The sequence below is a fragment of the Oncorhynchus clarkii genome, chromosome 23 (genome assembly GCF_045791955.1).
Source record: "Oncorhynchus clarkii lewisi isolate Uvic-CL-2024 chromosome 23, UVic_Ocla_1.0, whole genome shotgun sequence".
Taxonomy (NCBI): domain Eukaryota; kingdom Metazoa; phylum Chordata; class Actinopteri; order Salmoniformes; family Salmonidae; genus Oncorhynchus; species Oncorhynchus clarkii.
In genome coordinates, this window is record NC_092169.1 from 25240295 (window position 1) to 25312383 (window position 72089).

The following is a 72089-nucleotide window of genomic DNA, read 5'->3' on the forward strand; positions in this document are numbered from 1 at the left end:
AAGTCCATATTATGGCAAGAACAGCTAAAATAAGTAAAGATAAATGACAGTCAAGCATTACTTTAAAACATGAAGGTCAAGAATTTTGAAAATTTCTTCAAGTGCAGTTACATAAACCATAAAGTGCTATGATGAAACTGGCTCTCATGAGGATCGCCACAGGAAAAAGATGCAGAGTTACCTCTGTTGCAGAGGATAAGTTAATTAGAGTTACCAGCCTCAGAAATTACAGCCCAAATAAATGCTTCACAGAGTTCAAGAAACAGACACATCTCAACATCCACTGTTTAGAGGAGACTGCGTGAATCAGGCCTTCATGGTTGAATTGCTGCAAATAAACCACTATTAAAAGACACCAATAATAAGAAGAGACTTGCTTGGGCCAAGAAACACGAGTAATGGTCATTAGACCAGTGGAAATCTGTCCTTTGGTCTGATGAGTCCAAATTTGAGTTTTTTAGTGAGAAGTGAAGTAGGTGAACGGAGGATCTCCATGTGTGTGGTTCCCACCGTGAAGCATGGAGGAGGAGGTGTGATGGTGTGGGGGTGCTTTGCTGGTGACACTGTCTGTGATTTATTTAGAATTCAATGCACACTTAATCAGCATGTTTACTACAGCATTCTGCAGCGATACGCCATCCCGTCTTTCAACAGGACAATGACCCAAAACACACCTCAAGGCTGTGTAAGGGCTATTTGACCAAGAAGGAGAGTGATGTTGTGTTGCATCAGATGACCTGGCCTCCACAGTCACCCGACCTCAACCCAATTGAGATAGTTTGGGATGAGTTGGACCACAGAGTGAAGGAAATGCAGCCAGTATGTGCTCAGAATGTTGGAAAAGGCACACCTGTTAATTGAAATGCATTTCAGGTGAAATGCATTTCCTCATGAAGCTGGTTGTGTTATTTCAGATTTTTGATGCCTTACCTATTATTCTACAACGTAGAAAATAGTAAAAACAAAGAAAAACCCTTGAATGAGTAGGTGTGTCCAAACTTTTGACTGGTATTATATATTCAAAGACCTTGGTAGCAAGCAGGACAGAAGGTGTCATCGACATCAGCTTTTAGGGTGCAGTTATGAGGTGACCAATAATGGTTGCAAATGAGATCAGCTGTGTTGGTGAATTTAGCACTTATTGATGGTTTAATTAATGCGAGATCAACTGGTGATAATCTGGTGGCCATCGATGGTTACAATATGCCTGACACCTTTTCCATTACATTTTGTTATGAAAAAACAAGTATTTATCTGGTTGTAATAGTGACTATTTGGTTTGGTTCTGGTTATAATCTTCTCAACCAGAAAGACAGTTTTCATCCAGAATGTGATGTCAATGTGATGTCATATTTTCACCTCCACTGCCCAGCTGTTCTGAGGGTGTGGAGGGTTGCAAAATTATGCTAACTTGACCAAAATATAAAGGTTATCCAGAAGTCCTGCTTAGAAGATTTCCGGAATCGGAAGGGAATATGCAGAAAATGTAGAATTTTCCAACCAGGATTTCCAGAAAAGGAACGATGCTAAAATTTTGCATCCCTAAGGTTGTGATTCTGTCTGCAGGTGATGATGTCCCTGTGGGTGTGTATATTCCTCCCTGTCCTCTCTGCGGCCCAACGGTCAGAGCCCATGTTCTCAGCGGTCACAGAGACTATGCTTCCTCCGGACTATGACAACAATCCCACCCAGCTTAACTACGGAGTGGCTGTCACCGACGTAGACAACGATGGAGACCTTGAGATGTTTGTAGCCGGGTGAGTGAGTGACATGGTCATTAGAACTAATCAGAACTAGTCAGAATTGGTCAGAACCAGTCAGAATGTGTCAGATCCAGAATATGTTAGACATAGGAAGCAGTGGATGATCTGGAGATGTTCATAGCCAGGTGAGTAAGTTAGAAGGTCTCAGAACCAGTCAAAAGAACTTAGAATAACTTATTTACCCTCAGAGGTGTAGCAAGCCAGTTGCCGTGATAAAAGTTTTTTGTTGTTGTACACTCTCCTCAAACAATAGCATGGCATTTTTTACTGTAATAGCTACTGTAAATTGGACAGTGCAGTTAGATTAACACAAATGTAAGATTTCTGCCCATATAAGACATGTCTATGTCCAGGAAAGTTTGTTGTTACTTACAACGTCATGCTAATCACATTAGGGCCCTTTAGGTCAACAGTCCTGGTATAGGGACACTGATCCCGTAGAGGTTTGTGTTTCCAAGTCTATACTGTTGTTGTGTAAATAAATTGCATATATGCTTTCACTGGACATCGTCATTGGTTTTGAAAACTATTATAAATAAACAGCACAACGCAGAAGCGTCAATTATTGAGAAAGTGGCACACATTTTTACCCATTTATAAAAATAAAAAACTGAAATATCACATTTACGTAAGGATTCAGACCCTTTACTCAGTACCTCGTTAAAGCACCTTTGGCAGCGATTACAGCCTCGAGGCTTCTTTGGTATGACACTACAAGCTTGGCACACCTGTATTTGGGGAGTTTCTCCCATTCTTTTCTGCAGATCCTCTCAAGCTCTGTCAGGTTGGAAAGGGACCGTTGCTGCACAGCTATATTCAGGTCTCTCCAGAGATGTTTGATCCGGTTCAAGTCGGGGCTCTGGCTGGGCCACTCAAGGACATTCAGAGCCTTGTCCCGAAGTCACCCTTGCATTGTATTGGCTGTGTGCTTAGGGTTGTTGTCCTGTTGGAAGGTGAACCTTCACCCCAGTCTGAGGTCCTGAGCTCTCTGGAGCAGGATGTCAAGGATGTCTCTGTACTTTGCTTCGTTCATCTTTGCCTCGATCCTGGCTAGTCTCCCAGTCCCTGCCATTGAAAAACATCCCCACAACATTATGTGGCCACCACCATGCTTCACCGTAGGGATGGTACCAGGTTTCCTCCAGACGTCAATGGAAACAGGTGCACCTGAGCTCAATTTTGAGTCTCATAGCAAAGATTCTGAATACGTAGTAAATAAGGAATATTATTTTTTTAATCAATTTGCAACATTTTCTAAAAACCTGTTTTTGCTTTGTCTTTATGGGGTATTGTGTGTAGATTGCTGATGATTTGTTTTTATTTAATCCGTTGTAGAATAAGGCTGTAACAAAATGTGGAAAAAGTCAAGGGGTCTGAATACTTTCTGAAGGCACTGTATATGACTCTGGTCAAAACTGTTATAAAACAGCCTATTCAATATACTCTCAATTATGTTTGACCTTGTTACATTTATTCCTGCTTCAAGAAAATCCACAAGGGCATGTTTTATAGAAAATTCACAGGGTGGCCAAAATGACATCAACCTTTATGTAACATTACAGAAACAAACTTAAAACAACCTCTATTCTGTTTAAATTCACTCCTGCCTCAAGAAAATCCACCATGACATGCTTCAACAGTAAGTGAAATACAAGGTGGTACTATCACAAATTATGTCTATTACAGATAATTACATAACAAAATGTCTTCTCTGTTATAAAATGTGAAATCCCATTCTGTTTCAAGAGGAAAATTGATTTGTTCTCACAGTAACAGGAGAATCAGGGAGTTTATAGCAGTAAAACGCTTTCTTCCATTTATGGACCTAAGAGACAATTACAGCGATTCCAAGACAAGATAGTGATCTCTCCAATAACCCCAACAAGGTGGGAAAAATGGAAAGTGATCTATCGTTTGTTTAACTAAAGTTTAAATAGGTCCGTAGCTCTTGCTCTTATGTTAAGGTATCTTTACTTCACTGAACTAAACATAAGGGGAAAGGGATCTGTCATTTCTGACCAAGAGGACCAGATTGAGGGTAGGAAGTGTTCTGTCACTCACTTAGCTAAATGTACAAGAAAAGGGGGGAAGAGATCTGTCATTTTCTGAGCTAATGGAAGAGAGAGAAGGGCTGAACAAGGATGAAAAAGAAAGTGTTTTACAGGATGAAAGTGTATAAGGGTGTCCTGAGTCTTCGACAAGTGGTGCTCATGAGAATGGATAATGCTGGATGGCGCTACACTGATAGAGGTTTGGCGAGACTGCAGTATACAGGAGAGTGGAGGGAGGGGCAGAGACAGGGATGGTGAAATTAAGCACTGTCATCCCATGACTATGATATAGTTTAGTGAAGTGTGGCATCTAGTTGAAGTTAAGTGATTGGAAGTTCAATAAGAAGTGGTCCTTTATTCTTAAAAACAAGATGTTTTGGCATCAAACCTTTCATCAGAGCAGGCTGGTAACCTTCACATTGTCTGAAGATCCCCTTCTCTTCTCCTTTATTCATTATTCATGACAAATGGCCAGATTTGAATCAGGTGCATATATTTTCAAAAGGGAACATTGAGGACACAGATTAAATAATGGTGAGATATATAAAAAAGTAAATTGTAAATGAACATAGTTTAATGTTTTAGATTTTATTTTTTGGTGTTTTAACCTCGCTGAAAAAACCTGGCACTTTGGAAGTAAACCTGTCCCTCAGACATAAAATACTGGGACATAGCCTACTGTATACATGTATATCTTTGAGCAGAATTATTATTCCATAGACACATATTTTGACATAGTTCAGTCTCAACCTCTCTCCCCAGAACCAGATCTCACGCGATATTTGGTTCTGGGTTGCCGAGATGAGACACAGTTTAATGTATGTCTATGCTCCATAGAACACATCTATAGTCAAAGTATGAGACAGGTTGTCGGTGAATTCCTGAGGTCAGATAAGGGTATGTGCTATCCGGGATCCCCGGGACGTCCCTACCCAATTGAGGTTGACATTTTAAAATGGTTAAAGTAAGAGTCATGGTTATGGTTAAGGGTAAGGGGAGGGGTTAAATTTAAGGTTTAAGTTTTAGGGTTGGGACGTCCCAAGGATGATGGATAGCACTGATCGTCAGATAAGTGTCCATAAATGAGAGGTTTACTCTGTTTGACCTCCCATCATCTCTCTGCTCCATCTATGGCCTATAGCATCCAGCCTTTAACATCTACAGCCTATAACAAACAGCCTATAACATCTACTGCCTATAACATCCAGCCTATGTGTACCGGTGTGTGTATAGCACTTTGTGACATCTGATGTTAAAAGGGCTTTATAAATACAGTGCCTTGCGAAAGTATTCGGCCCCCTTGAACTTTGCGACCTTTTGCCACATTTTAGGCTTCAAACATAAAGATATAAAACTGTATTTTTTTTGTGAAGAATCAACAACAAGTGGGACACAATCATGAAGTGGAACGACATTTATTGGATATTTCAAACTTTTTTAACAAATCAAAAACTGAAAAATTGGGCGTGCAAAATTATTCAGCCCCCTTAAGTTAATACTTTGTAGCGCCACCTTTTGCTGCGATTACAGCTGTAAGTCGCTTGGGGTATGTCTCTATCAGTTTTGCACATCGAGAGACTGACATTTTTTCCCATTCCTCCTTGCAAAACAGCTCGAGCTCAGTGAGGTTGGATGGAGAGCATTTGTGAACAGCAGTTTTCAGTTCTTTCCACAGATTCTCGATTGGATTCAGGTCTGGACTTTGACTTGGCCATTCTAACACCTGGATATGTTTATTTTTGAACCATTCCATTGTAGATTTTGCTTTATGTTTTGGATCATTGTCTTGTTGGAAGACAAATCTCCGTCCCAGTCTCAGGTCTTTTGCAGACTCCATCAGGTTTTCTTCCAGAATGGTCCTGCATTTGGCTCCATCCATCTTCCCATCAATTTTAACCATCTTCCCTGTCCCTGCTGAAGAAAAGCAGGCCCAAACCATGATGCTGCCACCACCATGTTTGACAGTGGGGATGGTGTGTTCAGTGTGATGAGCTGTGTTGCTTTTACGCCAAACATAACGTTTTGCATTGTTGCCAAAAAGTTCACTTTTGGTTTCATCTGACCAGAGCACCTTCTTCCACATGTTTGGTGTGTCTCCCAGGTGGCTTGTGGCAAACTTTAAACAACACTTTTTATGGATATCTTTAAGAAATGGCTTTCTTCTTGTTCATCCAGAGTGATCATGGGCCTCTTGGCTGCATCTCTGATCAGTCTTCTCCTTGTATGAGCTGAAAGTTTAGAGGGACGGCCAGGGCTTGGTAGATTTGCAGTGGTCTGATACTCCTTCCATTTCAATATTATCGCTTGCACAGTGCTCCTTGGGATGTTTAAAGCTTGGGAAATCTTTTGTATCCAAATCCGGCTTTAAACTTCTTCACAACAGTATCTCGGACCTGCCTGGTGTGTTCCTTGTTCTTCATGATGCTCTCTGCGCTTTTAACGGACCTCTGAGACTATCACAGTGCAGGTGCATTTATACGGAGACTTGATTACACACAGGTGGATTGTATTTATCATCATTAGTCATTTAGGTCAACATTGGATCATTCAGAGATCCTCACTGAACTTCTGGAGAGAGTTTGCTGCACTGAAAGTAAAGGGGCTGAATCATTTTGCACGCCCAATTTTTCAGTTTTTGATTTGTTAAAAAAGTTTGAAATATCCAATAAATGTTGTTCCACTTCATGATTGTGTCCCACTTGTTGTTGATTCTCCACAAAAAAACACAGTTTTATATCTTTATGTTTGAAGCCTGAAATGTGGCAAAAGGTCGCAAAGTTCAAGGGGGCCGAATACTTTCGCAAGGCACTGTACAGTTGATTGAATCTAAGTAACATAAAGAATCCATCGGTTTAAGCTTGAGATATCTGTGTTTTTGCATGGGCTGTGTCTCAATTCTCCGCATCTGCCTATGTTTCACTGCTGCATCTGCGATGGAAAGTGTCAGAGCTACAGCACTGTTTCAGACCAACAGACATCCGGAAATCCGTCTTCTCACAAAAACAACTGTAGCATTTGAACGGTTTGGCCTACAAACTAATACCATTATATAGAAAGGGGAGACTCACAAATATGATGGTGTTTTCTGTTTTGCTCTACGACCCCCACAAGCCTCACGGGACTTGTCTGAAATCAGTAACGCTAATTTGCCAACTTTTGTCTGTGGTGTCCGAACCGTTTGGGCTACAAACGAATATGACCCCAGGGTAGACTTTCACGAACATGATGGTGTCATGGGCCTATAAAAATAAGGGGTTAAATGTGTCAAAAAAACTACAAATATTTCCAAAGCTTTCTTATATTTCCTAGATATATGTCAGCTTAGAACCCCCCCCAAACGGCATAGACTTTTAAGAAATAACATCGACAACCTATAACATCCAGCCTATAACTACTGTAGTATCTACACACAGTTTTAGAAACAGACTTTTCTAAGGGAACTCTTATGAGCCTTAGATGGGGCTTGAACCTTTTTACATTACTCTAAATACCTGAAGGTATAAGACATAAACTGGTGTTTACTAATACCTCAACTTTAGCTCAGAGGGTTAACATGATCTTGAGGCGAGTAAATACAAGAAGGCAATTACTCCCTGTTCCCCCATGATTGATTGATGATTGTAGGTGCAGCCCTATGGGCGACAATTAACTCTTCTTAAAACAGGTACTATTTGCCCTAACAATGCCTCACAAATCTTCAAGTGGGATCTCTCAAAACTTCCTTTAGAATAATGTCCATGAAAAGGTAACGATTATTTATGCAAATATTAAAGTTAACACTGGAACTCTGTGCCCTGTAACTCTGATGTGGCTATTGCCTACCTCAAAGGGTTTACATGATGTGCAGCCTTTAACTCTGTTGTTGGTCTCTTACAGGTACAATGGTCCTAACCTGGTTCTGAAGTACGACAAGCAGAGGAAGAGACTGGTCAACATTGCTGTTGACAACCGTAGCTCCCCTTTCTATGCTCTGAGAGATCGCCAAGGCAATGCCATCGGAGTGACAGCCTGCGACATTGATGGAGACGGAAGAGAGGAGATCTATGTGCTCAATACCAACAACGCCTTCTCAGGTAGACATGCATACACACACACACAGAGATGCATGCATACGTTTAAGCATACATACTGTACATACACCCGCACATGCAATAATACACACACACGAGTACACACACACATACACACGGATCATGTCCTCCCATCTCTCTTCAGACACAAACACAGAAGGGAGGATCAATATAACAGAGATAAACATTTCTAATCACAGACTTCATCAGGTAACAGATAAGGACTTTGTGTCGCTATTAATCTTCTGAGAGTTTATAGGACTGACTGCCAAAACTACAATATCACAGCTTTATCATTTTCTCTTTACTTTATTTACCCCCAAAATGGTTGTATAGGATTCTAGATGTTTTATCTTCATTTAAATCTAAAATATTCTCTGTTCTTTTCTTTTCTCTTTTCTTCTCCCCTCCCCTCTTCTTTCCTCTCCTCCTCCTCCTCCTCCACCTCCTCTCCTCTCCTATCCTCCTCCTCTCCTGAAGGTCGTGCCACCTACTCTGATAAGCTCTTTAAGTTCCGTAATGGCCGGTTTGAAGATCTGTTAAACGACGATATTAACGAACACCGCGATGTAGCCAACCGCTTGGCTGGACGATCTGTAGCCTGCATAGACCGAAAGGTACAAGAGCCACACACACACACACACACACACACACGCTCAGACTGAGAAACACACTCGCACTACAGAACTCACAAAACACAGCTCTCTCTAAACAGATCTGTCTTTCTATGTCAGTTTCTGTCCTTTACACCCCATTACTAACCTCTTATCTCATTTGAGCATATCAACAATAACTCAGGCTTTCTGTTTAGTGTCTCTTCTCCCAGCCCATATTATGATGTGGGTTTTATATTTGTGTGTGTGTCTGTGTGTGTGTGTGTGTGTGTGTGTGTTTGTGTGACTGTAGGTGCGTAGTCATAATTCATGCTTGCTGTGTGTCCCGCCCTCCTCAGTGTGTGTTATGACAGTTCATTAGAAGAGAGATGTGGTGTTCCGTCTCCTCTTTTGCTCAGTGCACCGCTGTAATTACAAAACAATGGGCTCGTTCATTCTACAGACTGACATACAAGGGGAGAAATTATGTCTACACACAGACACGCATACACACAAAATACAATGACACAGACAAACACACACATTTAAACAAACATGCATGCATGCATGCACTTGCATGCACACACACACACACACACACACACACACACAGTAAAATAATGTGGCAATGGATGGCCAGTGTATGGGCCAAATGGAGATAGGCAGAACAGCATATTTCTGTAATCATGACTGCAGTCCTCTCTACCCCACCCCAGGTTGAGGGATAAAGCTGTTACCCAGTGAGGTACAGTACGGACGGTATTAGAATCGATTTTCTGACTGCAGTCTCATCTGACTGGGCATGGGAGAGGAGCCAAGCCCATAGGAAGAGATCTCCTTTTAATATGACAATACCTTTACAACGGTCCAAACTCTTAGTCTCCTTGAGTGTGTGGTCTCCTTGAGTGTGTGTATTGTGTGTGTGTACTGTGTGTGTGTTTGCGCACGGGCATGTGCGTGCGTGTGTGTGTTCATTTCATGAGATGGATGAGAGAATAAAGCATTTTCCTTTAGCTGTAAAAATCTACCTCTCCTATACTTTCTGAGAGGACCTTCTTATTCTCCCATCCACAGTTGGAGTTAAGTTTACAGCAGTCATTGATGAGCAGGATGTGAGCCCGCCTCATGTAATGGAGATTTCTCATCATTGTACTGTAATATGATATATAATATATACATTATAGCCCCATTGGAGCAGCATCACAAGGTTATAAAAGCCACTGGTTTGAGCAGTTTCTCACAGCAGGAAAATATTCCTGCATTATAATTAATTGAAATTTTTGTAAGGGTTGATACATCTTTTGTTAATCAAGTCTGACATTTTCTTAGGTGGAAATTACAAACTTCAGAAGCCTTTTAAACCTTGTATACACTGTTTGCATTTCCTGCTGCACAGGAAAATTCCATTTGACAACACAGATCAAATTAAGATATAGCACATTTGTATGTGGTAGGAAATTCAACTGATCAATCAACTTCAATTTTGTATCACTCACGTCCCTAACACACTTTATAGTGAAAGACAGTGTGAAAAAAGGGGGGAAAGACAGAGAAAAATGTTGTAATACGGCCTAAGATGTGAACCACTCTGTCTTGTTCCCCCTTTCAGGGGAACACCAAATCACAGTCAAAAGCTCTTGAAGACCACAATTCCCAGAGTCGCAGAGATTTTTTTTTACATAAAATATGTTGCAGTATGTATGTATGTATTGTATACAGTACCAGTCAAAAGTTTGGAAACACCTAGTCATTCAAGGGTTTTTCTTTATTGTACTATTTTCTACAAGGCATGAAACTATGAAATAGCACATATGGAATCATGTAGTAACCAAAAATGTGTTAAATAAATCAACATATATTTTAGATTCTTCAAGGTAGCCACTCTTTGCCTTGACAGCTTTGCACACACACTCTTGGCATTCTCTCAACCAGCTTCACCTGCAATTCTTTTCCAACAGTCTTGAAGGAGTTCCCACATATGCTGAGCACTTGTTGGCTGCTTTTCCTACAATCTGCGGTCCAACTCATCCCAAACCATCTCAATTGGATTGAGGTCGGGTGATTGTGGAGGCCAGGTCATTTGATGCAATACTCCATCACTATTCTTGGCAAATAGCCCTTACACAGCCTGGAGGTGTGTTTTGGGTCATTGTCCTGTTGAAAAACAAATGATAGTCCCACTAAGCACAAACCAGATGGGATGGTAAATCCCATGCTGGTTAATTGTGCCTTGAATTCTAAATAAATCTCAGACAGTGTCACCAGCAAAGCACCCCCACACCATTACAACTCCTTCTCCATGCTTCATGGTGGGAACCGCACATGTGGAGATCATCCGTTCACCTACTCCGCGTCTCACAAGGACACGGAGGCTGGAACCAAAAATCTCAAATTTGGACTCATATCACAAAAAGGCCACTGAAAGTGTGGGGGAAAAGAGAAAAAAAAGGTAGAAAGATGAATGTGTTTGGTGTTATTTACTTCTAAATAGACTTCTATCACTCACTCAGAGATATAATTACTCATCTAGACCACTGCATCTTTCTTAGTCTCCTTCAGTGTGTGTGTATTCCGCATACGTGCCTCTGTATATGTGTGTGTGTGCATGCCTCTGTATGTGTGTTTTTTAGTCTCCTTGGGAGGGAAGTTCCATCATTTGTCTTTTCCAAACTGATGAAGGGAAGCTATTGATTTAAGACATGTGTAAGTGATAGATGACACTGAAACAGGACCACTTTCAGACAAAGACTAGTGACCGAAAATGAGCTTTGGTATAAAGAGCTATCTGGAAACTATTTACACTTTTAGCTCCAAATGTGAATATTTGGTCCTACCCGAATGTCAAAGTTGATTTGTTGACTGTAATAGCCTCCCTAAGTCAAACAACGTCACAATGCGAAAGGCCTTCAAAACACGCACACACACATGCCCACACAGCCATTCATGCATGCATGTACACACACACACACAACCACACACATTATGTATAGTCTCCTGATCTGTAATGACTGGTTACAGAAATGAGCGTGAGTGAAGCATCATTACTGAAAACCACTGACTTTTAACACCAGTAACTAATTTTCAATGGCCTTGGAGCCTGCAGCACTAAATCATACGTGTGTGTGTGTGTGTGTGTGTTTGTTTCTATTACCTGAGATGGATGTGCTGAGAGAGTGAGCTGTGACGATCTGATGCTGGTGGTGACATTTACATTCTTTAACAGTCCTTTTCATTTTAGTCCCGCAGTGGAAATTAGATTAGATTGGATTTAGTCACATGCACAGGGTCACAGATGTAGTTGCAGTGTATAGTAAAATTGTTAAGCTCCGAGCTGATTGTCTGGGGGTAGAAGCTATTGCCCAGTCTCTTAGTTTTAGCCACGATGCTCCTGTACTGCGTGCGTCAAAGTGATGGATGCGAGGAGAACAGGCCGTGGCTCAGGTGGCTGATGTCCCGGATGATCTTCTTGGCCTTCCTGTGACATCTGTTGTTGTAGGTGTCTTGGAGGGCAGGCAGTGTGCACCCAATGCTGCGTTTGGCTGAGCGTACCACCCTCTGTAGTTCCTAACGGTCCGCGGTGGTGGAGATTCCATACCAGGCTGTGATGCAGTCCCACAGTATTCTCTCGATGGTGCTTCCGTAGAAGCAGGCAAATTTCAGCCGAATTTCTTCAGCCTGAGGTGGAAGAGTCGCTGTCGTGTATTTTTAGATAGACTGGATCTTTATATTTGCCATCTGGGTCTTGTTTTAATAATAGTGAAATAAGACCTTCCTGCTTAGTACCTGACAGACCATTTCTATAGGATTAATTAAAACAATCTAACAATGGCGCTTTTAGTATATCAAAAAAGGCTTGATAGACCTCTACCAGTATGCAATCAAGCTCTGGGGTTTTTCCAGACTGAAAGGATTTAATAGCCTCAAAGTTATTCCTCTATAATTTGGCCTTCGCACTGATCTTTCTGTACATTTGTTAATTTTTCAATTTTTTGTTTTATTTGGAAATAATTGCTTACCGTAATCTTCATTCAGTGGGAGAGGATGAGACGGAAAAGAGAACATCTGCTTAAAATATTTAGCTTCCTCTTTTAAAATATCATTCGGAGAATCATAGATGACTTCAGTAACGAGTTTCTGCTAATTATTTTTGTTAGCGTTCCTGTGTTGGAGATTCAGGAAGAATTTTGTGCATTTTTCTTCATATTCCATCCAGTTTGCTTTATTTTTGTAATATATTTCATTAGATCGTTCTTGAAGAAGTTCCTCAAGTTCTTTTTGTTTTTCCTCTAACTTATTTTGTCTCTGTAACATCATTTTTATTGCTATCTACCTGTACTATTAGTTCATGTATTTCCCTTGTTAGTCTTGTCTCTTTAGCCAGAAACTGCTTTTTTATTATTGATGAATATTGAATTGAATGACATCTGAAGGTATCCCAAACAATAAGTGAATTTGCTGTTCCTATATTATACTGTAAAAATTCAGTTATAAATTATTTTGTCTTAGTTAAAAATGAGTGGTCCTCCAGTAAACTTTGATTACATTTCCAATATCCCTGTCCATGTGGAAATTCTATAAGGGTTATGTGAAGGCCAATTAGGTGATGATCCGATCGCGTTCTGTCTCCTATTAAAACTTTTTTCACCTTTGATGCAAGAGAGAAAGAGAGAAAGAGACAAGAAAGTAGTCAAGACGGCTAGTTTGATTAAGTCTCCTCCATGTATATCTCTCTAGGTCGGGGTTTTTTAGTCTACAAATATCCACTATTTCTAATGTGTCCAGAATATTTGTGATTTCCTAACGGCACGGTGATAATAGTTTGTAGAGTGATTTCCTTTACAGTCCATTGAGGTATTTAACACTGTTTTATAGTCTCCTACCAGAATGATTTGATCATTTGTTGGCTGTAAGTTCAATAAATTGGTCTAAATATTTTCAAAGAAGTATGGATCATCCTGATTTGGACCATATAGATTAACCTTTCTAGCGCAGGTGTTCCACTAGCAGAACCCCTCGACAACATTCCGCTGAAAAGGCAGCACGCGGAATTCAAAAATATTGTAGCTTTCACACATTAACAAGTCCAATACAGAAAATGAAAGAAACTTCTTGTTAATCTACCCATCGTGTCCGATTTCAAAAAGGCTTTACAGCGAAAGCACGACATATGTTAGGTCAGAGACAAGTCACAAAAACGCACAGCCATTTTTCCATACCATAAGAAGTTAAGGAGAAGTCTATCTTTAATTCTGTGAATAACACTTGTATCACAAAAAGCAGAAATATAGATCAAATTAATCACTAACCTTTGATGATCTTCATCAGATAACACTCATAGGACATCATGTTACACAATACATGTATGTTTTGTTCGATAATGTGCATATTTATATCCAAAAATCTCAGTTTACATTGGCGCGTTACATGCAGTAATGTTTTGATTCCAGATAGCCACATCAAATCCCAGAAATACTCATAATAAACATTGATAAAAGATACAAGTGTTATTCACAGAATTAAAGATAGACTTCTCCTTAACTTCTTATGGTATAGAGGACGCTTGCGTCCCACTTGGGCATAAGCCAGGGAAAATGCAGCGCGGCAAATAAAAAAAAAATGATATAAAAATCAAACTTTCATTAAATCACACATGTAAAATACTAAATTAAAGCTGCACTCCAATATGTCCCATAAGCATAACAATTGGTCCTTTTGTTCGATTAATTCCGTCCATATATATCCAAAATGTCAATTTATTTGGCCCATTTGATCCAGAAAAACAGCTTCCAAAATGTGCAACGTCACTACAAAATATTTCAAAAGTTGCCTATAAACTTTGCCAAAATATTTCAAACTACTTTTGTAATACAACTTTAGGTATTTTTAAACGTTAATAATCGATCAAATTGAAGACGGGTCTATCTGTGTTCAATACAGGAACACAACAAACCAAGCTACTTTTCAAGTCTTGCGCAACTCTCAACAGTGTTACGCAGTTCCTAGATGGCCAGACTTCTTCATTGCACAAAGGAATAACCTCAACCAAATTCCAAAGACTGGTGACATCCAGTGGAAGTGGTAGGAACTGAAAACAAGTTCCTAAGAAATATTGTTTGCCAATGAGGACTCAATGAACAGACAGAGACCTCAAAAAAATAAAATATTTCTGAATGGTTAGTCCTCAGGGCATTGCCTGCTACATAAGTTCTGTTATAGTCACAGACATGATTCAAACAGTTTTAGAAACTTCAGAGTGTTTTCTATCCAAATCTACTAATAATATGCATATCTTATATTCTTGGCATGAGTAGCAGGAAGTTGAAATTGGGCACGCTATTTATCCAAAAGTGAAAATGCTGCCCTCTATACCTTAAGAAGTTAATGCAACCGCTGTGTCAGATTTAAAAAAAACTTTACAGAAAAAGCATAATCTGAGTACGGCGCTCAGAGCCCAATCCAGCCAAAGAAATATCCGCCAAGTTGGAGTCAACAGAGGTTAGAAATAACATTATAAATATTCACTTACCTTTGATGATCGTCATCAGAATGCACTCCCATGAATCCCAGTTCGACAATAAATAACTGATTTGTTCCATAAAGTCCATTATTTATGTCCAAATAGCCACTTGTTGTTAGCGTGTTCAGCCCAGTAATCCATCTTCATGAGGTGCGAGCATTACGTCCAGACAAAAACTCGAAAAGTTCCGTTACAGGTTGTAGAAACATGTCAAACGATGTATGGAATCAATCTTTACGATGTTTTAAACAGAAAAAATGCAATAATGTTCCAACCGGAGAATTCCATTGTCTGTAGAAAAGCACTGGAACGAGAGCTAACTCTGTCGGGACCGCGCGTCACGAGCCTGAGACACTCTGACAGACCACTGACTCATTCAGCTCCCATTCTCCCCTCCTTTATAGCAGAAGCCTGAAACAAGTTTCTAAAGACGGTTGACATCTAGTGGAAGCCTTAGGAAGTGCAACTTGACCCCATAGACACTGTGTATTTGGTAGGCCAAGCTTTGAAAAACTACAAACATAAATCAAAACAAATCAAATCAAATGTATTTATATAGCCCTTCGTACATCAGCTGATATCTCAAAGTGCTGTACAGAAACCCAGCCTAAAACCCCAAACCGCAAGCAATGCAGGTGTAGAAGCACGGTGGCTAAGAAAAACTCCCTAGAAAGGCCAAAACCTAGGAAGAAACCTAGAGAGGAACCAGGCTGTGGGGTGGCCAGTCCTCTTCTGGCTGTGCCGGGTGGAGATTTTAACAGAACATGGCCAAGATGTTCAAATGTTCATAAATTACCAGCATGGTCAAATAATAATAATCACAGGCAGAACAGTTGAAACTGGAGCAGCAGCATGGCCAGGTGGACTGGGGACAGCAAGGAGTCATCGTGTCAGGTAGTCCTGAGGCATGGTCCTAGGGCTCAGGTCCTCCGAGAGAGAGAAAGAAAGAGAGAATTAGAGAGAGAGCATACTTAAATTCACACAGGACACCGGATAGGACAGGAGAAGTACTCCAGATATAACAAACTGACCCTAGCCCCCCGACACATAAACTACTGCAGCATAAATACTGGAGGCTGAGACAGGAGGGGTCAGGAGACACTGTGGCCCCATCCGATGACACCCCCGGACAGGGCCAAACAGGAAGGATATAACCCCACCCACTTTGCCAAAGCACAGCCCCCACAGCACTAGAGGGATATCTTCAACCACCAACTTACCATCCTGAGACAAGGTCGAGTATAGCCCACAAAGATCTCCGCCAATCCAACCAGATTTCCCACTTCCTGGTTGAATTTTTCTTAGGTTTTCGCCTGCCATATGAGTTATGTTATACTCACAGACATCATTCAAACAGTTTTAGAAACTCCAGAGTGTTTTCTATCCAATACTAATAATAATATGCATGTATTAGCATCTGGGACTGAGTAGGAGGCAGTTCACTCTGGGCACGCTATTCATCCAAAAGTGAAAATGCTGCCCCCTATCCCAAACAAGTTAATGATCCAAATGTATTTTTCATCCACTTTCATATTAATAAAGATCCACCTTCCTTGCACATCATTCCTAACTAGTTGCACATTCAGATCGACATTTTTGTAAATTAATATTATCACCTCCTTTTGAGTTACCGTGTCCATGACAGAAAATTATTTCACCGCTCCATTCCTTTTTTCCACGCAACTTCATCTAAGGATGTAGAGTGAGTTTCCTGTAAACAGAATATCTTCTTTGGGAACAATCCTTAGGTTATTTTTAAAATATATAATCGATAATATTTCAACTGGACTGTACCTTCTTCAATAGGAGAGAGAGAGAAAAAGTCTGCTCCAAGCTGTTGCGCATGCAACACTCTGCTGGCTCCCAGCCATACAATGACAGAAATGTGATCTTTCTCGCTCATTTTTTTCAGAATAAAAGCCTCAAACTATGTCTAAAGACTGTTCACAACATGTGGAAGCCATAGGAAAAGGAATCTGGTTGATATCCCTTTAAATGGAGCGAAGGCAGGCAATGGAACAGAGAGCTTTCAGGAAAAACAGCACCTCCGGATTGGATTTTCCTCAGGTTTTCGCCTGCAATATCAGTTCTGTTATACTCACATACAATATTTTGACAGTTTTGGAACCTTTAGAGTGTTTTATATCCTAATCTGATAATTATTATATTAATCCTAATTATATGCATATTCAAGATTCTGGGCCTGAGAAATAGGCAGTTTCATTTGGGTACGTTTTTCATCCAAACATCAAAATACTGCCCCCTACACTCAACAGGTTAAAACTTGTTTTTCAACCACTCCACAAATTTCTTGTTAACCAACTCTAGTTTTGGCAATTCAGATAGGACATCTACTTTGTGCATGACACAAGTTATTTTTCTAACAATTATTTACAGACAGATTATTTCTGTTATAATTCACTGTATCACAATTCCGGTGGGTCAGAAATTTACATACACTAAGTTGACTGTGCCTTTAAACAGCTTGGAAAATGATGTCATGGCTTTAGAAGCTTCTGATAGGCTAATTGACATAATTTGAGTCAATTGGAGGTGTACCTGTGAATATATTTCAACGCCTACCTTCAAACTCAGTGCCTCTTTGCTTGACGTCATTGGAAAATCAAAAGAAATCAGCCAGGACCTCAGAAAAAAATGGAGCTCTCCACAAGTCTGGTTCATCCTTGGGAGCAATTTCCAAACACTTGAAGGTAACACGTTCATCTGTACAAACAATAGTATGCAAGAATAAACACCATGGGACCATGCAGCCGTCATAACGCTCAGGAAGGAGACGTGTTCTGTCTCCTGGAGAGGAACGTACTTTGGTGCAAAAAGTGCAAATCAATCCCAGAACAAGGACCTTGTTAAGATGCTGGAAGAAACCGGTACAAAAGTATCTATATCCACAGTAAAACGAGTCCTACATCGACATCACCTGAAAGACCGCTCAGCAACTGCAACTGCACATGGCGACAAAGATGGTACTTTTTGGAGAAATGTCCTCTGGTCTGATGAAACAAAAATAGAACTGTTTGGCCATTATAACCATCGTTTTGTTTGGAGGAAAAAGGGGAGGCTTGCAAGCCGAAGAACACCGTCCCAACCGTGAAGCACGGGGGTGTCACGTTCTGACCCTAGTTCTTGTGTTATTTGTTTGTTTTAGTTGGTCAGGACGTGAGTTGGGTGGGCATTCTATGTTTTGTTTTTCTGTGTTCGGCCTAGTATGGTTCTCAATCAGAGGCAGGTGTCGTTAGTTGTCTCTGATAGAGAATCATACTTAGGTAGCCTGGGTTTTACTGTTGTTTTGTGGGTGATTGTTTCCGTGTCTGTGTTTGTCGCCACACGGTACTGTTTTGGTTTGTTCACGTTTATTGTTTTTGTATTCATAGTGTTCAGTTTATGTTTTTTAAATAAACAACCATGGACACTTACCACGCTGCGCATTGGTCCTCCGATCCTTCTCGCTTCTTCTCCTTAGACGAAGAGGAGGAGGAAAACCCTTACAGGGGGTGGCAGCATTCTGTTGTGTGGGTGCTTTGCTGCAGGTGTGACTTGTGCACTTCACAAAATACACTAAATTTATGTGGGTATATTGAAGCAACATTTCAAGACATCCGTCAGGAAGTTAAAGCTTGCTTGCAAATGGGTCTTCCAAATGGACATTGACCCCAAGCATACTTCCAAAGTTGTGGCAAAATGGCTTAAACAAAGTCAATGTATTGGAGTGGCCATCACAACGCCCTGACCTCAATCCTATAGAAAATTGGGGGCAGAACTGAAAAAGTGTGTGTGAACAAGGAGGCCTACGAACCTGACTCAGTTACACCAGCTGTCAGGAGGAATGGGCCAAAATTCACCCAACTTATTGTGGGAAGCTTGTGGAAGACCTGAAATGTTTGACCCAAGGTAAACAATTTAAAAGCAATGCTACCGAATACCAATTGAGTGTATGTAAACTTCTGTCCCACTGGGAAATAAATCATTCTCTCTACTTTTATTCTGACATTTTACATTAAAATAAAGTGGTGATCCTAACTGACCTAAGACAGGGAATTTTTACTAGAATTAAATGTCAGGAATTGTGAAAAACTGAGTTTAAATGCATTTGGCTAAAGTGTATGTGAACTTCCGACTTCAACTGTATATATTCTTAATTTCTTTAATTTTTACTTTTGAATTATGTGCGTTTTGTTTTCTAGGTATTATTACTGCGCTGTTAGATCTAGAAACACAAATATTACGCTGCACCTGCCGTAACATCTGCAAATCTGTGTACGCGACCAATAAACTTTGATTTGATGTGTGTGTGTGTGTGTGTGTAAGGGCCAGTGGGTAACTTAGCGCATTGTAATGGTAGTGTGTAATCTATTAGGGTGGTTCCGTCTGTGCCTTTATGTCTGCAGGGACCCTCACTGATAATGGAGTGTGAAATTAACCTCCAAAGGGATGAAGAGAAAGATGGAAGGAGGAGAGTGAGAGAAGGAGAGAGGAGGGAATGATATGGAGGGCTGGAGAGAAAAGAGAGGGAAGGAAAGAAAGATGGAGTAAGAAGACAGAAAGAGGGAGAGAGAAAGATTGTAGGATGAAAGAAAGAGAGAGAAGGGAGACGGGTAGAGAGGTGAAGAGAAAATTGTATGTGTGTGGGGAACTGAGTAGGTAATTAGGGAACAAGGATAAGGGTTGAGTTAGATGAGTGAAAGATAGGGGTCTAGAGTTCCAACCTTTTTGTGCAGTCAATGGTTCCAACTTTTCATGTCTCTCCTTCCTTATGGAACTGGATGTGATGCCATGGACAATGTTTGTTCACGTTGCTTACTAAAGTCTTATCCAAATAATTCCTTCTCCTTTCATATGGTACATATCGTTATGCCATCTTCTAAATACTGTTACAAACTTCACCTATGTTCTTCTCTTCATACATGGTTGTTTTAATAACCAAATTTACCAGCGGTAACTTAAATCTAACTCAAAGTCCATGTCTTCTTGTCTCTAGGGTACAGGTCGTTATGCCATCTACATAGCTAACTATGCTAGTGGTAACGTGGCTCCCCATGCCCTGATAGAAATGGATGAAGCTGCCAGTGACCTCTCCCGAGGCATCATCGCCCTGTCCAACGTCGCAGAGCAGGCTGGAGTCAACAAGTTCACAGGTAGATCTGTGTGTGTGTGCTTGTGTACCTATGCAGAGTTAGAGAGAGAGAGTAAAAGTGAGAGTACTAGAATGAGAGAGAGAAAGACAATTTGGGAAAAACGGAGGAGTGATAGAAAGGGAGGAAGAGACCATAATCCATTGCGTTTACACCTAAGTAAAATATAGAAGAATGTGCTATCGAGAATGACAGCAGTTGCTTTGCGAGGTCTCTCTACCTGAAAATGCATGATCTAAGTGATTGATAGTTGGTATTCAGCAGTCATAAAATTATTTAAAAACATTTTATTTAACCTTTATTTAACTAGGCAAAGGTAGGCCTTATTTACTTTGAAGAACTACTAAAATAGTGATTTTGTAAGACAGCATAGGCAGCAGCTCTGTAGAGATGAGAATGAAGTAATAAAGTAATCAAATAAAACAAATGTAATGCAACAACTGAAATAAAAGTAAAGTATTGTGAATAAATGATGGTTAATAAGTGATAAGCAGTAATGGGCATCACTACCATCATGGGACTTGTATTAATTGTTTTATTCTGTTTTGTTACATTATTCAACCCACATAATGCATACTGCATTTTCATGTTTAAAAAAATAATTGAAAACAGTGATTTAAAAAAATTATCAAACCGAAACCGAACTGAACTCAAAAATAACTAATTGCTTAACACTAGTTTGGGATAGTTAAACCATTTTCTAATAACAACGTATGCCTATTCCTGCACACTAAGAGTTCTTTGGGAAGGGTGATGGTTTTATGTGGAACCATAGTGAATCAAAGAACCCTTCAGTGGTTCAATCGAATATTTAGGGGTGTGGTTTGCTCACAGCTCTTATTGTGCAACTGAGTGAGAGTCATTCCAGTTGATCTAATCTGTTGTGTTATGCCATTACATGCTATATATGACTATGGCCATTGACTGTGTCTTGTGAAAGAGTCACGTATGGTCTTGTGTCAATTGAGAACGGTCGACTAAGTCAGTGGTTAACAATTTTCTCCTCAGGGACCCCCAGCTGTTCCAAAGCTAGCACACCTGATTCAACTTGTCAATTAGCACAATAATAACGCCTATGGAATTTTAACAGTATAGAATACAGAACCCTCTGGCGTAGTGGTTAAGGGCGCTGTACTGCAGCGCCAGCTGTGCCACCAGCGCCAGCTGCGCCCAGGCTCTGTCGTAACCGGCCGCGACTGGGATGTCCGTGGGGCGACACACAATTGGCCTAGCGTCGTCCGGGGTAGGGAGGGTTTGGCCGGTAGGGAAATCCTTGTCTCATCGCACACCAGAGACTCGTGTGGCGGGCCGGGCGCAGTGCGAGCTAACCAAGGTTGCCAAGTGCGCGGTGTTTCCCCCGACACATTGGTGCCGCTGGCTTCCGGGTTGGATGGCGCTGTGTTAAGAAGCAGTGTGGCTTGGTTGGGTTGTGTATCGGAGGACGCATGACTTTCAACCTTCGTCTCTCCTGAGCCAGTACGGGAGTTGTAGCGATGAGTCAAGATAGTAGCTACTAAAGGTTTCTATATAGCTCCCAAAAGGGTTGTAACCATAGTGGAACCCTTTTCTGGTGCAATTATATAACCTTTTTTTAATGGTCCTTAAGATACATGAGAGAGAGAGAGAGAGAGAGAGAGAGAGAGAGAGAGAGAGAGAGAGAGAGAGAGAGAGAGAGAGAGAGAGAGAGAGAGAGAGAGAGAGAGAGAGAGAGAGAGAGAGAGAGAGAGAGAGAGAGAGAGAGAGAGAGAGAGAGAGAGAGAGAGAGAGAGAGAGAGAGAGAGAGAGAGAGAGAGAGAGAGAGAGAGAGAGAGAGAGAGAGAGAGAGAGAGAGAGAGAGAGAGAGAGAGAGAGAGAGAGAGAGAGAGAGAGAGAGAGAGAGAGAGAGAGAGGGTTTTTTAGAGTGAAGTACATCGAAAAAATCAAAAGAAAACTGCAAGACTCAATAGAAGACAATAGAAGCAACAAACCAAAAAGACAGGATTCGGAAAAAGTAACTATTTTTCATAAAATTATACAGTTATCTTAGCTAGCTGAATTGTTAGCTGAATTGTTTACATGTTGCTAAGCAGTTGCTAAGGACTCTCCTGGAAGAAGCTAGCTAGCTTACAAAGAATAACAAAAAAATATCTAGTTAACAGAAGAAAGGAAGACAAAATAAGGACAGAAGAAAAAAGGAAAAGAAAAAAGGACAACAAAGTGAAACAGTCCTCTGAAGAAACAAGAGAGCATTATACAAGAAACAGCACTTCTATTGCAACATTGTAGCCAACATCACCAGCATTGCTATGGAAATTGTTTACCCACCAGACATCCAAACAGAGAAAGCTAAGAAAAGTTTCAAAGGTTTGTTGATGGGACAGAACCATGAATGCCTGTTTGCAGATCTTACCAGTTACAAAACAAGAGCAAATTTAATTTTTAATACCAATCGAGGGAACATATGGAAAAAGGTTATTTGCAACCATTTCCCTTTCTCAAAAAAGAGGGGCATCAGCCAAGGATGTCAGATCAGCATTTTTGAAGAAGCTGACCAGAGCAACACATATCAAACAGTAAACTTATATAATAATGGAACTGTATTGATACAAGGCAATGATTCAAGCCTCCAGGCTTTTGAGAATAGGTTTGCTACCCTAAAAGAAGACGCTGACATCATCTCAGAAAATGAGGAAAAAGTCAAGGAGGGAGATGGAGAAAAGCAGACCCCAATGGTCTCTGTGACCCAGCAGGAAGCCCTCAACGTCCCTTTACCTACCTCACCTGCAGCAGACAGAGTCAAGGACATGACAATTTCAATAAGAACACCTGCTATGCAACGTTTCCACAACACCCTCTCTCTAGTCGAAGCAGAGGTCATAGAACTCAGAGAGAACAAGCTTCAAGAGGAGGACACTGTCCAGAAACTCAAAGAAGAGATGAAACAGTTCAGGGAGGAGAGCAGAGCATCCATAGCTAAATTAGAAAGCAGAATGGACAAGCTGAGTCAGACAAATGATGACCTCAGAGACCATCTGAGCACAACAAGAAAGGAGCTCGAACAAAAAGAGAGGTACATTGACACCCTCAACCGGCAGAGAGTCATTGTGTCCTCTGCATCTAGAGAACATGTCCACCAGCTTGGTACAACACAAGCAGAACCTGAGACCAGCATGGCCTCCACTACACAGCCGGATGACACTGCACCAGCCTACCAGTCTGCTCCAGCCCAGGTCAACCTACCAGCCTCTCAGTCTGCTCCAGCCCAGGTCAACCTACCAGCCTCCCAGTCTGCTCCAGCCCAGGTCAGAATACCAGCCTCCCAGTCTGCTCCAGCCCAGGTTAACCTACCAGCCTCCCAGTCTGCTCCAGCCCAGGTCAACCTACCAGCCTCCCAGTCTGCTCCAGCCCAGGTCAGAATACCAGCCTCCCAGTCTGCTCCAGCCCAGGTTAACCTACCAGCCTCCCAGTCTGCTCCAGCCCAGGTCAGAATACCAGCCTCCCAGTCTGCTCCACCCAGACAATCACCCACAACTGCAATTCTAATTGATTCAAATGGGAAGTTCTTAGTCCAGGAAAGATTATTCCCTAGACACCAGGTGTATAAGTTCTGGTGTCCTACAACTGAGAGTGCAATGCAGCTACTCAGTCAGACCAGGATTGACACCCCTGACAACATCATCATCCACACTGGCACAAACGACCTTCATGCCAAAGGTGAAAATGTATCTGGGGCAGTGAGAAGAGTGGCAGAACGGGCACAGGCTATGTTCCCAACAACCAATATAGTTGTGTCCACCCTCCTACCAAGAAAAGACTTCCCAGAAAAGTTGATCGACAAAATAAATCAACAGATCACTGTGGACTGTGCCTCACTGCTCAACGTCAGAACGGCTCACCACCCCACTCTGACATGTCAACACTTATATGATAATATACATCTTGATCAGGACAGTATCAGAACCTTTGCCAAGGACCTAAAAGATGCAACACTTGGCAGGGACCCACACACCCATCACCCCAGCAACAAAGGTCCCCCGCCCCACCTTCTGAAACAACAGTACCTCCACCATCCCGAGGAGAAAAGAGCCAGACATGGCTTATTACAGCACAGCTCTACTAGACCAGGCCCATCACAACACAGCTCTACTAGACCCGGCCCTTCACAACACAGCTCTACTAGACCCGGCCCATCCCAACACAGCTCTACTAGACCCGGCCCATCACAACACAGCTCTACTAGACCTGGCCCATCACAACACAGCTCTACTAGACCTGGCCCATCACAACAAAGCTCTACTAGACCCGGCCCATCACAACACAGCTCTACTAGACCCGGCCCATCACAACACAGCTCTACTAGACCCGGCCCATCACAACACAGCTCTACTAGACCCGGCCCATCACAACACAGCTCTACTAGACCTGTCCCATCACAACACAGCTCTACTAGACCCAGCCCATCACAACACAGCTCTGACCACTACTCCAGGGTCGGTCAGAACACTGCCCTTCAGGGAAGTAGACCACATGATGCAGTCCACACCATGTATCAATTAGATCGTCAGCCTACATATGCTGAGGTAACCTCTGGCAGAAGACCCCTAGAACAATCAGAGATAGGAGAGGTGCGCCAACTACTGCAACTAATATGCAGACTACTGAGCTAGACAGTCCCTTTAATTCACACACGGGCACGCACACGCACACACACACACACACAAACACACAGGGTTGCAGATTGCACATAAAATAAGTACAGTGCAATCTTATTCCATTCTTATTAATTTGTTTACAAATATTCCTAAATGTATTGACACCGGTATTATAATAATTATTATATGTAATGGTGTGTGTGTGTGTGTGTGTGCGCGTGTGTGTGTATGTATGTATGTATGTGTGTATATGTGTATGTGCATGTATGTGTATATATGTATGTGTATATATATATATATATATATATATGTGTATATGTGTATATATGTATATATATGTGTATGTGTATGTATATATATATACATATATGTATGTGTGTGTGTGTGTGTGTGTGTGTGTGTATGTATGTATGTATGTGTGTATATGTATGTGTATGTATATATATGTATGTATGTGTATGTGTATGTATGTATATATATATGTATATGTATGTATATGTGTATGTATGTATATATATATGTATATGTGTATATATATATATATATATATATATATATATGTATGTATGTGTGTATGTATGTATATGTGTATATATATATATATATATATATAGTATTTTATTTTTTTTGTTTTTTTCGATGTACTTTACTCAAACCAGTGAATATCACTTATTATAAATGAGATCATTAACTATCAGCTCTTGGAATATCCAGGGCCTATACTCTTCACATTTTGGTTATAAAACAACTAATCCAGAATTGATTAAAAACATCAAGGGACAGGACATCATAATCCTACTGGAAACATGGTGTCGTGGAGACATAGATACTCAGTGTCCCTCAGGCTATAGAGAAAGTTTACTACCATCAATCAAACATAAAAATGTTAAACGGGGCCGAGACTCAGGTGGAATCATCATTTGGCATAAGCAGGACTTAGCACTGAATGAAATGAAAAAAGGTACCACTCACATTTGGCTAAAACTTAACAAAGGTACAATCTATTGTGACAATGATGTATACATATGTGCAGCTTATGCTCCTCCTTCAGATTCATCATATTATGATGATCAGTTTTTTGACAATCTCCAGACAGAAATCATTACATTTCAGGCGCAGGGTAAAGTGCTTCTTTGTGGAGATTTCAATGCAAGAACAGGTTCTGAGCCTGACTACACTGATGCGGGAGGTAACCACCACATATTTGGACACCCCTCCTTGTACAGTAGCCCTATTATAAATAATAGAAACAGTCCTGACCAAATACTGAACAAAAATGGAAAAGAGTTAGTACATCTCTGTCGAGCCTTAGGCCTGTACATGCTTAATGGTAGAATCAGAGGGGACTCTTTAGGTCAGTTTACTTACTGCTCAGCTCTTGGGACAAGTGTAGTCGATTATGCCATCACTGACATTGACCCCTCCTCCATTAGTGCATTCACTGTCAGACCACAGACACCATTGTCAGATCACAGTCAGATCAACGTGTTTCTGAAGAAATTAACCGGCAATATTCATTCAAAAAAACAGCCCAATAATCTTTACAACATAAACCAATCGTTCAGATGGGCTCCAAACAGTGCAGAGGCATTCATTGAAACATTGAACTCAAATGAAATGATGAACTCTATACAGTTTTTCAATAACTCACAGTACCAAAACAATAAAGATGGTGTCAATTCAGCTACCCAAAACATCAACTGCATATTCCAAAAAGCAGCATCGAAAGCAAATTTGAGAAAACCAAAGCAATGCAACATCAGAAGCAAAAATCAAAACGTTTCTGACAAATGGTTTGATAATGAATGTAAAACAATTAGAAAACACCTAAGACAAATGTCAAACAAAAAACATAAGCAGCAAAACAACCCAGAGCTACGATATGAATACTTTGAAACTCTGAAACAGTATAAACAAACACTGAAATGCAAGAAATTGAATTATACCAACAAGACACTTGATGAAATTGAAAACGCAATTGACCAAAATCAGTTCTGGGACATGTGGAACAATTTAAGCACAACAAAGCCACAAGAATTAGCCATACAAGATGTAGGAATTTGGAAAACTTACTTTGATAATCTATACAAAAACATCCCACAAAAAGACTTAAACCAGAACCAATTAGAAATTAAAGAAAAATTGAACATCCTGGAATCAGTCATTAAAAACAACCAAAATCCATTAGATTACCCAATAACCCAACAAGAACTAAATGAAAAGCTAAAATCTATTAAATCAAAAAAGGCTTGTGGTGTAGACAACATCAGAAATGAAATGCTGAAAAACAGCACACCTGAGTTGCAAAATGCTGTGCTTAAATTGTTCAACATGGTTTTAACTTCTGGCTGCTTCCCTGATGTCTGGAACCAGGGGCTCATCTCCCCTATCCACAAAAGTGGAGACAAATCAGACCCCAATAATTACAGGGGAATTTGCGTCAACAGTAACTTGGGAAAGATTTTCTGTAGCATTTTGAATTCAAGAATTCAAACCTTTCTTCAAGAAAAAAATGTAATAAGTAAATGTCAAATTGGCTTTCTCCCTAACCATCGCACTACTGACCATATATACACCTTACACACACTAATTAATAAACACGTCCACCAAAAAAAAGAGGGCAAAATCTTTGCTTGCTTTATTGACTTTAAAAAAGCATTTGATTCGATTTGGCACGAAGGGCTATTCTACAAAATTCTACAAAGTGGGCTTGGTGGTAAGGTGTATGACTTAATAAAATGTATGTACACAGAAAATAAGTGTGCAATAAAAATCAAAAACCAAAGAACAGAATTTTTTTCACAATGTCGAGGTGTGAGACAAGGCTGCAATTTGAGTCCAAATCTTTTCAACATTTATATCAATGAATTAGCAGACATGTTGGACCAATCTCCAGCCCCAGGACTCACACTATTTGACACAGAGGTGAAATACCTGCTATATGCTGATGACTTGGTACTTCTATCACCAACCAAAGAAGGTCTTCAACAAAACATTAATATTCTGGAGCAATATTGCCATAATTGGGCCCTGGCAGTAAATTTCCAAAAAACTAAAATCATGATTTTCCAAAAAAAACCCAGATGTCAGAAACAAAAATGTAAATTCACCCTGAACAACACCTTAATTGAACACACAAAAAATTACACCTACCTTGGTCTGACCATATCTGCATCGGGAAACTTTAATATGGCAGTGAAGGCACTCAAAGAAAAAGCCCGCAGAGCAATGTATGCAATAAAAATGAAATTATTCAAAATCAACATCCCAATTAGAATTTGGACTAAAATATTTGACAGTGTAATCCTACCAATAGCACTTTATGGAAGTGAGGTTTGGGGGCCACTCAATAAACTGGATTTTAAAATGTGGGACAAACATCCAATTGAAACCCTACATGCAGAATTCTGTCGGAAAATCCTACAAGTCCAGAGAAATACACCAACTAATGCATGTAGGGCAGAATTGGGCCGTTTTCCAGTAATAATGAAAATACAGAAAAGATCATTAAAATTTTGGCTACATCTAAATTCAAGTCCAAATTCGAGTCTGCAATTTAAAGCACTTCAAGCCCAAGAGCTGAGCCCAGAAACGAGCCCTCTCAGTCAGCTGGTGTTGGACCTCACCAACCAAGCTGACTCCAGCACTGCTTCAAAAGAAAGAATTCCAATAAACAAAATCATGAACCAATCAAAGGAATCATATTTACAATACTGGAAAAACGAAACAAAATCCCAAAGCCGACTAAATTGCTATCTGACCCTAAACAGAGAATATGAATTGGCTGATTATCTCTACTCTGTCAGAGATACGAAGCAGAGACAGATCCTTACCAAGTACAGGCTGAGTGACCACCGATTGGCAATAGAAACCGGCAGACATAAAAAGACATGGCTACCCAAAGAGGAGCGTGTATGTGGTCACTGCATGACAGGGGAGGTAGAGACAGAGATGCACTTTCTCCTTTACTGTGATAAATATTCCTCACAAAGAGATTCATTATTCACAGAAATGACTACATATATTCCACATTTTTACAAATTGAACCCAGAGGAAAAACTAAGAATACTCATGGGCGAAGGAGCAATGGCTCCTCTTGCAGCCAAATATGTATTTTCCTGCCATAGCCTGAGGGACACTGAATAATAACATCTGCATAGTAAACAGTAACTTACTTATTATTACTATTATTGTTATTACTATAATTATTAATGTTTACTGTAGACTGTTACCATTTTATTGTATTTATTTTTGTATTATTATTTACTACCATTTTATATTATTATTTGCTATCATTTATAATTTTGTTACAATGTATATTGTATACATTGTTGCTTTGGCAATATTGACACAATGTTTTTCATGCCAATAAAGCAGCTTGAATTTGAATTTGAATTTGAGAGAGAGAGAGAGAGAGAGAGAGAGAGAGAGAGAGAGAGAACTAGAATGAGAGAGAGAGAGAACTAGAATGAGAGAGAGAGAGAGAGAGAGAGAGAGAGAGAGAGAGAGAGAGAGAACTAGAATGAGAGAGAGAGAGAGAACTAGAATGAGAGAGAGAGAGAGAACTAGAATGAGAGAGAGAGAGAACTAGAATGAGAGAGAGAGAGAACTAGAATGAGAGAGAGAGAGAACTAGAATGAGAGAGAGAGAGAGAGAGAGAGAGAGAGAGAGAGAGAGAGAGAGAGAGAGAGAGAGAGAGAGAGAGAGAGAGAGAGAGAGAGAGAGAGAGAGAGAGAGAGAGAGAGAGAGAGAGAGAGAGAGAGAGAGAGAGAGAGAGAGAGAGAGAGAGAGAGAGAGCTAGAATGAGAGAGAGAGAGAGAACTAGAATGAGAGAGAGAGAGAGAGAACTAGAATGAGAGAGAGAGAGAGAACTAGAATGAGAGAGAGAGAGAGAACTAGAATGAGAGAGAGAGAGAGAGAGAGAACTAGAATGAGAGAGAGAGAGCACTAGAATGAGAGAGAGAGAGCACTAGAATGAGAGAGAGAGAGCACTAGAATGAGAGAGAGAGAGCACTAGAATGAGAGAGAGAGAGAGAGAGAGAGAGAGAGAGAGAGCACTAGAATGAGAGAGAGAGAGCACTAGAATGAGAGAGAGAGAGCACTAGAATGAGAGAGAGAGAGCACTAGAATGAGAGAGAGAGAGCACTAGAATGAGAGAGAGAGAGCACTAGAATGAGAGAGAGAGAGAACTAGAATGAGAGAGAGAGAGAGAGAGAACTAGAATGAGAGAGAGAGCACTAGAATGAGAGAGAGAGAGAGAGCACTAGAATGAGAGAGAGAGAGAGAGAGAGAGAGAGAGAGAGAGAGAGCACTAGAATGAGAGAGCGAGAGAGAGAGCACTAGAATGAGAGAGTGAGTGAGAGAGAGAGAGCACTAGAATGAGAGAGACAATTTGAGAAAAACGGAGTAGTGATAGAGTGAAAGGGAGGAAGAGAAAGAAACGAGACATAAAGGTGTTATAAGAGAGGAGAGATAGAGAGAGACAGAGACTGCCTTGTCAGCTGTTTACTCCAGTCAAAGTCATGAAGTGAGGGAGAGAAGAAGAGAAGGGCGACACGCACATACATCACCCTGGACTGGCTCAATGACATTACTCACTGCTTAGTAGAGCTGTGTTCGTGCGTTTGTGTGACAGGGAGTAGAACGGACAAACCCTGAATCCCAAATGTACTCCTTGCCCTCCTTAGGTCTAGATCTAAGAAGATTGGATAAGTGTAAGCAATATCATTGTTAGCTCCATATATTCCTCTGATAGGCAAGATATACCTATCCAATCCTCTTTGATCTACACAATTGTCTAGGAGATCAGAGATAGGGGTTGATTTGGTCTAGGTAAGCAGCTAAACCTTGCTAAACCAGGTTTTGTGGTCCTGGGATTGCACACAGGTATGGTGACCACTGCTGTAGGAAGGCATCCAAACCACTAGAGGGCAGAGTGTTCAGAGTGGGTAGATTAACAGTATACCATCACGGTTTCATAGTGATCTAGATGCCTTCATTTTACACTCATTAATCCCACTGGAGGAGGAACAGACAGTGAGGTTGTATTTTTAATCGTAACATCGTCCTGGGCGGGGGGTAGTTCATATTTTATGACCTAAAGGAGCAGTTGTGTTGTCTGAACTGATAGAGAGAGATAGTCAATCAACAGATATAAATCTGATACCAGGGTGACTCTGCAGATTTTAAGACTGAGTCCTGACTCCCCCCCCCCCCTACTCTCCTTGGTCCCTCGCTCTTCTTCCTTCAATCTGTGTTGTCCTGATGTAGGGGGGACAGATATTATACAGGGAGTATTTTGGGTGGCTAGTTCGACCCATTTCATTCAAGCCAGCATCGGTGCAAGATTAAAAGCAAAGTGATTTGAGCAATTAATACAAAAGGGCTTTTGGCTTCAATGAATTAATTGTATGGTACAAGGTGTGCGCGTGTTTGTATCTGTGTTAACAAGATCTCACGGTTTTACCAATTTGACTTCAGATTCTAACGTTTATCCACGTTTTTATAATGTCAAATTTAGAAGTTTCCCCAAATGTCAAATTCGACCCATTTCAGGAAACTAGGCTTACTTCACAGCAGAGCCGTTTGTTCGTAATTTTTTTTTTTATCTAAATGTTTTTTTTTGTTGGCAGAAATGCCTTCTCGAACATATACATTTTTATGTGCCTTAATAACACACTTGTATGCCATCTGAAAATACAATTGTTAAATTACGAGCCTAGTTGGTTTAGCCACAAAGTCAGAAACCTTCCCGCTAGCCATGATTGACTCATAATGAGTGGGCTGGACAGGCAGAGAGATGAGTTTGGATTGGTCTGCCATATAGCACGCTTCTGTATATTTGAGCTGGTCAGTGTTGCTAAGGAATCCTGTCTAAAGCGGCTTTAAATTTTTTTTTATTGAGTAGTAAAACTGCATAAGTTTTGATCTCCACTTTCTGGAGGACCGAGTTTTGAAATCAGTGGCGTTCGAGTATGATAGCTAAGGAGATGGAGAAAACACCTGTCTCCAGATTACATCTTCAAACTAAGGGCAACCATGGCATCCGACAGGAGACGCGTCCATCCATGATGTATACAAGTAGATAGTCTAGCTAGCTACATTTTCAGATATTACACGTTTCTAATTTTGACAGAAAGTGGTTTCATTTCAAGTTAAAGTGTACTGTTAGCTAGCTAGCTAATGTTAGCTGGCTGGCTCGCTAGCTAATGTTATGTGTATGCTTGGCTAGTTATAGTCTAATGTTAGCTAGCTAACCTTGAACCTGGTTGCAGATTCATGCAGGGTAGGAACGTCATGAGTTGGGATTATGGTTCATTGTTTAGCTAGCTAGCTACATTTTTTAACAAAAGACTCCACTATGCAAGTAACCATTTCAGGTGTGTTCGTAAATTCAATATGGCCATCTACTCCGATTTCAGAGCACTCTCGTCTGAGTGTGCCAGAGCGCAGAATATCAGATGAATTTACGAATGCTCAACACCCTTTGAATATGGCCGGTGTCAGTAAACATCGACAAAAAAGCATAATTCAATTGTTGCCAGCAGGACAGTTACAGTCACCAACGCTCTGGATAACATGAAAACTGCCTAACCAGCTCTGCTAGGGCGAGTAAAATGGGTGGGGGCTAAAGCTTAAGAGGGTGTAAACGATGCTGAATGGGTGTAGACAAAAAGAGCTCTTCAGTACATACCAAAACATTCAAAGGCCTCTCCAGTAGGTTCCAAAACATTTCCCATTGTACCTCAAATGCAGTGTATGATATACCATTTTGTAGCTCTGTGTCTCTGCTTTTATCCAGTGTAAATAGAAATGTACTTGTTTTTTACACCATGGGTTTTACCTCCTACTCTGCATCATTCTGTTTCTCCAAACGTTACATTTCGAATTTAAGGCTTAAGGTTTCAAAAAGGGTTAAAACATTAAGTTTAGGAATTCATTCTGAATGGTTAAGGGTTACATTTTGAGATAAGGTTCAACAAAACTACAAAAAACGAGTGTCTACCATTGGGATTGAATTTACTACCTTCGGATCAGGAGATTACGCCTATCTGCCACTGCTGTCCACAACACCTTAGCAAAACCCAAGCCTACTTGATGGTAATAGTTACTGTTGCCCCTAGTGGCTGGTTTTGAAGTCATTTCCCAACGTCCTCTGGACATGGACAGGCGTTACATTTCTAAGTCAATCTTGAGCAATCTGGCTGATCTGTGCGTACTGTATGTGTGAGCGTGCATTTTTGCATGCATGTATCTTTCTGTGTGTGTGTGCGTGCGTGCGTGCGTGTGCATGTTCATGTGGTCATGCTCCCTGTGATGTGTTGGCAGTTGGTGTTCTTTCTCTCTGTGAGGTCTGTGTCAGCAGAATGCCCTATGTCCCGTTCAGGGGAAATGGCCTGGAAAGACTGTAATGATCTCTCTGATCGCTTTTCTGATGGAGCCTGCTCTCGCCTTCTTTCCTCTCTCACTCGCTCTCACTCTCTAGCTCTCTCTCTCTTTCTCTCTCTCTCTCTCTCTCTCTCACTGTCTCTCCTTTCTGTTCTCTTTTGATGTCTCCCTGTCCCGCGCTATCCCCCCAGGTGTTGGAACCAAAATTACAGTGCCTTCAGAAAGTATTCACACCCCTTGACTTTTTCCACATTTAGTTGTGTTACAAAGTTGGATTAACATTTATTTAATTGTCATTTTTTGACAACAATCTGCACAAAATATTCTGTAATGTCAAAGTGGAAGAAAAATTCTAACATTTCTAAAAAGTATATGAAAATAAAACACTTGATATTGTATTAAGTATTGAACCCTCTGAGTCAATACATCTTAGAATCACCTTTGGCAGCAAGTACAGCTGTGAATTGTTATGGGTAAATCTCTAAGAGGTTTCCACACCTGGATTGTGCAACATTTGCCCATTAATCTATTCAAAATTCTTCAAGCGCTGTCAAATTTGTTGTTGATCATTGCTGGACAACCATTTTCAGGTCTTGCCATAGATGTTCAAGCAGATGTAAGTCAAAACTGTAACTTGGCCACTCAGGAACATTCACTGTCTTCTTGGTAAGCAACTCCAGTGTAGATTTGGCCTTGTGATTTAGGTTATTGTCCTGCTGAAAGGTGAATTAATTTCCCAGTGTCCTCTAGGATTTTGCCTGTGCTTAGCTCCATTCCATTCATTTGTACATTGGAAAAACTCTCCAGTCCTTAATGATTTCAAGCATACCCATAACATGATGTAGCCACCACTATGCTTGAAAATATGGAGAATGTTACTCAGGAATGTGTTGTATTGGATTTGCCCCAAACATAACACTTTGTATTCAGGACTAAAAGTGAATTGCTTAGCCATATTTTTTGCACTATTACTTTAGTCAAAACATTTTTATGGTAAATGACTTCACCAATCAGTGCAGCTAGAGCAGCTTGCTATGGAGCGAGTAAGCACTTTAATCTGTATAGTAAATTTGTTAATTGCAAATTGTATTTTGCTGTAACAGCATGCACTGTTAAAAAAGTGTTTTGTAACACTAAAACTAGTGGCAACTGAGCTGCCACCATTGTTAGGGAGACAAAACCTTTACTTTGCTGGGGTTTACACCAATCAGGCCCCTGAGGACTGTAATTGCCCAGGCCTCAGGGGTTATGTATGGGGTTATGAGGCAGATTTAAGGTGTACTGAAACCAGTGGCAATTTTACTATGTAAGTCTTGGTTGGGAAAACTCAAATTTTTTAGGCGGGGGATACATGCCAGCAAAGCCACAACACTAAACAATACATGAATTGCACTATAACAGTGACAAACGGTGCCCGTAAACTGTTAGGGCCTACATGAATGTGTCCAAACAGCAGAGCTGTCTTTTCAGCAACCATGGAGCGAATCCTTACCTCCACTACACCTGGCTATCAGTGGAGCCTTGCCTGGCAGCGACACTACAGTTTTAAAAAACATATCTGATATGGCTGACTCGCTTAAACAAATGTGGTTTCTACTGACAATTGAGATGTACAAATTATGGCATAAGGGAACGATGAGTGGATAAGCATTTTCACTTTTGGATAAATAGCGTGCCCAATTTCAACTTCCTGCTACTCATGCCAAGAATATAAAATATGCATATTATTAATTTTGGATAGAAAACACTCTGTTTGAATCATGTCTGTGAGTATAACAGAATTTATGTAGCAGGCTAAACCCCGAGGACTAACCCTTCAGATTTTCTTTTTTTGAGGTCACTGTCTATTCAATGGGTTTTCATTGGGAAACACTTGTTTGCAGTTCCTACCGCTTCCACTGGATGTCACCAGTCTTTGGAAATTGGTTGAGGTTATTCCTTTGTGTAATGGAGAATACGGCCATCTTGAATCAGTGTAACGTTATGTGTCCTGTTTGAGAGTTGCGCAAGACTAGAAAGCATGCTTGAGTTTGTTGTCCTCCTGTATTGAAAACAGAGAGACCCGTCTTCAATTTGATCGATTATTAACGTTTAAAAATACCTAAAGTTGTATTACAAAAGTAGTTTGAAATGTTTTGGCAAAGTTTACAGGTAACTTTTGAGATATTTTGTAGTGACGTTGCCCAAATTGGAAGCTGTTTTTGTTTCTGGATCAAACGCACCAAATAAATGGACATTTTGTATATATATGGACGGAATTAATCGAACAAAAGGACAATTTGTGATGTTTATGGGACATATTGGAGTGCCAACAAAAGAAGCTTGTCAAATGTAAGGCAGTATTTATATTTTATTTCTGCGTTTTGTGCTGCGCCTGCAGGGTTGAAATATGCCACTCTCTCTTTGTTTACTGTTGTGCTATCATCAGATAATAGCATCTTATGCTTTCGCCGAAAAGCCTTTTTGAAATCTGATATGTTGGATTCACAACGAGTGTAGCTTTAATTTGGTATCTTACATGTGTGATTTAATGAAAGTTAGAATTTTATAGTATTTTATTTGAATTTGGCGCTCTGCATTTTCCCTGGCAATTGGCCAAGTGGGACGCGACAGTCCTGCCTATCCCAGAGAGGTTTGAGCGAGCTAAGACAAAGGGAGTCAATAAGATGGATGTAGTCAAAACTATTTGTTCAGCACTTCTAAAATGTACAATGGCAGAATTCAGAACATGGGCCATTCTGACAGTAATCTCCCATTACACCAAGTCAGAGCCGTCGGATAAATAAAGGGGGAATATTAGCAGACAATGAAAGCTTTAACAATATTCATTGATGACATTTCTCTAAAACAGGTTATAGGCTACATGTGCACCTCCAAATCAGAACTATAGGCTAAGTTATGAGGGGTAAAAGGACCAAGTTATTAGGGTGTGGCACATGGGCTACTAACAGCTTACTACACAACATACATTTAGTATTACTTTCTAAGCTACAGTATACATATCTCCCTGGCATTTTACATCATTTATTCAGCAGCATACAAGTCATTTTTGGAGTCACCATTGTGCTGTGCTCACTTGAGCAGTAAGGTGGCTCACGGTCCTTCTTGTGGGCAAAGTTTGTCATGAAACTTTGTCATCAAAGTCTTGTCATTCTCTGGATTTATGGGGCTTTCAAGACAACTGAGAACTCCGAAAAAATACAAGGTTAAATCATGACGTCAGTGATCTTCAGGTCGGAGCTCGGAGCTCTTCCTCAGTCGTTCCTCAGAGTTCCGAGTTGTCTTGAACTCACTGAAGTCTGAAATTTTCCAGTTCCTAGGAATGACAGCATGGCCAATTTATTCAACTTTTTCTGGCCCATTGTTTTGCGTGTGAATTTTTATTCTTTTAAGCTTGGAAAAGAGACCCTTAAAACCAGACTTGAACCACACACCCTCCCCACTGAATAGCAGGGTAAGCAAAACAGTGATTCCTTTGCAACACTTGCAGTTAGCCACGGATTCATTCCAAAATAGTAATTGCTGAATATGCGATTTCCAACTTGTTGTGTAATGTTTATGCCAAATGGCCGATGAGCACCGATACATTTTAGCTATAATTTCTCTTTATATGACAAGGATTGAAAAGGATTTGCCAGTAGATTGTCGGCTTGTCTAGCTTGCTAGCTAAGATTTTGAAAGTATGATGAAATTATCAGTCCAATCAAAGCTACGGTAGCTATAGTTGAAGTCGGAAAGCTACAAAGCTACAGTTGAAGCCGGAAGTTTGCATACACTTAGGTTGGAGTCATTAAAACCACTCCATAAATGTCTTGTTAACAAACTATAGTTTTGGCATGTCTGTTAGGACATCTACTTTGCATGACATAAGTAATTTTTCCAACAATTGTTTACAGACAGATAATTTAACTTATAATTCACTTGGGTCAGAAGTTTACATACACTACGTTGACTGTGCCTTTAAACAGCTTGAAAAATTGCATAAAATGATGTCATGCTTTAGAAGCTTCTGATAGGCTAATTGACATCATTTGAGTCAATCGGAGGTGTACCTGTGGATGTATTTCAAGGCCTACCTTCAAACTCTGTGCCTCTTTGCTTGACATCATGGGATCTGTAAGTTATTTATCATATTCATATTCTTCAAAATCAAGGGGAATATGGTATTATATTTGACATGAACAGAAATTTTTAAAAAAAAACTGTCAATGACTGCTAATGTTAGAAGTAGCACTAATACAAAACTTGTACAAAACTTCAGCTCAGTGCTCAATGTGATCCACCAGTCATCCCTTATGCTAATGTCTCTGAACTGAGTCTTTATATTCAGATGATGGTACATGGAAGGTTGTTCAGATGGCTTGAGTCACAGTACAATTACGTTAGATGATATGATTAACAGTTGACAGGTCAGTGTGCATTAGTCTGTGATCCTTGTCTAAATTGGCTTTGGATTGGCCAGCCTGTGGTAAATGTAGTATGTATGTTTTTCTGCATTGAAACTGAGAAGTAGCAAATAATAACAAGCAATAATGATAGAACATGAATGCGTATTTCAGTTATTAACTACTTTAATATTTCTTAAATTGGTAACATGAATATACAATTATTTAACATCAATAGCAATATGCAAAATGCATTTATACATGAATGAAGCTATGCAAATATAGAAACAAGATAAAAATATGAATGTCAAAAGTAGGATGCAATAACATGCTTTCTCTGGTGAGATAAATTCAGGCTCTTGGGAATTGAAGGAAAATTATGAAACACAGAGATGAAAGACAAATTATTTTTATTTTTTTTATTGGTAAACTTTTGGGGAAGGCGGGCTTCCCTTGGCATCCATGAGTTCATGCCACTAATAATTACTGCCATTGTCTACCATAGGAAAAGTGTTAAATTCCCAGTGTTAAAATTCCAGTGTTATCTTTAAAATGTTGATTAAAATATTGTCTGAAAATTATCAATCAATATTTACACTATAAACATTGGCTTTTCAAAACCATTTGATTGTATGAAAGACACACTCTGTCAAAACATTATTTTTCTGTTTGGATGCAGCCTTTTTCATGGACTGAAACACCAACAATGGGTTTCACGAGGTTCTCTTAAAAACACCAATATTCAGATTGAAGAACCACTTTTGGTGTTTCAGAGTACTTCCATTCTGTTTTTAGTACCCGCAAAACAGCAGTCTCAACATCAACAGTGAAGAGTCAACTACGGGATGCTGGCTTTCTAGGCAGAGTTGCAAAGAAAAAGCCATATCTCAGACTGACCAATAAAAAGAAAAGATTAAGATGGGCAAAAGAACACAGACACTGGACAGAGGAACTCTGCCTAGAAGGCCAGCATCCCGGAGTCGCCTCTTCACTGTTGACTTTGAGACTGGTGTTTTGCAGGTACTATTTAATGAAGCTGCCAGTTGAGGACTTGTGAGGCATCTGTTTCTCAAACTAGACACTAATGTACTTATCCTTTTGCTCAGTTGTGCACCAGGACCTCCCACTCCTCTTTCTATTATGGTTAGAGCCAGCACAAACAATACATCTGATCTTGAGAAGCCCCTCTTTGTATCAGAGATTGACCAGTCGATAAAATTAATGAAAAGCGGTGAGGCCCCGGGTCCCAATGGTTACCCAATTGAGTTTTACAAAAGATTATCTTCTAAGCTGACTCCTTATTATGCTTATTATGCTTATTAGTTTATACTGAGGCACACATGCAGGGGTCACTCCCCCCTACCATGTCACAGGCTGTAATATCAGTCCTCCTGAAAAAGGGGAATGACCCGATGAAATTTGAGTCCTACCGACCCATTAGCCTGCTTTGCTGTGACTATAAGATACTTACTAGGGCTCTGGATATCCGATTAGAAGTGGTTATGCCTACAATAATACACCCCGATCAGACAGGCTTTATCAAGGGCAGACGTTCATTCGGTAACCTACGGCGCATATTCAATGTTCTTTACTCACCAAATTCTTCCCCCACTCCAGAAGCCCTGATCTCTCTGGATGCCCAAGAAGCCTTTGACCGTATTGAATTTGAATACCTTTTTACTGCACATGAAAGATTTGGATTTGGCCCTACTTTTGTCTTGTGGATAACGGAACTATATTCAGTTCCTCAAGCATCTGTTCGTACCAACAGCACTCTCACAATATTTCTCCCTGCATAGAGGAAATTGTCAAGGCTGTCCGCTGAGTCCTCTCCTGTTTGATATAGCCATTGAACCCCTAGACATCTCCCTGAGAGGTGGCGCAGGGATGACAGTTGAGGAGGGCAGGTCCACAAACTGTCTCTGTATGCTGACGACCTCTTACTGTATATCTCAGACCCCATCACGTCTATCCCAATCACTATTGATATCATCTCCAGATTTGGCAATGTTTCAGGTTACAAAATCAATTTCACAAAAAGCTTACTCTTTCCGCTCAATAAGCAAGCAATAGATCTATCTTTGGATTAATTTCCTTTCACGGTAGTGCTCAATACTTTCACATATTTAGGGTTCTGTGTGACTATGAACTTGAAAGACCTGTTCAATTTTAATTTCAAGCCAGCCTTGGAGAAGGCTCAGCAAGACCTCAATCTCTCCCCTCACCTCAATCATTTGCTTAGTCAACTCGGTCAAGATGGTCATCATGCCAAGATTCCTGTATCTATTTCAGACTATTCCCATCTTTATTGCAAAATATATATTTTTAAAACTGGATAGACATATCTACTTTCATTTGGAAAAAAAAGATCCCGTGGTTGCGTAAAGTGTTTTTGGAGAGACAGAAAGGAGAGGAGGGTCTTGCCCAACCCAATTTCCTCCAGTAATATTGGGCTGCTAATATTCACAAGATAACCTTTTGGGCCTCTACAGTTTTAGAGGGGGGAGGACTGGTGTGGTCCCTTATGGAAGAGCACTCGTGTCAAACATCATCCCCAGTCTCCTAAGTCTGTGCACCCCTACCATTGAGCATTCAATACCACTCAAACAACCCTACTGTGAAAAGTTCACTCAGGATATGGTCTCAGTTTAGGATCCACTTTGGACATAGACAAGCTATCTCATCCATGCTGTCACGTTCTGACCATCGTTCGTGTGTGTTTTCCTTGTTTTAGTGTTGGTCAGGACGTGAACTGGGTGGGCATTCTATGTTGGATGTCTTGTTTGTCTATTTCTATGTCTGGCCTGATATGGTTCTCAATCAGAGGCAGGTGTTAGTCATTGTCTCTGATTGGGAACCATATTTAGGTAGCCTGGGTTTCACTGTGTGTTTGTGGGTGATTGTCCTTAGTGTTAGTTTGCACCAGTTTAGGCTGTTTCGGTTTTCATTACGTTTATTATTTTGCACTGTTTGTATTTAGATTCGTGTTGCTATAGTCACAATAAACATGGATTGCAATCTACACGCCGCATTTTGGTCCGACTCTCCTTCTCATACAGAAAACCGTTACACATGCCTTTTATTTCCAACTCACTCTTCACACCTTCCCTAATAGATACAGCCTTCCAGCTATGGTTTTAGAAAGGATTGAAGTTTGAAAAATACCTTTTCCATGAATGTATATTTACCTCCTTTCAACATCTAGTTAGAGAGCACAGTATACCCCAGACATACTTCTTCAGGTACCTGCAGATTCGTAACTTTACAAGAAAGATTTTCCCCTCATTCCCATCTCTCCCACCCACAAGCTGGCTCGATGAATGTCTGAAACTGGATCCCTATGCAAAGGGAAACATTTCGAAGTGTCACATGTGCTCCCTCTCCGGTCTCTAGGTCACCAGCCTGCTCGTTATGGCGCACACCTGTCACCATCGTTACACACACCTGCTCATCATCAGACTCTCCTGGACTCCATCACTTCCCTGATTACCTTCCCTATACTGTATATGGCACACCCTTTGGTTCCTTCCCCAGGCATTATTGTTATTGTTTCTGTTCCTGGGTCATGGCTGTGCGTTGTTTGTGTTATATGTTTGTTTAATTTGTTTATGAAAACACTCACTCCCTGAACTTGCTTCCCAACTCTCAGTGCACATCGTTACACTAAGCTATATGACAATATTCAGAATAATGCATGCCCCACTCTTGACCATGTAAAGTGTTCATGGGAGGAAGAGTTTGATTTCCGATATGACCTGGCATTCTGCAATTGACAGGATACACTCATCCTCTATCTGCATTAGACATGGGCTATTACAGTTTCAAGGATTTCATCGCCTACACTTTTGCAGGAGTAGACTTGCCAGATTGTTTCCAGAAATAGACCCAACCTGCACTAGATGCCATCAGGCACCCTCCACGCTGTATCACACATACTGGTCATGCCCGGCACTAGTTCCATTCTGGTCCTCTATATTTGAGACTTTCTCATATATATGCAATAAGGAAATTGCCCCAGATCACTCTGTTGCTATTTTCGGGGTATCCCCCGAAGGGCTTACTCTTTGTAACACCCAAGCAGACGCCATAGCCTTCTGGCCCGTCAACTCTTTCTTTTGAAGTGGAAGTCATATATTGTTTAACAGCTATTGCATAGGATAGTATCAATGTAACTTGTTGCTGTATTTATGTTGTTACTGTCCATTATGTTCTATCTACTTTTAAAAAGCAATAAAACCAATTTCTCATCTCTCTCTCTCTCTCTCTCTCTCTCTCTCTCTCTCTCTCTCTCTCTCTCGAGGTGTGAGAGTCAGATTGTGAGATGTGTTCTTTCTTTCTCTCTCTCGCTCTCTCTCTCGCTCTCTCTCTCGCTCTCTCTCGGGGTGTGACATCAGTCAGATTGTGATACGTGTTCTGTCTCTCTCTCCAGGTGGCCGTGGTGTGGTTGTAGGTCCCATTGTTAGCCAGTACTTGTCTGACGTGTTTTGTGATAACGAGTACGGACCTAACTTCCTGTTTGTAAACAATGGAGATGGAACCTTCACAGACGTGGCTCAGCAGGCAGGTGAGAGAAAGATGGAGAGACAGCTAATTGAACAGGTTTATCTATGTATTTTGATTGCCACACCATATATTACTGTGGTGTTTTTCATTTTAAAAGTTAAAATGGGAGTTCCCTCCTCTGTGTACCAGGTGTGGAAGACCCTATGCAGCACGGTAGGGGGGTGACTTTGGCTGACTTCAACAGAGACGGAAAGATGGACATTGTCTACGGAAACTGGAACGGGCCACATCGACTCTACCTACAGCTGGGCAACAACCGCAAGCACAGGTTCAAGGTATGGAACACAGTTTTATACACAGATTCCACGTACGGTACTGTGGTTCAAGCACAGATTCAAGGTTTGGTAGACAGATACAAACACAACTTCAGCACATGTTCAAGTTATAGAAAGTAGGCTCACACACAGCTTCAAGGAACGATAACAAAGGTTCAAGCACAGTAATCAACTAGCATCCCACCGTTTCTTCTATTGAGCAGTACATTGATCTTAGCTAACCTTCAGCTACTGTGCTTAATGATTCTAGAGGGTACAGCAGATCCTTCCTCTGACACACGCAGGCTGCTGCTGCGGCTGCTGCTGCTCTGTCTCCTCTGAAAATAATCAATGGCTACTTTCCTGCCAGAACAAAGCCCAGCTATTTAGATCATGAATCCCATTATTATCCGTGTATTTTTATGGTCTTACATACTTTCGGCAGATGATTTACCAATTACTTCTAACTGTAGTTAAAAGTAAAATAGCTAATTAAATTTGTTTCCAGTGTATGCGTGTGTGTGTTGTGTGTGTGTGTGTGTGTGTTGTCAGGGATTAAGCTGTCCCAGTGAGGCCTTACACCACAAACCCCATAAACCTTGGCTGGGCTGATGTTTCTGTTAATTCAATGAGTCCCACCATCGCACAGGCGTGATTGATACTGAACAAAAATATAAACGCAACAAGCAACAATTTTACTGAGTTACAGTTCATATAAGGAAATCAGTCAATTGAAATAAATATTGGTGGACCTGGGAGGGCATAGGCCCACCCACTTGGCCCTGGCTCCCCACTTGGGAGCCAGGGCCACCCACAGGGGAGTCAGGCCCAGCCAATCAGAGTTTTTCCCCACAAAAGGGCTTTATTACATACAGAAATACTCATCAGTTTCATCATCTCTCCGGGTGGCTGGTCTTGGGTGATCCCACAGGTGAATAAGCTGGATGTGTAGTGCCTGGGCTGGCATGGTTACACGTGGTCTGCGGTTGTGAGGCCGGTTGGACGTACTGCCAAATTCTCTAAAATGATGTTGGATGCGGCTTATGTAGAGAAATGAACATTCAATTCCCTGGCAACAGCTCTGGTGGACATTCCTGCAGTCAGAATGCCAATTGCACACTCCTTCAAAACTTGAGACATCTGTGGCATTGTGTTGTGACAAAACTGCACATTTTAGAGTGGCTGTGTATTGTCCCAGCACAAGGTGCACCTTTGTAATGATCATGCTGTTTAATCAGCTTCTTGATATGTCACGTATACTCCCTCTCTGGCCTCTAGGTCATCAGACTGCTGATTACCCCGCACACCTGTCACCATCGTCTTGCGCACCTGCGCCTCATGACACTCACCTGGACTCCCATCACCTCCTTGATTATCTTCCCTATATCTGTCACTCCTCTTGGTTCTTTTCTCAGGTGTCATTGACTCTGTTTTCATGTCGGTGCGTTGTTTCATGTTCATTGTTTCTTTTATTTATTAAAACACTCACTCATTGAACTTGCTGACTCTCAGCGCACTCGTTACAGAATAACACCTCACCTAAGGGAAGCATCAGGGAGTGTTATTTTATTTCTACAGGCTCATGCCTCGACCAGATAGCTAGGCTTCCCTGCCTCATCCGGCTCGTCAGGCTTTCTGCCTCCACCGGATCGCCAGGCTCCCCTGCTTCCACCGGCTCATCGGGTTCTCATGCCTCTGCCGGATTGCCAGGCTCCCCTACCTCAACTGATCTGTCAGGTTCTCGTGCCCCAGCTGATTCGACAGGTTCTCGTGCCTCTGCTGACGTGACAAGTTCTCGCACATCAGCAGGGGTGATCGGTCTGCTCCTGATCCCCGGGTTCGTCCCCTTTGACGACGTCCCTCGGCTGGAACTGCGCGTCGGGGAGGGGGTATTGTCACGTATACTCCCTCTCCAGCCTCTAGGTCATCATGCTGCTGATTATCCCGCACACTTGTAACCATCGTCTCGCGCACCTGCACCTCATCACCTGGACTCCATCACCTCCTTGATTATCTTCCTTATATCTGTCACTCCCCTTGGTCTTTCCTCAGGTGTTATTGACTCTGTTTTCTTGCCGGTGCGTTGTTTGTTTCGTGATCATTGCTTCTTTTATTTATTAAAACACTCACTCCCTGAATTTGCTTTCCGACTCTCAGCGCACTCGTTACAATATGCCACACCTGTCAGGTGGGTGGACTATCTTGGCCAGGGAGAAACGTTCCTTAACCAGGATTTATATAAATTTGTGCACAACATTTGTTATTTTAGCTCATGAAACATGGGACTAACACTTTACATGTTGCTTTCATATTTTTGTGCAGTAGGACTTTTAACCCCTTTTTAAACATTGTGTGTTTGACCTACAGACCTCTGGGTTGTACCATTGGATTTGTCTATTTCATCCGTAGATACCAACCATGAGTCTGTGTGGTTAACAGGGGCTGAACTAGAGCGGGGTTTGTGAGACAAGGGTGGATCCCAGGTATTTCTTTACAATAACGTCTGTAGAGTCCGAATGGTTTGAGCTATAAAATATTTTTAAAAATATATATGAAAAGCTGAGACTTCCACAAACGAAGACCATATGTAATCTCAGGACATAATGACTATAATACCATAATTAGCTCACATAGTTTCTGTCACAACCTCAACTCTCTCACACACACAGTATCTGGGTTGACCTTTAGCATTGGTAATTAAGGTGTTGTCAAAGGTGTGTACGGGAGGCGAAGTCAGATGCAGGAGAGCAGAATGTAGTGAACAGGCGCACTTTAATTCCGCTCCAAAATACACAGCACATAAAAACAATAACGTGCCAAAAACACGGAACATGACAAAAGTAAAGCGCCCGACAATAATCCACAATACCAAACAAACAATTACACACAAAGACATGATGGGAAACAGAGGGCTAAATACATGTAGAATGATTAGGGAATGAAAACCAGGTGTGTATGGGACAAGACAAAACAAATGGATATATTAAAATGGAGCGGCGAGGGCTAGAAAGCTCGAACAAGGAGAGGATCCCGACTTCGGCGGAAGTCGTGACAGGTGTTTTGTCACTCCAGTAATCTACTGAATAAAAGGAGCTGAAGCAGCAGCTTGGCTGGACAGTGGATGGACAGGGGGAAGAGGGGAAAGTGCCGATTAGGACTGTTTTAACTCTATGGCTGCAGCGACCACACACACACACACACTTGCACACTCACACATGCACGCAAAAACACAGGCACACACACTCATCTTAGCAGTATGTCTCCCAGCCCCACCAACCGTAACTAAGAATAAATCTCAGAAGACATGATGTGAGCTAATGGGGCATCTTGATATGAAATGTCAGCAGGGATTCAGTGAAAATCACTATCATGTTGATTTGAATTGAACAAATCTGAGATTTGACAAAGTAGTTGGTCCTCTTCCCTTATCTGGCTAACAACTAACTCTCCAAGTCCTGCTGGCTTCATTCTGGGATGGCTCATTGATGTTGTAGCCACAATGCGTCGATAATGAAGGTGGCTGTATTTTTTACTGGTTGGCTCTCCTCCTTCTATTTCGCTCAAATACCCACATACTATGCACAGCCCTGAGCGCCGCCCCTTCCATTACAACAGTTGGATTTTCAAATCCAAACAAGTTGAGGTCTCAAAACATTTGAGAGAACCAATCAAGGCCTCCTTTCTAGATCAGTGTGTCACAACTCTCCCTGCACTGTGAGTCATGAGCATCAGCCAGGCTACTTTTTCCCAGTATAGAGTTCCTCACTCCATCTCCTTTGCCCCTCTCTTTATCTCCCCTTCCCTATCTCACCCTTTCTGAATTTCTCTTCCCTCTCTTCTCTCGTCAACTTCTCTCTCTCCCCTCTCCCTTTTTTCTTTGGCCATTCCATCCCCTCATTCACCAAAACAACAGAAGGTCACTTTCTGCCCCTTTCTTCTCTTCCGTCGTTCCCTTTCCTTCTCTCCCTCTTTCTCTCTCCTCGCTCCTCCTCCCCTCACCTCCCTCCTCCCTGCCCTCACTTGGCCATCCCCTCTCCTTCACCTAAACAGTAGAAGGTCACTCCCCTCCCTCCCCGCTTTCCTCATCCCCTCTCCTCTACGCCCTCCCCTTAGGCTTTATGATCCATATAATTAACACAGGGAGTAAACACTGTAAGGAGAGGAGAGAGGGATGAGATAGAGGTGAGAGAGGAGGAAGAGGAGAGGAACATGTACACTACAATACCAAAAGTATGTTACACCAGCTTACTCAGCAGACCAACTACAAATTACTCACTTTGCTTATCCATACTCACAGTGAGTGCCCGTCGATCATTACATTCCAAAATATGGAGTTGGTCCTCCCCTTTGCTGCTCTAACAGCCTCCACTCCATGAGCCCAGGACTAAATCACCTGACCAACAAATCAAGACTCCCCAGTGTTGTAGAACAGTACAATATTTTGGGCTTGAGGCTCCCAAATACTTTGACAGTTGACACTATGCCTGGTCCTGGATAGGATGTGCAGGTTTTTGTTACAGCCCAGCTTTACACCAGCTTACTCAGCAGACCAACTACAAATTACTCACTTTGCTTATCCATACTCACAGTGAGTCCAGCAGTCACATTTCATTGCATTTCATTTTTTTATTTTACCTTTATTTAACTAAGCAAGTCAGTTAAGAACAAATTCTTATTTTCAATGACGGCCTAGGAACAGTGGGTTTAACTGCCTGTTCAGGGGCAGAACGGCAGATTTGTACCTTGTCAGCTCGGGGATTTGAACTTGCAACCTTCCGGTTACTAGTCCAACACTCCAACCACCAGGCTACCCTGCCGCCCACAATTGCACATGTATTACCCTTTTAAGAAAACGAATGAAAAATGCTTCCAGACAGGACGGAGTGACCCACTATTTGGGTTTGGTTGAGAGTTTTTCCACTCAACAGATGGTACATTTACAGAATTACAATTTTATGAACAGGAATATCCCCCAGTGTGTATGTAATATCAACACGAAACATTGCCTAAACCCCATGAGGTCGCCATAGTGGGATGTTAGCTACCTGGAGTGAGTGTACATAGTGAGTATCCCCATAATGTTACATTGGTCTCCTGCTGTTCCTGTTGTGTGTGGAGGTGTGTGTGCTTGCATGCAAACTCGTGCCGTGCATGCGTATGTGCGTTCGTGCCTGTGTTCCTGTGTGTGTGTGTGTGTGTGTCTCTGTGTCTGTGTGTTAACATATTGTCTCCCTCCCCCAGGACATAGCGTCTCAGAAGTTCTCCATGCCGTCTCCGGTGCGTACGGTCATCGCTGCAGACTTCGACAACGACAACGAACTAGAGGTGTTCTTTAATAACATTGCTTACAGAGGGTCGTCATCCAACAGACTGTTCAGGTACACGCGCACATACACGGAGACGCACACACATACACTCACACACATGCAATATATCAGTTGAATCATCAGTTCCAAAAAGCAATTAAACTAATTTAATTTCCATGTAAATTTGAGCCTCAAATCTTAGCTAACATTTGTTAATGTCAGATCTCTAATTCCTAATTCCAATAGAGAGACACATGATCGTATACAAATGCAAGCAAGGTTTGAAATTATTGTTTTAGTCAAATATTTTATCTGTTTGGGCTTCTTGCGGTCAATTTGCAGTCTACAAATTAGTATAATTTTTGTATTATATATATATATTTTTTATTGTTGGACATAAAAGTATGTAAAAATACCAGGAAATCAGCTCCAAGTGATTTTAATTTTGGAAATATGTTCCCAAGTATTCCAACGCATAATAGACAAGTGATCATATACAAATATAAGCAAGGTGTGAAATATTATATCTGTTTGGGCGTCTTGTGGTCAATTTGCAATCAACAAATGATTTGACATTCTGTTCCGTCCCCCCAACTATGCACTCAAGAACAAATTGGCCCAAGGCTGAATCAAGTTGATGATCGCTGGACTTGTGTCTTGCTTTTTTGACTAAGGCGGTTGGCTTTGAGGGGCATTTGCTGTGCAGAATGTTGTGAGTTTGAGTCCCACTTGGGGAACAACAGAATGCACCCTGAGTGATGGTAGCTGGGCCTGGGTTATTATGGGGAGTTTAACAGATATCTGGTTGCTATGGCAGGGTAACTAGGAGAGAACATGGGGACCCCCAGATTGAGGAGCTGAATGTGGGGGAGGCAGCCGAGCCAGAAGGACGAGGAACAGGTGAGGGTTGGGGGTCAGGGGAGTGTTCAGGTGTATGTGTATGGGGGGTAGAAATACCTATTAGGCTTACACTGTGATGAACTGTTTATCATTAACCTATTCTACACTGTAAATGTGTAACACACATCGATTATATAGTGTAATTCCTACTTCCTCCATGGGATGGTGCTAGATGTCTGTGGTTTGAGATTGTAAACTTGACTAATCAGCTTTGGCAGCTCTGATTCTAGCTCCTTATCAGCCTCTTTTCTCAATGTGTGTTCTCTTATTATTCTTATTGTGTTGTCTGTTCGTGTCCTCTCAGTGACCTGTATCCGTTAGTTCGATGTGTGTGTTCTAAGTGTTTGCATGTGTGTATGTGTTGTCGTCTATCAGGGGCGGCAGTGACAGACTTTGATGGAGACGGTCGTCTGGACCTGCTGATATCTCATGGAGAGAGTGCTGCACAGCCTCTCTCTATCTACAGAGTCAACCAGGTACCACTGTGTGTGTGCTCTGACCACGTGTTCTCGTTGTGTGTTCTCTCACCATATTTTCTAATTCGAGATGTTGTATCCCACACACATCTCCTTTAATCTGCCCCCCCCCTTCTCTTTGTCTCAGGGCTCCACTAACTCATGGCTGCGTGTTATCCCTCGTACCCAGTACGGGGCGTATGCCCGGGGGGCTAAGGTAGTGGTCTACACTAAGAGAAGTGGTCCACACACACGCATCATCGACGGGGGCTCCGGATACCTCTGTGAGATGGAGCCTGTAGCACACTTTGGGCTCGGTAGGTCTGACACATACAGATGTACGCTCATGCACACACACATGCAGGTACATATAGATGTACGCTCATACACACACACATGCACGTAGGAAACAAACACACGCAGAGTGCACACAGACTGAGTGTGTGTGTGGAAAGCATTGCCAGATCCATGTGGAAAGCATTGCCTTAATACCCCTTCTGATTGGAGGCCCGGGGGAGAGATGGAGAGAAAGAGAGAAAGGGGAGGAGGTGAGGGGGGAGGAGGTGGAAGGGAGAGGCAGGTGCAGGTGCAGTAGCTGGAAGGCCTGGATAGAAACCCCTCTCCAGCCCCTCATCCCCATAGTCCAGCCAAGACAGTTAACTTCTGCCGGTTCAGACTAGCAGTAGTGTGTGTGTGTGTGTGTGTGTGTGTGTGTGTGTGTGTGTGTGTGTGTGTGTGTGTGTGTGTGTGTGTGTGTGTGTGTGTGTGTGTGTGTGTGTGTGTGTGTGTGTGTGTGTGTGTGTGTGTGTGTGTGTGTGTGTGTGTGTGTGTGTGTGTACTGACATGATATAGAAACATTAAAGGAACATTATGTGGATTTTACGGGAACATTATGTAAACATTCTGACAATGTTATGGAACATTATGAGGATGTTTTGGTGATGTTACCTGTCTCTCTTACCTGTCTCTCCAGGTAAAGACATAGCCACTAATGTTGAGGTGTACTGGCCAGATGGGAAGTCAATAGTCAGGCCTTTGGAACCAAGTGAGATCAACTCTGTCCTGGAGATCCGGTATCCCAGAGATGAGGAGGAGGGCACACCTGAAATAGAGATAGAGGTAAGGACCATCTTTTTATCTCACTCTTTCTCTCTCTCTCTCTCTTTCACTGTTTATTTCTCCCTCTCACTGCCCCCCTCTCTCAATTCAATTCAATTCAAGGGCTTTATTGGCATGGGAAACATATGCCAACATTGCCAAAGCAAGTGAAGTAAATAATAAACAAAGTGAAATAAACAATACAAATAACCATAAACATTACACTCACAGAGATTCCAAAAGAATAACGACATTACAAATGTCATATCATGTGTATATATACAATGTTGTAACGATATGCAAATGGTTAAAGTTCAAAAGTGAAAATAAATAAACATAAATATGGGATGTATTTACAATGGTGTTTGTTCTTCACTGGTTCACTGGTTCTTCACTTGTGGCACCAGGTCACAAATCTTGCTGCTGTTATGGCACACTGTGGTGTTTCACCCAGTAGATATGGGAGTTAATCAAAATTGGATTTGTTTTCAACACCTTTGTGGATCTGTGTAATCTGAGGGAAATATGTATCTATAATATGGTCATACATTTGACAGGAGGTTAGGAAGTACAGCTCAGTTTCCACCTCATATAGTACACGCAAAACAGCAGTCTCAAAGTCAAGAGTGAAGAGTCGACTCCAGGATGCTGGATGCTGGCCTTCTAGGCAGTGTATCTCAGACTGGCCAATAAAAATAAAAGATTAAGATGGGCAAAAGAACACAGACACTGGACAGAGGGACTCTGTCTAGAAGGTCCGCATTACGGAGTCGCCTCTTCACTGTTGATGTTGAGGCTGGTGTTTTGCAGGTACTATTTAATGAAGCTGCCAGTTGAGGACTTGTGAGGCGTCTGTTTCTCAAGCTAGACACTCTAATGTATTGGCCTCATGCTCAGTTGTGCACCGGGGCCTCCCACTCTTTCTATTCTGATTCGAGCCAGTTTGCGCTATTCTGTGAAGGGAGTAGCACACAGTGTTGTACGAGATCATCAGTTTCTTGCAATTTGTTGTTTTGTAGTGTTCAGTTTTTCCATTAAAATGACGAACACTTACCACGCCGCATCTTGGTCCGATCCTTACTCCTCTTCAGACGAAGAGGAGGAAATCTGCCATGACACAAATGCTGATGCTCCAGATACTCAACTAGTTTAAAGAAGGCCAGTTTTATTGCTTCTTTAATCAGGAAAACAGTTTTAAGCTCTGCCAACATAATTGCAAAAAGGTTTTCTAATGAATAATTGGGTTTTTTCAAATGATAAACTTGGATTAGCTAACACAACGTGCCATTGGAACACAGGAGTGATTGTTGCTGATAATGGGCCTCTGTATGCCTATGTAGATATTCCATAAAACATCTGCTGTTTCCAACTACAATAGTAATTTACAACATTAACAGTGTCTACACTGTATTTCTGATAAATTGTATGTTATTTTAATGGACAAAAAAATAGCTTTCTTTTGAAAACAAGAACATTTCTAAGTGACCCCAAACTAATTGACCCCAAAGCCAATTTGACATTTGCTCAGTAGATTGTTTTCGCTGAGGAAATGTACGAGTCTGCTGTTAATGATAATGCAGAGGATATTTCCAATGTTGCTGTTGACGTATATCTCCCGGTAGTTATTGGGGTCAAATTTGTGTCCACTGTTGTGTATTGGGGTGATCTCAAACCACACAATGGGACTTCAAAGCAAGTGGCTAAGTTTGACCCCGCACATAATTTAGTTGCTCTCTCTCTCTCTCTCTCTCTCTCTCTCTCTCTCTCTCTCTCTCTCTCTCTGGTTGTTAATAATTATTATCCAGTGACTGTATTCTGTACTTATCATAAGATCTTGTGTTATAAGATGATACAGTTTCTTGCTTTCAACGAGACAGTATTGAAGGTGTATCCCTTTCTTGCAGTGTGGCCAAGGGTTTGCTATGAATGAGAATGGCCGGTGCACAGGTAGGTTGAGCTCCACTATATGTCTTTAACAATCCCTGTCCTGTTTGCCAATGTGCTATCCTGCATCTCTTTCCCTGCAATAAGCGTCTTCTCCCGCTACCTTCCTTCTCTCTCCCTCTCCTCCCACTCTCCTCCCTTCCCCCTTTACACATCCCATTCTTTCCCTCCCCCCTCCCTCCAGATAAGGATGAGTGCACCCAGTTCCCCTCTGTGTGTCCCATTGACCGTCCTGTATGCACTAACACCTATGGCAGCCACAAGTGTCGTGCCAATAAGAGGTGCAACCAGGGCTTTGAACCCAACGATGATGGATCGGCCTGCGTGGGTGAGTGGGCTTACCCTGGTCCTAGATATGTTTGTGCTGTCTTGCCATCTCTTGTAAATGCCATGCCATGTTTGACCATAAAAAGTGGCTACACAGCACTAACAGACCTGGGACCAGGCTAGAATGTGCTACGATATACAATAGATATAGCTGCCCAAGCGAAATAGGTTTTTTGAGGCTACAGTCCTTCCAACGAGTGATTGTAACATTTTCCAAACTACTTTTCTCTTCTCTGCATCCCTGTACCTGCATGACTTACTGTTTGCACTGGCTTTGCACTGTGAGTTAATCTATGGTTGTTATTAATCTTTCTGTCTTCATTGTGCCTCTCTGCAGCTCAGGTAGCTTACTTTGGGGGGACACGCTCCTTGGGGGTCCGAAGATGGGCCGGCTTCTCTCTCTGGCTTCTTTCTCTCTCTCTGCTGCCTCTCCTCTCCTCCCATCTGCAAACCGGACTACTGTAGCTGCTACACACTTCCTCTCCACTTCACTCTGGAACCTTCCCTCCTTCGCTCTCCTCCCTCTCTCTGGGGGAGTGTACAGTGACTCTCGAAAACAAACTGAACATGAAAGTCTCTTCTCTACCTTCATTCCTCTGGAAAATGAACTGCTCATGGAAGCATCTACCATCTTTTCACTCGTCCTGAAACAAATGGATCATAGAACTCACTCCCTCTCTTCACTCTCAAAACGAGCTCTCCATGAACATTTCTTATTCTCTTTACTCCTCTCATACATAACAAATCATTGACTTCTCTTCCTCCTTTCTTCACTTGTTCATGGACTTGTCATGGACTTCTGTTTGTCAACACTTAGCTCCCAGCCCCCTCTGAACTGTATAATTACACGCACACACACTGGGAGCATGCTGCTGTGAGTTAAGGAGTTAACAACGAACTGCAGAGTCCTTCACACCACCTCATCAGCTGGACTAGCCTTGGACTTCAGTGTGTCTGCGTCTATATATCGCACACTATTCCCTCTAGAATGCACCGGTACATATCTGGGTCATGTTCAAAAGTACACACCATAGAATAACGTTTCCATATATTAATACCTCTGCATTTCACTCTGTTCCAAAATGTTTATTTCGTGCCTACTGAACATAATATATGCCATTTAGCAGACACTTTTATTCAAAGCGAATTAGTCATGCATGCATACATTTTACATATGGGTGGTCCCAGGAATCAAACCCACTACCCTGGCGTTACAAGCGCCATGCTTTACCGACTGAGCTACAGAGGACCCTGCTTTGGGTTTCCCATGATGGAAGAAAGGTAATGTCTGCTTTATTTGATACACAAAGGACATGATCTTCATCATATTTTTGACATTAGCATTGGATGATTCTTGATAGATGCTTTTCATGAAAACATATTGCATAACAAATACATATCTAAACACATATCACACAGTCATACCCAAGCCTTCAATGCCAAACAGTGTTCTTCAATCCTGCTTCTAGGGTTCCGCAAGACTTTTCTTCCGTCCCAGCACATACATACTGTACCTGATTCAAACTCAGTTGATCAGATGAATCTGGAATGTTAACGTTGTGCTGGAACAAAATCCTGCACAACATATAGATCCCCAGGACAAGCACTGAAGAACACTGATGTAAAATGATGCTCCCGGTACCTCAAACCAGGCTTTCCACCAAATGTTGCATTGCCTCCTTACTGTAAATAAATTATGATGATGATGTATAAATTATGATGTTCAACCTGTTTTCAAGTTAATTGCATTCCTTATCGTGTCTCCAATGTCAAATAAAAGTGTCATTATTATATAAAAGAGCCATGTGCAATGTGATTTAAAAAGTAAAATCCATCTCATTATAGGATGAATCCTAACCTGAGATTCCTGCATGTACTGTAACTCACACTTTCAATATGAATCACAGATGTCAATCAGAGATATGTATATTTAGTACTGATGAAACTCAAGTTAGGTTCTGACACTCTGTTCCCAATGTTAGCATTTTAATGTATAGCCATGAGAGTACAAAAAGGAAACAGTCACATTGTGTGACTAAGGTCGGGATTCAGTCTGATTGCGGGTTCAAATCAAGACAAATTGTATTTGTCACATGCGGCGAATACAACAGGTATAGATAGACCTTACCGTGAAATGATTACTTACCAGCAATGCCGTTCAATAATAGAGTAAATATTTGCTAAATAAACGAAAGTAAAATAAAAAATAACACAATAAGATGACATAACAATAACCGGTACCGAGTCAATGTGCGGGGATACAGGTTAGTCGAGGTAATTGGTACATGTAGGTAGGGGTAAAGTGACTATGGGTAGATAATAAACAGTATTTGGTTTTAAATATACTTAAGCATCAAAAGTACATGTACGATTTGTTTCAAATTCCTTATATTAAGCAAACCAGGTGGTACAATTTCATATTTTTTAAATTCATGGATAGCCAGTGGCACACTCCAACACTAAGACATCATTTATAAATGAAGCATTTGTGTTTAGTGAGTCCGCCAGATCAGAGGCTGTAGAGATAACCAGGGATGTTCTCTTGATAAGTGTGTTGATAAAACACACCAACAATAGCCTAAACAGGTATTGTATATTTCTTCTTAGTGAGACAAGGTAATGGGATAAGACAGAGGTCTGGAATTTCAATAAACAAAGGGAATCAGTGAGGGATATTAAAAAATGTTCAAGACCGGAATCTCACTGGATATCTGCTGGAGCGATAATGATACTGTCACAATTCCCATGTTCTGTGTTCTATGGAATGTTGGTATGAACAGATCATAATCTATGGAATGAGAGGATTGTTTGCTTTCAGGATCATCTCAGGTGAAGTTCTTTTATCTTTTACTGAAGAAACTTAGCCAAAGCAGCAGCATACACAATTAGACAATGACCAGCATATAACATTCAATCACCTTTTCGGCTAGATCAGGGATGGGCACTTATCTGGAAAACCAGGTGTATGGCCTCCCTGACCAATCAGTGACATTAATGTACCAATGAAGTGCCAGGGAGAGGAAAAAAACAGGAAGCCACGGGACCAGAGTGTCCCATTCCTGGTCTATGATGCAAGAAGGTACTATCTGACTCAACCAACTGCAAACTGTAAACAGGATCTTTTGTTAGTGCATGAACCAATAAACAGCTCAGTGGAAAAAATAGGGTGATTCACACATACCTGCTCAAGAAACAGAGATGATGTGATAGAATGGAAACTTGCCATTGTCAACACAGTTTAGGGGTTACAAATTCCCTTAATAAGATTCATTCTAGGTGAAGTCATCTGTCCTCGTGGCTGCTAGGGGGGACTTCCTAGACTAGAAGCAGTGGCCCTTTGGACACTACCTCTACCATTTGTACTTCTGTTTTGCCTTTACCTTTTGGTCAAGCTTCATTCAGCCTCAGTATGGGGGGACCTGGAGAGAAAGATGGCATATGCTACCTGCAGACAGCGCTAGGGAGAGTAAGTGTCGCATCACAATCTACATTCCTTTGGAGTACTTTCACCTTTACCTTTAGCTTCTGGTCAACCTTGGTTCAGCCTCACAGTAACATGAAGAGATGGATGGGAAATGCTGACCTATAAAGGGGAACAGTACCTCTATCTCACTGTGTCCTCTAGACTGAGCGTTTGGTGATGGCATGTCCATGTCCCTCTGTTCAACTGAACCAACAGCTGTGTTTCTACTGACTGTGTGTGTGTGTGTGTGTGTGTGTGTGTGTGTGTGTGTGTGTGTGTGTGTGTGTGTGTGTGTGTGTGTGTGTGTTTGTTTGTGTGTTATCTTGTTTTTTTTTAACTTACGGATAGCCATGGGCACTCTCCAACACTCAAATATCATTTACAAACAAAGCATTTGTGTTTTGTGAGTCCGCCAGATCAGAGGCATTAGGGATGACCAGGGATGTTCTCTTGATAAGTGTGTTGATGGACCATTTTCTGTCCTGCTAAGAATTTAAAATATAACAAGTACTTTAGGAGTAAAAAGTAAAAAGTACATTATTTTCCTTAGGAATGTAATGAAGTAAAAGTTGTCAAAAATATAAATAGTAAAGTAAAGTACATAAACCCCCCAAAAAACAACATATAGTACATTGAAGTATTTTTTTCTTAAATACACCATTGTGTGTGTGTGTGTTTGCATTTGTCAGTGTGTTTGCAGTCACTTGTGCATGTGTGCATGAGCGTTTCGGATGGGGTTAAAACATAACGTTTAGGCACTCATTCCGAATGGTTAAGATAAGTGTTAAGGTTCGGGATAGCATTAAAACAAAAATAAAATAAACTGGGATCGAGCACACAACCTGATCCAGGGTCATTGGATTACGCCCATCCATGTCCCCCGTCCACAATACTTGAGCAAACTTGATGGTAATACTGCTCACTGTTGCCCCAATGGCTGGTTTTGAAGGGATTTTCCAACGTCCTCAAGACTTTTTGACAATTTTGAAGTCACTCTTGAGCGATCTGCCTGGATGGTGTGCCGCGTGTGTGTTTGTTATGTTTGAATGCAACATTAGATTCCTAAGGCTGCGCTAGACTTTTGAAGAGCTTTGGGGAAGAGAAGGGGAGGAATGAAAGAGGAGAGAGACGGGTAAGAGAGCAAGCGGGTTTACCCTCCTCTCCGCTTGGGCCAAATGAACTGGAACACAGGGCTCACGCTATTGACTCCCCTGTTTATCCAGGTGCCACTCTATCTCTCCCTCCTCCTCCTCTCTCCCTCTCCCTCTCTCTCTCTCTCAATTCAATTCAAGGGATTTATTAGCATGGGAAACATATGTTAACATTGCCAAAGCAAGTGAAGTAAATAATAAACAAAAGTGAAATAAACAATAAAAATTAACAGTAAACCTCACACTCACAGAAGTTCCAAAAGAATAAAGACATTTCAAGTGTCATATTGTGTCTATATACAGTGTTGTAACGATGTGCAAATAGTTGAAGTACAAAATGGAAAATAAATAAACATAAATATGTGTTGTATTTACAATGGTGTTTGTTGTTCACTGGTTGCCCTTTTCTTGTGGCAACAGCTCACAAATATTGCTGCTGTGATGGCACACTGTCGTATTTCACCCAGTAGAAAATTGGGTTTGTTTTCGAATTCTTTGTGGATCTGTGTAATCTGAGTGAAATATGTGTTTCTATTATGGTCATACATTTGGTAGGTTAGGAAGTGCAGCTCAGTTTCTACCTCATTTTGTGGGCAGTGTGCACATAGCCTGTCTTCTCTTGAGAGCCAGGTCTGCCTACGGCGGACCTGTGTCATGACGTTGGTATCATTAATGTGACGACTGCTATTCATCGAATAATTAACTATGTTTATAATTACGTGATTAAATTAATCAGGAAACCATTAACTCAGTAACCTGGGGCACCATGGGGAAAGTTTGTTTAATGAGTTACCGTTTCCCAAATTAACTCAAAGAATATCAGAATATCGATTTCATGGCAGTCACTAATTAATACATTTCCTGACCAGTCTCATTCTTAACATTGCATAATTCGTAAATTTGCCAAACCCGGGTCTCACTAAATAATTCTGACCACACCAATTGAGTTGATTATTTATTTACTATCAAGATAAACAATAATATAAGATACACATACACAAACAGTCTAGGTTATTGGTTAGAACTTATAAAATTGTAACAGGTCCCTAGCGGACCAACACGTGTTACACAAGATGGAGATTTAACCTTTTCACACGTACCAACACATGGGTGTGATCATTCTACAGTGGTCCCTGTAGCATACGATCAAACCGGTGTGATTAGAACGCTTATTGAGAACACTTATTTAGAACGGCCAGTTTTGATTGATGCAACAAAATGCATTTGAGCTGGCCACAGTTTTTTCAGAAACATTTAGCGTAAACACAGACCGTACAAAGTTATGTCCAGAATGTGAGCAGTTTATTTTTGGATGCACTGTTCAGACATTCACAGAAGTATCGACCGGTTATATAAACTAAGAAATGTTCTTACCAGCCTGACATCAGCATTTGATCGGTTCTTTGTGCCTATACAAGGATCTATGCATTGATGAGTCCCTGATGTTATGGAAAGGTAGGCTGGTGTTCCGTCAATATATTCCCTTCAAAAGGCACAGGTTTGGGGTCAAGTTCGTTGTCATGTGTGATGTGAAGACAGGATTTGTCCAGGACATTATAACTTACACAGGGTCCACCACTGACATCCAACATTATAAGGGTCTTGGGGTGTCCGGGTCTGTGGTAATGACCATGCTGGCTCCTCATCTCGGCAAGGGACACACTTTGTATGTGGACAATTGGTACAGCAGTCCCACACTCTTCCAGCATCTGCTCTCCAACAGCACAGGGGCCTGTGGCACAGTCAGGTCAAACAGGAAGGGGATGCTGGCATTCGGATGCAGGAAGATGCAGAGAGGGGAGGTGGAGTTCAAGGAGAACGGTCAACAGATGGCAGTAAAGTGGCATGACAAACGAGACGTCCATGTCCTCTACACTGTCCATACAGCAACCATGTCGGCCACAGGGAAGGTGGGAGAGAGAAAAATGTCATGTAAATGTAATTATGTAATGTATTGATTGTTGCGGCCTTCTTTGCCAGGTCTCCCTTGAGAAAGAGTCTCTGGGTCTCAATGGAATTTTCCTGATTAAATAAAGATTTACATTTTTTTTGTTTTTAATAAAACCAGTCTGTGTGGTTGACACCCTCAAAATGGGGGCAGTGGATAAGGCGGGCATGATAAACAACTTTGTGGAATGCACTCGGAAAATATTTTTCCATCTGATCGACACTGCTGCCTTCAATGGCCACATAGGTCACTGCCAACTAACAGGTGAGATGATTACTGAACAAGGGATTTTTTTGTAATTGGACATACAGTTCACATACAAATCACATACAGTTCCATTATGCAATTATAGTGACAATATCTCACCCACCTACCCACTGCCTCATCATCCTCTCCCTTCCCTCATATGTAAAGTAATGACCTACCAAAAGTACAGAGAGAACCTCATGAGAGAGCTGCTGGAGAAGCACAACACCCCTCTGCGCCCATCCACTGGGGGTTGTCCTGCTGCGGACAATCCCCTACGCTTCACTGCATAGCATTTTCCCTTCAAAGTCCCCCAAACTGCTGCTCAAGGTAGTCGCACACGGAGGCACTGCAAAGACTGCCTGTCTGGCACCAGGAGAAGTAAGCAGAGGAAGTTGACAAAATACATGTGCTTAGCTTGTGATACACCTCTATGTATTTCACCATGCTTTGGGGAGTTTCATATGCTCAAGCACTATTGAGCACATCTGAGGCAATCAATGACTGACTGACCTGACAGGTGACCTGCCATGATACTATGCCTTTTGAGGTGGGGGTGGAAATGCAGTTGTAGTTCAGTCTTTCCTTGAACATAAAATATGTTTTTTTTCCCTCATGTTTTTGTTGTTGTTGTTGAACCAACCTCCACCAATCCTGCAATAAAATAGATGGCTATTACATATTGGCGTGTGTGTTTTCTTGCTGTGTTTCCATCCAGTACAACTGTTAAGGAGTGTACGCTAGCAGACAAAGCTGTCCTCAATCTTCATCTTCAAAGGTGTCCAGCTCCAGTTCCAGTTCTGATATTGGCCAGTACTGTTTGTGGTTTCTGAAAGTACAGAATAAAGAGGAATTATTCATTAGAATACAATATAAGGATATAGCAATAAAACAATACTACAAGAAGTAACATAATAAACACTGCTATAAAAAGTAGTATATTGCATTGACAAAATCACAAGTTTGAGTTATAACAGTAAGAAACAGTAACTTTTGAGCTCCACAGGGGGGCAAGGCAGGGCAGAACAGAGCTATGCTAAAAAGGCCAAATGAAAACAAACCATGGTCATATGTATTTTTATTTATTTAACCATTATTAAACTAGGCAAGTCATTTAACAACAAATTATTATTTACAATGACTGCCTACACCAGCCAAACTCAGAGGACGCTAGGCCAATTGTGCGCCGCCCCATGGGTCTCTCAATCACAGCCGGTTGTGATACAGCCTGGATTCGAACCAGGGTTTCTGTAGTGACTCCTCTAGCACTGAGATGCTGTGCCGTAGACCGCTGCACCACCTGGGAGTCATAAGGCCAGGGTAGCTTCAAAATAAAAAAATAGCTAATAACTCTCTGATGCAATTAGCATTGTTTTACAGAGCTAATAGAAGAACATAGCTAGCTACATAAGCACGTTTAAATATAACACCATAAAGGTTATGAAATGAGTAACATTACCTCGCGTGTCCATGGTTATAAGGAAAATACACAAATATATTATGCTCCATACATGCAGTAAGCTACAGTTGAAACGACATACATAAACTATTATAACGCAATAAGGCACTTACTTTGATAGAAAGGCACACATTTCCAAAGTTATTATTAGTGATGAAAACAACAACGACTGCGATGTGGGCAACAGATGGAAAATGTGAACACGTGTGTGCAGATCCTGTTCTGACTGGAGATGCGCAAATGTCTGCAGACTTGAACTGCACAAACAATTGGGAAGTTCTTGGGGAATTTTGTCCGGGTCAGAAATGTCAAAAAACATGTATTGTCCGCAAAAGTAAAAATGACTATTTTTGATGTGAATGAATGAGGAGGCTGAACACACTTCAATTCAAACTGTTCTTAGAAAATCAAAACTTGTTATAAAATAATTTGAAATTGACTAGTTGAAACAGCCTATAAATAAAAACAGGCTGTCTGCCTTGGTTTGAGGGCAGCGGCGATGAAATGTACTGTTGAGTAACAGTCACATGCTGGGGTGACCGTTAGAGATATTTTGAAGTCACGCATAAAAAGATTAAAGAAAGAGAGAGAAAGTGCACGAGAGAAAAGCATCCTTGGATACATTTGTAAACTATGCTTAGCTTAGCCCTAACACCTTGCCCTGAACTGCCGCTCTTATTGGTCAGAACTATAAAGAATGTACTTACTTGTTGATTTGAAGAGTATAACTGGTTTGATTCTTCTTGAATTCACCTTCTTAGATACAGTAATCAATAGTAGCCTTGATTGTTAAGAGGTTCGTTTGTCCTCTTCCTTGTGTTGCGTTTTGGGGTCATGACTAGTCGTACCAGGTTCTCGTTTAGACAACTGAAATCACAGTTCATCTTTACAAAAACATTCTCTTTGATCTGCATACTTTCTACACAACACACAGTATATATATATATATTTTTTTCACAACAAATACAAAAAAAACTGAAATATACAAACAAGAGTACATAAACCTAACAGACAGGGAGGGAGGGGTATTACATATCAAGATTCATTTTCAATTTGCAAAATTATTCAGCCCCCTTAAGTTAATACTTTGTAGCGCCACCTTTTGCTGTGATTACAGCTGTAAGTCGCTTGGGGTATGTCTCTATCAGTTTTGCACATCGAGAGACTGACATTTTTTCCCATTCCTCCTTGCAAAACAGCTCGAGCTCAGTGAGGTTGGATGGAGAGCATTTGTGAACAGCAGTTTTCAGTTCTTTCCACAGATTCTCGATTGGATTCAGGTCTGGACTTTGACTTGGCCATTCTAACACCTGGATATGTTTATTTTTGAACCATTCCATTGTAGATGTTGCTTTATGTTTTGGATCATTGTCTTGTTGGAAGACAAATCTTTTTGTATCCAAATCCGGCTTTAAACTTCTTCACAACAGTATCTCGGACCTGCCTGGTGTGTTCTTTGTTCTTCATGATGCTCTCTGCGCTTTTAACGGACCTCTGAGACTATCACAGTGCAGGTGCATTTGCACGGAGACTTGATTACACACAGGTGGATTGTATTTATCATCATTAGTCATTTAGGTCAACATTGGATCATTCAGAGATCCTCACTGAACTTCTGGAGAGAGTTTGCTGCACTGAAAGTAAAGGGGCTGAATAATTTTGCACGCCCAATTTTTCAGTTTTTGATTTGTTAAAAAAGTTTGAAATATCCAATAAATGTTGTTCCACTTCATGATTGTGTCCCACTTGTTGTTGATTCTTCACAAAAGAATACAGTTTTATATCTTTATGTTTGAAGCCTGAAATGTGGCAAAAGATCGCAAAGTTCAAGGGGGCCGAATACTTTCGCAAGGCACTGTACATTCTGAAGAGGAGTACCCAAAATCATACTATCTTTTGTGGTTAATTGTCCATCTGACGATCTCTCCATTTCTTTCCTTTTGGTTCTGGTCGTGGCAGTTTCCATGTACGTTCGACAAGCTAGATTTTGAGCTAGCTAGCTTATCGGGCTATCTAGTGTTGTCGCAAACTTCGTTTTAGAGGTGAATAACTTGCAGAAAGTAATCAATTACTTTGTTAAATAAACTAAACCATATTCATACGGGGTTTTATGACCGTAGAAATAATCCAATGGTCATAATTGGGTAAGGAAATCCAATAATTCCTTCAGCTACCAAAACAAATTATCTGGACTGACTGCCATCTTGCGCGCCAATCACAAGACACAGTATATAAACATAATGTAAATATTATGAAAACTCTTCAGGTTACAATGTTTTCATAATAATGTCATCATCAATCCCTCTATATCTCTCTGTGCCTCGACACAATCCTGTCTCAGAGCTCTACGGACAATTCCTTCAACCTCATGGCTTGGTTTTTGCTCTGACATGCACTGTCAACCGTGGGACCCTATATAGACAGGTGTGTCCCTTTCCAAATCATGTCCCATTAATTGAATGTACCACAGGTGGACTCCAACAAAGTTGTAGATACCAGTAACCAAAAGGTTACTTGATCGAATCCCCAAGCCGACAAAGTAAAAATCTATTGTTCCACCCTTGTTTAACCCTAATTTCTCAAGGGTCACCTTCAGTAATGGTTGATCCCCTGCTGTGAACCCACTCTCCGAGGGTGCATCAGAGGGAGTGGAATATGCAACAAAAAAAACACATTTACACCTGTACAGGTCTCCCAATTGTACATCACAGGAGGCTGCTGAGGGGAGAACAGCTCATAATAATGTCCAGAACGGAGTGAATGGAATGCCATCAGACACATGGAAACCATGTCTTTGATGTATTTGATGTATTTGATACCGTTCCACCTATTCCACTCCAGTCATTACCACCAACCCGCTCTCCCCAATTACATACTGTGCAGTTGTACATACAGATAAAAAAATATATGTACCCCGTAATGAAAGATAGGGCTACGTTCCAGAACACAAAGAAAAAGAACACAAGGTTGACTGAGAAAAGAAAAGCAGAACCTTACAGTACCCCCCCCCCATTCCCCCTGAAGGGAGGCTCCTGACAACCCTAAGGCACCAGAGGGTGGAACGGGCGGGCGAGGGAGCAGAGGTGGACGCCTACCTCGGGGGCGAGGTCCGGCAGGCTGGTTCGACGAGGTCGTGGACTGACCCGACGTTCTGCGTCAAGGCTGATGTCCAGTGGGTCTGTTCGGGGGTCGACCCTGTAGTTAGGGAGCGGGACGATCCGGACGGTTATGGTGAAATGCCTGAATCCTCTCTGGGTCAAGGATTTCTTGGCCGGGGACCCAGGACCGGTCGTCAAGCCCATAACCTTCCCAGTCCACTAGGTAGTGAATGCGACCTCTCAGTCGTTTGGAATCAAGGATGGCCCGTATGGCGTAAACAGGTTCCCCTCCAATGTCTAACGGCGTCTGTCGGCAAAGCGTTTCTGGGTATTAGCGGCTTCCTGCAGATGCCGGTGAGTGGTCTCCCATACCCAATCACTACGCCAAAACCAGTCGTAGACAGCTGACCAAGTACAGGCTCCGTCTCCCAGGGAAACATGGGGGGTTGGTAAGGTGAAGGAATGAGTGCATGAGTGAGTTCTGAGCATATTCGGCCCAGGTCATATATCGACTCCAGTCGTGTGGAGAGGCAGAACATTGTTGGTGGTGGTACTTCCCTATTTCTTGGTTCAAGCGTTCCGTCTGCCCATTGGTCTGGGGGTGGTACCCGAAGCAGAGGCTGAGCATGTATTTTGAAGCTACCCTGGCCTTATGACTCCCAAGTGGCGCAGCTGTCTAACGCACAGCGTCTCAGTGCTACAGACACCCAGGCTCAAATCTAGATTGAGTTTCTATCAAAGTAAGTGCCTTATTACGTTATAATAGTTTCTGTATGTTGTGTTATACAGTTTCTACTGTAGCTCACTCTGTATGGAGCATAATATATTTGTGTATATTCCTTATAACCGCGGACACGCAAGGTAACGTTACTCATTTCATAACATTTATGGTGTTATATTCAATCGTGCTTATGTAGCTAGCTACATTCTTCTATTAGCTCTGTAAAACAATGCTAATTGTGTCAGAAGTATTGGCTTGTTGTAATTTGAAGCTACCCTGGGAAAATATCTTCTTGTACCACTTGGTCGTTTTCTGAGTGCATTCCACAAAGCTGTTTATCATGTCTGCCTTATCCACTGCCCCCATGTTGAGGTTATAGTCAAGCACGCAGTCTGGTTTGAATTTTCTCTGCCGTCAGGTGGGCCACCTTCCCTGTGGCCGACATGGTTGCTGTATGGACAGTGGAGAGGACATGGATGTCTCGTTTGTCATGCCACTTTACTGCCAACTGTTGACATTTATTATTTTGTTTAACTCCTCTGTCACTGTCAGAATCTGATTCCTGACTTTCATACTCAGACTCATTGTCAGAATTGTAAAAAATATCCAGAATTTCCACGTTTGTGAGGTGTCTCCTTTTTGAAAGACATTGCTAATGCTACAGCTTAGCTCACGAGCTACATACATAAACAACAACACTGAATGGCTCAGAGTGGGAGTGAGAGGTTATGTGATTGATTGCCGGAACGCGTCATTTGTATCAATAAATCACTATCAGAAAATGTTTTGTGTGGTAATTATTTATATATTTACTGTTTCATTCACGTTTTTAAGTAACGGTGATAAATCCTGCATTCCCATTCTTGCATAGATTATAATGGGCACATATTATGTGTGTAAAATACTTTTGAAGGTTGTTCTGATTATGATGAGCTAAGCTAATTCCAGCTGTGTGTGGAGCCATGTTTGTTGACATACAATGCATTCTGGGTTTCACGTAATCGTCTGTCTGACCAAAGATGCTATAACAAAATGAGGTGAGTAAGGGTTCACTCCTTTTTTTGAGAACTTCAGGAAGTGAATGGCGGGATGTGAACGATGGTAGACGACCACCCCTTCAAAATGCATACTATAAAACAGACCAAGCTCATCTTGTCTTCTTTTATCATCTTTGGTTTCTGTGAGGAAAAAAAGCATGGCAGCACGCTGAAACTAATCGTCGGATTACTTTCGATTTCTAGAAAGTATTTTACTCAATTATTTCAAGCAATGGTGAGCACACCCGTGATGTGATTAATTATACATATTAATTGCTATTAGCTCATTCATATTGTAGTTTGTCAGCTGAGAGTTACACAAAAATGACCGCTTGTGTTGCGTCAATCTTTCCTCAGTTGGCTAGGATAAATGTAGCCTACATTTTTCCGGTTTGGATGATTGTCTTATGCTATAGATACTTCTGTGAATGTCTGAACATTGCCAAAAATAAACTGCTTACATTCTGGACATAACTTTGTAAGGACTGTGTTTGTGTAAATAGTTTCTGAAAAAAAGTGTGGCCAACTCAAATGCTGATTGTTGCATCTTTCGAAACTGGCCGTTCTAAATAAGCGTTCTAATCACAATTGTGTGATCGTACGCTTCAGGGACCACTGTAGAACGATCACACCCGTGTGATGGTACGTGTGAAAGGGTTAATACCTTCACCATGCTCAAAGGGATATTCAATGTCTGCTTTTTTTTTACCCATCTACCAATAGGTGCCCTTCTTCTCTCTGGTCTTTGTAGAGGAATCTGTGTTTGAAATCCACTGCTCAACTGAGGGACCTTACAGATAATTGTATGTGTGGGGAACAGAGATGAGGTATAACATTTTTTTAAAATCATGGTAAACACTATTAATGCACACAGAGTCCATGCAACTTATTATGTGACTTGTTAAGCAAATGTATACTCCTGAACTTATTTTATGCTTGCCATAAGAAAGGGGTTGAATACTTATTGACTTAAGACATTTCAGCTTTTCATTTTTTATTAATTTGTAAACATTTCTAGAAACATCATTCCACTTTGATATTATGAGGTATTGTGTGCAGGCCAGAGACACAACATCTCAGTTTAATCCATTTTAAATTCAGGCTGTAACCCAAGAAAATGTGGAAAACGTTAAGGTATGTGAATACTTTCTGAAGGCACTGTATGTCAGATTTCAGTATGTGTGTATGCATGCCCATGTGTTGCACTTGTGTGTGTGTGTGTATTTCTTTTCATGTGTGTGTGACCAGGAAAAGGTTATATTATGGTTACTGCAGATGCTACTCTATGATCTGAGCCAATGACTGTGAAGACATTACTTAACTTTGCCGACCCTCCGCTCTCTCACAAATATGAATGAATAAGGTGCATTCAACTTGCAGGCTGTCTGCGCAACTCTGACAACACACATTTTCTTGGGTTACAGCCTGAATTTAAAATGGATTAAGGTGGAAACTTATGGTATGAGTCCCAAATATTCATATAATGCAGTACTTTTATCCTGAGCCCTATAGGCCGGAGCCTATGGTCAAAAGTAGCGCGCTGTAGAGGGAAGGGTACCATTTGGGACACAGGCATGAACTTGATGCAGAATGACAGTCTCTGCCACTCAACCCCACAGCTCAATATGTCATCGTCAACAGTAGGTGTTGTAATGGAAATAACCAGTTAAATCTTCTTGTTATGTATTTAGTTATTTGTTGCCCAAATACAAGGGGGTTTAGGCAGTGTGGTTGTTGGGGTCATAGTTGAGACTATTAAGGAATCCTAGATTAGCATTCCTACTCTGAGACGCTTTATGAATATAGGCCCTGATATACATTTCAGTGTTAACAAATTCTAAATCAATGTCTAACTGTAGTCTAAGCATAGAAATGTGTTTTTTCTTAGTTTTTTGGTACTCAAAGCTTTAGTGGTATATATTTTGAGTGGTATATCTTTCAAACGTTTTAGATGGTCTCTCAACTAGAACTAGGGCAACTTTCCCAAAATTCCTATTTCCAGAAGTCCTAAACCTCATGGCAGAACACCTCTCCTCTATCTAAACTAAATAACTTATATTAACAGTATACTGTATTTAAACTGATGCACAGTGGGGTCTGAAATTATTGACACACTTGATAAAGAATAGCAGAAACGACTGTATTAAATAAATCATTCAAATATTGAGCTAAATTGTATGTAAAAAAAACTTTTTTTTTGTAGTATAAAATAATATAATAAAAATTTAAATTGCCATACAATTTAGCTCAGTATTTGAATTCTTTATTTTAAAAAGAAATGTTTGCTCATCTTTATCAAGGGTGACAATAATTTCGGACCCCACTGTATATCCAAGATATCCTTGACTGAGCTGGGAATATGGGTTGATGTGGAGGAGAGCTTTGAAGACTTGTCTCTATTCTACATCCAATAACAAACACACAGGGCCACACACTGAGAGAGGGAGACACAGAGGGAGAGAGAGGCAGCGAGAGAGAGAGTGAGAGTAAGCTAGCGAGAGAAACACACTCACACACACAGAGTTGGCCTTCCCGTAAGCCCATTGCCAGACATTCTGTCTGTCTGCAGCAGTGTGTGTCCCAGCTTTCATTAACAAACCAGCTCCTCTTATGTTCACTAGACCCACTGACAGGTCTGATCACTATCTGATTTGGCACAGTGGGTTACTTACCACAACTTGTACATTTGAAAGACGAACCAGGGGTTGGAACCAATATTATTTGTCAATTGTTTCGTTCTGAACAGAACCATAACTTTTTTCGTTCCATTCCAATGTTCTGGCCAGGAAAATAAAGTTCTGAACCAGTTTGAACCCCTAAAAAGTTACAATTTAGATCTTTCTTTTCTGTTCCCTTTTTATCATCTGAAATGTAAATTTAGCTCGACATCAAATTACTTCACCATTGGATGAGCGGTCAAGTTATATACATGCATTGGACAGAAAAGTGTAGTGTAGGGTGCGACATGCGACTGAAATTTTGTGGCTGAGGAGAGAGCTGGGCATGAAGCGCTGGGCATCTTGTTGTTATGACATGCATTATCTGAATTAGGCCCACATAATTATACTTATGGAGGAGTGGCTTCTATGAAGGATCTTTGAATGTCTTTGAACTTCAGAGAGTTGGCTAACGTTGGACCAGAGCTAGCCCTTGATCATGACTCTCAGTTCCATTACATTACACACAATGCCATCTAGTTTTCAAGAGCTAGACCAGAGCTTGCTATCAAGCTAGCTAGCTAACAAGCTTGTGTGTGCAGAGCGGCACCAGAATTAAAATGATTTTTTAAAAACCTTTTTGTACTTATTAAATACAATGTGAAACGTGATAACTATGGTATCCTTAACTAGCATTGAAAAAGTTAATCCATTGTTCTCTAATAAAAAAATCTCTCCCTAATTTCTTTATCATGCCTGCAACGTCTGTAGCTACAGTAGACTATGCATGCTTCGGGGGAGGGGGATGGGCAGGTAGCCTACACGCACGGGCAAAGATTTTGAGCTGGCAGGCAGGCAGACACTGAAATAAGTTTCTGAGTGACAGTGAGGGCTTTGCATAGGCACTTTGTTGCATTTTTTTGTGGGACTGGAAAAAAAATTGCGGAATGTAAAATAACATTATTAACCGGTTCACATGGTTTTAAAATAACGGTTGTGTTCCGGTACACTATAGATCACTTTCGTTCTCACTTCTGGTCCTGTTCCTCAATTTTTCTTTGTTATTTTCCGGTTTTCGGTTCTGTTCCCTGAACCAGTTCCAACACCTGAGACAAACTGACTTATTTTGATGTCAACTGTTGTTTATATGACTTAATATGCTCATTCATCACAGGATCCATAAAGTGTGTCTCAAATAGCACCTAACTCCCTACAGTGCATATATTTATAAAAACAGGACTTTATGGTGCCATTTGAGATGCACAGTATATCTCTGTCATATTCTTATTCCAAGTGTTTAAACTAGCTCTACTTGGTTAGAGTTAGTGAATCTGCTAATTCCCATGCTCCGATGCCAATACATTTGGTTGTTATTCGACATTCCTAAATCCGCTGGGTTAGCGTTAGCTATTCCCCAGACACAACAACAATACTGTCAATCTCAGTAAGGTTAGACAAACCATAGCCAAAGACAACAGACATTGGGCAGCACAGAAGGCTGTGGAAGGGGAATAGGGATTTAGGAAAAACGTTCCAAGACCAGGCTCAAGGACAATAAATAAAATGTGGTCAAAACATTCACTGACTGAGAAAGCTGGTAGTTTCCATCGTTCTCTCCCGTTTCTCTCACAAATAACACCTTTTTCACTCAACCTCTCTCTCCTCCCTTCCTCTCGCTCTCCCTTCTTCAAAGTCACTCTCAGCAATGTGGTTGCCTGGAATGTCATGAGTGATAAATATTCCAAACAAATGTTGAGAATCAGAAAGAATATTCCTAATGTTCTGACCTTCCAACAGATCATACCTGTTCTGTGAGGTCTGCATGGGGGCCAAACTCTCTCTGCATGTGTTGTGTGAGACGTTGTGTGTGCGTGTGTTGTGTGCGTGAGTGAGTGTGTCATGACGGTTCAGTGGTTGTTACTGTAGGGTATTGTCCTGTCAAAGGCAGGTTCTCTGGGTTTGTAAAGAGCAGATGCCAGCTGGCATGATAGAACACTACTGTACTGTGACTTGGTTAGGATTGGAGTCTGTGTGTGTGTGTGTGTGTGTGTGTGTGTGTGTGTGTGTGTGTGTGTGTGTGTGTGTGTGTGTGTGTGTGTGTGTGTGTGTGTGTGTTTGTGACTTAGTTACTTTCTCTTGATCTGAGGAAGAACGGTAGCCTTGTGCAGCCTCTGAGCTGAACATACAGCATCTCAGCTGCTAGCTATACTTTTTGCAGTTACTTATGTTCTATATTCTTATAACTGTGACATCTTCTGAGTTATCACATGTCTAAGGGTGCCTTAAAACACTGCTGTCTGTTCGAAGACTCTTAGCCTACACATTTATAATATGGTCTTTTTTTTGGCTGTTGAGGTGAGAAGACCACACAAACAGGTCTGAGACTAGTGGGATCAGGCTATACTACAGATAGTACTACATGATGGCAGATAGGAGAATGTTGCACTGATACTGAGCTCAGGAGTCAAACTGCTCACAGGGAGGAGATCTCCCTCCTTAGCTGGAATAACAACACACAGGTTTATGAGTTAGTAAAGCAGAAAACAGCATGTCAGAGTGCACAAACACACACACACACACACACACACAAACACTCACACACACGTACATACACAAACACACGCACACACACACTGAAGTGATGTGGTGTGTGTCTCAGTATTACTTTAGACAGACGTTTAGGTGAGCTCAGCCAAATACTAATAAAGTACAATCTGTTCAGGGATAGAAATATAACTTTTTAATAGAAACAGAGCTTTTTGAAAACATTTGTTATGGTCAGTTATTTAAAGAACTGGGTGACTAGAGCCAAGCAGTTAATTCGAAAAATAGGAAGACAGGGCGCAAGGGAGGTAGAGTAAGAGAGGCAGAAAGGGAGAGCATGACAGAAAGAAAGAGGCTGAGCAGAGGGAGAAAGAGAAAGAAAGGTAGACGGAGAGAGACCTTTTAGTCAGGGAACAAACCCCCTCTGTGAAGGAGCAAGCGCTTAGAAAACTGTAAGCACAACAGCAAAACTGACCTTTAAAGAGGGATGGGGAGAACAGGAAGAGAGAGGGAGAAATAGAAGGGTTTGAGAGGTGGCCAAGAAAGATGGAAGGAGAAAGAAAGAGAGTGGCCTGTGAACATAAAAGCTGACCTTTTCTCCACAGGTGTAGTGCTGTAAGTTTACTCTTCTATCTTCTTTGAACTCATCCTCTGTTTCTTTGAACTCATTCACTGTTTCTTTGAACTCATCCAATGTTTCTTTAAGCCGGTGGATTTAAAAAAGCTACTGTATCTTTCATATCTTTATCTCTCAATATTAGCTGGCCTTGACAGATCTGTGCTGCACATACAAACTGACACCCCTCTGAATGCTTAGACTATCACCTGAGTGATGCTGTTATTACACAATAAGATGAAAGTGAGACAAAATTCAGTTTGAGAGAGAGAGAGAGAGAGAGAGAGAGAGAAAGAAAGAAACTACATTATGTGTGGGGTCATTGGACTCAGCCACCTGCTTGGAAGTCCCATTGTGTGGTTTGAGATCAACCCAATACACAACAGTGGACACAAATTTGATCCCAATAACTACCGGGGGATATACGACAACAGCAACATTGGAAATATCCTCTGCATTATCATTAACATACAGTGCCTTGCGAAAGTATTCGGCCCCCTTGAACTTTGCGACCTTTTGTCACATTTCAGGATTCAAACATAAAGATATAAAACTGTATTTTTTTGTGAAGAATCAACAACAAGTGGGACACAATCATGAAGTGGAACGACATTTATTGGATATTTCAAACTTTTTTAACAAAAATTGGGCGTGCAAAATTATTCAGCCCCCTTAGTTAATACTTTATAGCGCCACCTTTTGCTGCGATTACAGCTGTAAGTCGCTTGGGGTATGTCTCTATCAGTTTTGCACA

At 41.3% G+C, this 72089-nt stretch overlaps 1 protein-coding gene across 1 annotated transcript; it reads left to right on the forward strand.

The window, feature by feature from the left end:
* Positions 1-1569: 1569 nt before the first annotated feature.
* Positions 1570-53111, forward strand: LOC139381628 (cartilage acidic protein 1b). Its single transcript, XM_071125293.1, has 14 exons — positions 1570-1757; positions 7691-7887; positions 8365-8501; positions 19991-20147; positions 41978-42112; positions 42241-42386; positions 47607-47743; positions 48489-48571; positions 48947-49047; positions 49175-49343; positions 50000-50145; positions 52029-52071; positions 52253-52396; positions 52733-53111. The coding sequence occupies exons 1-14, from the start codon at positions 1570-1572 to the stop codon at positions 52858-52860; spliced, it is 1911 nt and encodes a 636-aa protein (XP_070981394.1). The 3' UTR covers positions 52861-53111.
* Positions 53112-72089: the final 18978 nt, after the last annotated feature.

What these genes read in the sequence shown, in the direction of transcription:
- LOC139381628 (XM_071125293.1), top strand. Translation starts at nt 1,570, where the DNA reads ATGATGTCCCTGTGGGTGTGTATATTCCTCCCTGTCCTCTCTGCGGCC. An exon ending in ACCGCAAGCACAGGTTCAAG is followed by an intron (nt 42,387 to 47,606) that starts GTATGGAACACA and finishes TCCCTCCCCCAG; the next exon opens with GACATAGCGTCTCAGAAGTT. An exon ending in TGAGAATGGCCGGTGCACAG is followed by an intron (nt 52,072 to 52,252) that starts GTAGGTTGAGCT and finishes CCCTCCCTCCAG; the next exon opens with ATAAGGATGAGTGCACCCAG.